Source organism: Thalia democratica, chromosome 2 (assembly GCF_965202585.1).
Source record: "Thalia democratica chromosome 2, ktThaDemo2.hap1.1, whole genome shotgun sequence".
NCBI classification, from domain to species: domain Eukaryota; kingdom Metazoa; phylum Chordata; class Thaliacea; order Salpida; family Salpidae; genus Thalia; species Thalia democratica.
The window spans coordinates 89,701,672-89,773,760 of NC_139166.1; the positions used below are offsets into that span (position 1 = coordinate 89,701,672).

The following is a 72,089-nucleotide window of genomic DNA, read 5'->3' on the forward strand; positions in this document are numbered from 1 at the left end:
TGTGTCCATTACCAGCAAAAATAGTTTTTATGTTTACCTGAATTAAGCTAAAATACTGATTGCTTTGTTATGTCTATAAGTATATATATTTTATTTTAATTATAAGAACACTTAAGTATACTTCGCATAGTTTAAGTATCATTTTTATGTTTAAGAAAGTTTGGTCAAAAATACAGCTTATATACAACATACTTTTTCTTAAAATTACTGATTAATATTGCTAAATTGAAGGAAAATTAAAAGAACACAAATACCATATAAACGTATAATATAATATATGTTGTTAATAGAGTAAGATTTTATTTGGTGTTTAATTTCGAACGGTTCTCATTTTATTTGCTAAAATGCTAAATCAAAGTTAAAAACTAGTTATTTTAAAATAACCAGTATTTGTAAGATTAGCTTAGTTTTTAAGTTATATAAAACAATATGAAAAATGAATTTAAAGTTTAATGAGATTTGAAAAGTATGTATACTTCGAGTAAATAATAACTAAATTAAAGTCAACTTAAAAAATCGATTGTACTTCTAAAAACTTATCATTTCAAAAAATTAGAAACATTTTACAGTCTAAAAGTCTAATGGCTAAAGCTTGTAAATTTTATTAAATAACTTTTTATATTTTTTTCAGTAAACTCCAAACAATCTTACACCTATAAGAAGTTTAAAAATGTTGCTAAAAAGTAAGTGATATATCAGATTTGTTTATAGAAGAGCGGTCGTGTAAAAGCTTTTATTCATTTAAGAAGTTCAAATAATTTACGGGTGATAATTAGTAAGTAATGGAGCACCTACTATAAGTAGAATATAAAAAAAACAGTTTTTTTTACAATATTTACAGTTTAACTTACATTAGGAGCTTATTATAAGACAATAAAAAAGAATACAAAAAATACTAAACTTACTTTAAAAATCCAGTTAAAAACAAAAAAAAAACAATACAAGTGCTTATGTTAAATGAACTACAAATGTGTTTATCTATTTAATCAAAAATTTTATAAGCAAACATAAAATACTGTTCACTTTTTTTGTTGTTTAAAGATTGAGGATTAATGTGGCTTATTTAACTAAATTAATTTTGTTTATTTTACAACCAGCTTAGAAGTCTGTTATTTCAATTTATAAAAGTTTCTTTTTCTTGTTAGTTTGTTTTTTGTTATTAATACTTATTTAAACTGATACTATAAGTTTATCGCAATCATGCTTTTATAATGCGTTTGTCAAACAAAAGCGACACAATAGTTAAGTTATGGTAACAGGATATCAAATTGCATTTAATAACTGTTTAAATTATATGGAAAGTTTTAAACTAATTTCCTTATTCATCAAAGCGTTTAAGAGAAAGCTCGCAAGGTCAAGTGTTATACTGATGCAACTAAAGTTAATGAAAAATAAAGAGCAGATAAGAAAATCCTGATGAAATGTTTAATCAAGTTAAGAACATTGCTATGTAAATCAGCCACAGAGAGTGGCGGGGCATTCTAGCCACAGCTTGCTGCAGTATACATGTTATTCAAAAGTAGACATTTATATTATTTGATGGTTTTGTTTTAAGTTTTTATTTAACAGTGTGATTTTTTTTTATATTTTTTAATTTTAGTTTCAAGCAGTTACTTCTTATTTTTATTTAAAAATTCCCAAAGAATAGTTACTACTAAATTTAATTCTTGATGAAAATATTTGACCAAATCTAAAGTATTTTCTAAATTTGATGTTCTTTTTATGTTTTTAGTGTTTGCAATTGTTCTTTAATACAGCATATTTATTTATTGTCATGCATAATTTTATATAAAGTAGCCCTAGGTATTATTAAATGTTAGGTGTTAGTATATATAAGTTTACTTTTAACTATAGTTTTTATTTTGATTGTATATTACAGTTAACAAAACTAACTAACAACGTTTTATACAAACTTGTATGTTAATAAATTTATGTTTTTATTTTAATTTTCTCCTTGCCGCAAAGTTTAATATTATGCTTGATTAATAATTAAAAAAAAGTTTATAAATCTTTAACTGTTTCTTATTTGGCTGACTTAACTCAAATATAATTTAGTCTTGGACAACCGGTTTTAATGGGTAGCAGTCAAACTTGCAGGAGCGTACAAAATTGCACAGAGACACTATTGCACTAGCAGAAAATTTTGCACGGAGACATTTTTGCAACTTTTTTTTAATAGTTTTATTATTATTTTTTCTTTTTTTAGTATCAATGTTACCCCTAACCTTTAAACTTGGTCAGTAGCTTATTTTTTATTTATTCATATTTTTTTAAATAATAATTTTTTGTTAGTTAGTTTTTTTATTTTTTTGTTACTATGACTGTTACCCCTAACCCTTACCCTCGGTCAGTAACTTTTTTTTTATCTTTTTATCTTTTAGATTTTTATATATACTTCTTTTCCGTTTTTTTTTTTTAACTCTCGTGCAAAAATCACACTCCGTAAAAATTTTTACTCATGCAAAATTAACCCTTGGTGCAAAATATCTTCGTGCAATTTTGTTCCCTCGTGCAATTTTGTGTTCCCTCTGGCAATTATATGTTCATGCAAAAGTATCTTCGTACAATTTTGTGCACTCGTGCAATTTTGTCTTCGTGCAGTTTTGACCGTTACCAGTTTTGATAATTTGAACTTTTATCTCCTTTAAATTATAAACTATGCAATTAATACTTTTTCCAGCATAATAAAGTACTTGAACTTGTTAGCAAACCTCTAACCCATGTCTACAACCAATTCTGAGAAAAGTCCCCAAACTGATACGGTTGATAGATCGATCAGTGTAGAAATTGATGAGACTAATATTACTTTAGTTGACAAATCTTTTTTTTTCCTGAAATATTTCTGATAAGTAGCTTTATATAGTAGATAACAAAATACAAGTTAAATTTAAATAATATTAGGCATAAAGCAAGTTGTTACTTATTTTTAAGTTGATAAATTTCTAAAATCAAAGTTTTTGGAAACTTTTTTTAAGAACTTTTAAACTGTTACTTATTTAGAGTTTTAGCAAACTTTATATCAATCTAATTAAAATCAGTTAACTTAAAGTTTAAGTTTCACTTATGCTTGATTAATAATCTATAAACTAGTTGTTTATTTTTAATAGAACAAAATAAGCTTTGCATAAGAACAATACAACATAATAGCGCGCTTATAAATAAATAGAGTTTATGTTACAAGTTTACTTATCTAGATACAATTCAATTGTTTACGGTGATAAACGAAGTGTACAACTATTTATATTACACAACTTGTAATACATAACTGCTAAGTTTTATAAAAACATATTAACATGCTAAGTTGCTTTTGTATAGCTTACATTAAAGCTTATTGACAAAGAATTAGCAATTTTTAGTTTAAAAGCTTAAAATAAGCACAGCAGAAGTTGAATTGTTAAAAAAAAGCTTTGTACTTTTTAAGGTGATCAGCTAAACTTACCTCTTTTATAGTAAAAGCTATGGAAATTATTTTTTAGGTTTTTAAAGATAAATTTTTTACAGTTATGTTAAGATTTTATTTTTGAAAATAATAAAGTTTTGAAATGAAGCTGTTCAGCTTTTCACAACTAGTAAAAAAAATTATTTAAAATATTTTAATACTAGTATTTATTAAATTTATTAAACTTTTTATTGTTTTAATCTTTTGTAAATAACCTCATGTACTTAATATACAAAGTACTACATTGTTTTATTTCAGTTTCTTTTAGCGCTTTCCAATGTAAATTTTTTTTGTTATCAATTATATATATGTGTTTATTTTATGTTTTTATTAATTTTTGTAATCATTTCTACAAAGCTTTTTTATATATATTTTTTTCATTTCATACTTACTTTGATCAACTATATAAAAACTACTTGTGTAAGCTTTATTATTTGCACCAAAGATTTAAACTACGCTTTGGAATTAAAAACTACTTTGTTTTGCATTGTTTATGTACTGGTGTATATATTTTAATAAAAAAAGAAATATATTTTCAAAATTAAGTTTTATTAGTTAAATTTGATTGTTATTAAAAAAAATTGCAAAAAATATTTAAAATAAATTTAAAATTTATTAAATTTAGATAAAGCAAAACTAATTGATTTTTTACACTCTAAGTAGCTAAGAGAAGTATACAAGTGTACGTGTTTAAGTAGATTTAAGTTTTCTATTTCTTGATACTAGATTAAAACAGTTATTAAGCGATATATTAATTTTTGTAACAAACTATTGAAATTTTTTGTACTTGAATTTAGGCTTAGTATCAAATTTTGTTTTGGCTGCAAGCTTTCTTTGTTACAGGATATTTTAGTTTTATATTTTTTTTTAACAATTTATGCATTTTAGGACCCAAAGTTTAACTTCTAATTTTAATAGTTAATAAAAACTAGGTTTTAACACTAACTTAATATAAACTATTGCTTTATATTTCTCAGTAACAATCTGTTAGTTTTTAAAACTTTTGATAATAATTGTGGTTAAACTGCGCTAAGATGTAGTAGTTTTTAATATTCAAGTACGTTTTCTTCTTTAATAATTATAATTTATATAAAATAAATTAAATCAGAAAGTTAATAAAAAATTAAAGACGGTAACGTAGCTTGTGTTTAAGCTTAGATATTGTGAAAGTTTAAAACTTGAGATTTAGAAAAAAAAAATTGTTTAAAGTTAATTTACTATAAGTTTTTTTAACCTCGCTTTTTAAACTTTTAGTTATCTAAAACAGGCTAACTAAAACTTCATATAAATAGTCTTTGAACTTAGTTTTTTACTTGTTTATTTTCTCCTTAGCGCATATTTAAATAACATGCTTAATTGATAGTCTTTAAAATGACTATAAATCTGTAGCTCAAAGTTTTATCTTTATTTATTTGTTTTAATCTTATTTATTGTTGGTCACCTACTTTTATAAGCATTAACTTTTAAGCTACTAAAAAAAAATAAACTATACTATCAAGTAATTTTTTCAGCATATACAAAATACTTAAACTTGTTAGTAAAGCTCAAAACCATGTCTTCAGCCAGTCCCCAAACTGATACAGTTAACAGATCGGCCAATGCAGAAACTGTTGAGACTACTTCAGTTGAAAAATCAGTTTTTCAAGATAATATGGTTTCACTTGGTGCAGTTGCTGCTGGTATTGTTGAAAAAGAAACAGGCGAAAACGCTCTACAACCTGATGAAAAGACTCAAAGTAAAAAGGTACATTTGGCTCAGCAGAATAATAACAAAAAATTAAACAAAAATGCTATCAATTCTGCAGACTCAACTTCACAAAATCAAGCATCAAAGCTCTCTACTCCAGGAAACACTGACAAAACCGAAGCTGTCAGTGGAGAGAGCAATGACATACCGGTAGATCTGTTCAATACTCCAAAGATGGCTCGAACCACTAAATCATCAACAAGAAAATCAGCCATCAGAACGCAAAAGTATGATAGGAATTCTCTTGACGACGTAAAAAAGAGGCTTAACTTTGATGAAGCAAGTGAAGAAAATGATGATGAAATCAATAAAGATGAACAAGCTGATGCTACCAAAACTCCTAAAAAGCATCAGGTTACTCCACCTTTCAAGCAACCTTCTCGTAGGAAAAGAAAGCTTGAGAGAAAGTCGCTTGAGGGTGTTGATGACGTAATTAAAAATATGAAGCATGAAGGTGATGAGGAGTAGAAAAATTACTGTTTTGTACAAGTAGGACTAATTGTTAAAGATTAACTGATTGTAAATAAAGTTTTAATAGTTTATAAAGCTCAGATTATATGTTATAAATTTTTAAACACATCATTTCTTAAATAATTTCAGATATTTTAAATAATGAACTACTAAACCTTCAACAGTTTTTGCACTTCCATTAGTGTTATTTAAATTTCCAACATATGGTACAGCTAAAAATAAATAACTAGCTTTTTTAACGTATTTTCTTAGAACAGTTTATTCTAGTCTTAAAACAACAAATTCTAAACATTTTGTTGTTTTAAAAATTTTACTCTATATTTTTAATTTTTTAGAGAACTTTAAAGCATATTACAGTAAAGAAATAAAGTTAGCTAATTACAAATTTTTGTTTTTTTATAACTGATTTAAAATTGTAAATTATTAACAATTTTTAGTTTAAACTAGACAAAAGTATGAATTTATTCTTTCAAGAATTTATTTTACAAACTAAGTTTCTGTCAAAGACCTCGTCAGTGCTTAAATAAATCAAAAAATATATGTGACAGTCATGGAAAATAACATTTAAACAATTAAATTAAAATAAAAAACTAATTTTTCTCAAAGTAAAACTTTAGTTAAGTTTTAAAATCAATATAACAACAATAATATTAATTAAGGCTGTATGTAGCTTTAATTTTTCATCTACTTAATTTTCAAAAAAACATTGCTTAGCAATAATGTAGTTAATAAAGTGAGCTAAAAATTAAGGTGCATTTTAAGGTAGCTTATTTTAATCATGACGTAACTATTAAAAACTTTAACAATTTTGTGCTTGTAATAATTATCTAAGTTTGAAATCCCGCCCAAAAGCTTTATATAAAAACGTATAGTTAAATAAAACTTTACCTAAAAACAAAACAAGTTGAATTAAAATTAAAGAATGAATTTGAGACAAATTTTAAATTTTTTAGTTAAGATTCAAAATCAAAGAACAAAGTATCAAAAATAAAAATATTTGTATGTAGCTGTATAAAAACATATTAAAACAAAATTAAATTATGTAATTTCATAGATTATGTACAAATTCTGAACATACTTAAGTTTAAAAGTGTTAGATTAAATAAGTTTGAGGAAGTAAACTTCTTTATAATAAAATAGTAAAATTTATTGAAATTTAACTTTATTTAGAAATTTACATTTTATAATAGTTATTAGAAAAGTATTAGCAAATCGCAAGCGATTCATCTGATTTGTATAAAACATTACAATTTAATTCCAACATCTACAAAACCGAACTATTTGTTATATCTTTGTAGCATTTTTCCTTTTTGAGTATCTGAATTATGAATGCTTGTCATTTATATTCTGTAGTATTTTTATAAGTTTTCTTCAACCGTAATGATCAAAGTTGCGAAGCTACCTGAACTAACTTTAGTGAAAATGTATTATGAACTCAAAATAATTTATTTTTAAACAAAATAGTTAAAAAATAAAGCATTTAATTTAAAGGATGAAATACTTATACAACTGAATTACTTCCAAAGGCTCTTGGATTTAAATTTATTTTTTATACTCTATTTGTGTTCTCTTAAAGCTAGTGACTAAACATTGAAGTTATTGAGAACCTCTAATTAGTGATAACGATTAAGGTGCTATGCTGATTAAAACAATATATTTATGAACAACTTTCTTTCTTTTTTACCTTAGTTGTACTAGTTTGATAAAGATTAATATTTGGTGAACTTTACAATTTTTGCTGTGAGAGTATGAATATTAAAAATCTCAAATGTTTGTAGGCTATTTTATGTGTGAGGCTTTAAAATTTTTACATAAAAAAAGATGTTTAGTAACTCAACCATGAACTGTTTTCAACATTTCTTTACACAGTTTTTTATAAACTAATTGACTAGTTTGTATGTATTATATTAATTCTTTTTTAAGCTAACACACAATTAGAGTAAATCTACATGTAACATAACCTTTGTACTTACTACCTTCATAACATTTATAATATATTATAATACTATGATTTAGCTTGCTGATGTTCAAAAAAAATTATAACAGTGATAGGCAATACTTTGCGGGTAGGGAAACTATTAGAAGAAATCTTTCGCATATTGGATTGTTAAAAAAAGTTACAGGTCACTTAATTTTGTATATTTTAAGACAAAACTTGTAGAAACTCATTAAAAGCAAGTTTGTAACGGACAAACAGTAAAATAAGTGCCAGTGTGTAATAAAAATTAAACGAAAAGTACATATCTAAGTGTTTTCATTATCTAAAGCTCAAGATTAATAAAACCACCACGAGATACTTTAACGAAAAAGATCTTTGGCACATAAAAAGTTTTTGTAAAAGTCATACGTCGCCCAACCGGAATTTATAATCTAACTTTAGTAAAGATGTTTAAAACAAATAGGCTTGGCAATAAAACTAGAAACTGCTGTTTTATCCAAGATTAAACTCATATACTAGTTAATTGTATGTATAAAATTAGTATACTATATTAATTTGCGGATAAAACTAAAATAAATGTGCTGACTAGATAAAAATAAAAGCATTTAAAAACAATTTAAAGCGTTTAATGCAAAAACTGAAATGTTAAATTGAGTCGTAAACTTTTATAATAGAGTTCTCTTAATATTTGATCTTAAAATATATCACTATTTTATTACTAAAAGTATAGTTACTTTTTAGATTTCTATTGTATATCTAACCACATCATTCTAAAAAACTGAAAGTCATCTTTTGAAAGCTTTTTCGTTCAATATTTCAGTTTAAGTTTTGTTTTTAGTTTTAATACTAAACTAAATTACATATATTTTAATTATTTTATTTAATTAACATCAAATGGTTCAATTATCTTTACATTACTGATAAAAACATATAGCAGCTTAATTACTAATGACATTAAAAAAAGGTATCCAATAATTAACATATATACTAAATAGAGTTTAATAAAAGTGTTTTAATACATACTAATACTGATATTTACATTTAAAATTGTACATCTAAACACTATACAAACTTGTAAATTGCTTCTATTAACTTACACTCTAACATATTAGCCTAGATTAAGCTTGTTTTTAGAAATAACCCTAGCTGCTTTAGTAAAACATTTTGTACTTTTATGATTTGTTCACAAAACATTAACAGAGTTCAGTTTATGTAAAATAAAACCAAAGTAAATATTTTAATACATTGTAAATACTGTTTGAAAACTTTATTAAATATTTTAAAAACATTTCAAAACTAGAAAATAAATCAAAATTTATCTTATCTAACTATGTCTCTACTTATTAAACGAGTGTCGTATACAGTTTTAGTGTTAACTAAATAACATTAAAATAAAGCTTTTTTTACATTATTATAAAAGAATATTGATTATAGCTAATGCTTGACAAACTAATGTGTTGCATACTTGACTGTGACTCTTGTTTTAAAAAAGTAATTTGCGCAAAACAACCACAATTGAAAAAATTAATTATTTATTAAAACAAATTCTATAGTGTTTGTTTTACGTCAACACAAACTTTTAGTGTATGATATTTTTTGCAAAGTTTTATTTAAAAAAGTTCTCTTTTTCCGAAATAAATTGTATGATTTTACTGTTGGATTAATAGTTAACATAAAAGGCTATAAAACTTGGTTTTTCAGAATAAAGTCTAGGCCTTAATACAATATTAGTTTTGTTGATTTTGTAATGTAAATAAATAATTTTCTTTTCGTAGTGGTAACTTAATATAGTTTAAGTAAGATTACATTAAAGCATTTTTGTCATTAAAAATACAGTATATTTTTCATATAATGTCAACTATTTTTTTAAAACAATTGAAAAGTTTGAATCTGAACATATCTAAAAGAAATATCTTATTTTTTATGTTGAAGTTAAAAGCTATAATAACAAAACTCAATTCAAAAATAACACGCAATGAAAACGAAATCTTTTACGAAAGCTTTTACTTTTATATCTATTTTTACTTTTTAAGGAAAAAGAAAACTATATACAATTTCGTAGTTTTAATTTTTTTTTTCAAAATGAATACAACAACATTAATTTTAATAAAAGATTAAGGACTAATTTAGCTTAAATATACTATCAAAGTATATTAAAATATTAAAGAATACACCAATTTTTATCACAAACTAGATATTACTTTTGCTTTACAACAGCTTGTTAAAATGTTATAGTATATCTTAATTTTATAGTCAAATGTCTTCTGTTTTACACCCGAAGCGTATTGTCAACGTAAATAAAAAAAATACTTTTTGTTTTTTTTTTATATAAAGTTTTTATATTTAATGTTTGATACGTCACTAACAACTAATGATTTGTTAAGTTCTTGTTGCTTATATATTCCAACCAGTCTTTTATAGTTCTTCTAGCAAATTTCTTGATAGGCAAAAAGCAAAATTTAGCTTTTTTTATAGACTTAAATTCTTCAGTTATTTAAATTACATTTAAATAAATTTAGTACATCAAAAAGGGACTTTTGATTATCCTAATAATTCAATATTACCTATAAGATAATTGGAAAACTACTAACGTTGGTTTACAGAACTTAGTTAAATATCTATTTGTGTAAAACAACCGTTACTTATTTATTTGCAAAATATTTACGAAAACGCAATTAGTTTAAATGAATAACCCATAATGCTAGTTTAGATTTATTAAATTAGAATTTTTCTAGTTTACGTTATTTGTTTAATTTTCTACGCTATAATATTAATTAGCAATGAGAGCGTATATTGTTAATTCATTAACGTTTTTCCGGTTCACTAACTTCAAGCTGGTTTATACCAGCTCCAAATTAACAATTCAAAACTGAAGTAGCAGTTATACTTTTAAAACTCCTTGTATTTGTTTTGGTTGATAAAACATTTTATTTTTTAAAACAACTGCTACGTCACTACAATCTTCAAAAGTGTTAAATTTTACATAAATTTTTGTTAAAAGTAGTTGTGTACATAAGTTCGGCGACAAATTTGCGAAACATATCGTTTGATTAATAGTCAGGTCAAAAGTTTGTTGTTAAATGAAAACTTAAACTACAAAATAATAATTTAGTTTTTTATATAAAAATGCACTTGTACTAGTTTATATCAAACTTCAAAAAATTCACTTAAGACGATTATGAATTTCTTTAAAGATAAAAATTTACCAGTCCTCTCAAATTCTAAATAAAAGTAATGGGGGAAAGCTTTAGATATCCATCCTACACTTCAAGCTTGTAAACATATTGATCTGATTATTTTTTCTACTTCAAATAATGTAATTTTAAATATAAAATATTTACAAGCAGGGAATTTAGAAGTTATTTTTCAAGACATAGAACAAAACTTTAAATACAAATTCTATAAACTGTATAAGGTTTTTCTTATTGCAGGTATTTTCAACTTTCAAAACATTTTTGACTCTTAGTAACTAGCTAAATTAATTATACAAGCATAAGTGTTTAGTGATTGACAGAACTTATAACTATTTATATTGTCAGTTTAGAAAAAAAACTATCAAGATTTAACTGTCGAAACCAGGTCTTGAAGGTTTAAACTTTTAATAAAATTTAAATTTTCAGCAACAATACTCATTGAGCAATATTCAATTTAGGACTGTTAAAAAGAACAAAACTACTATCGAGATTTTATACAGCGTGATTTATATAAACTTTTTGACCAAGACTTTATTTCTAGTTTTAAGTTTTTAAATTTAGCATTCAGCTTTTAAGTACTAGCTAAAATCTTAAAAACAAAAATAATGAGCACTAAAAAATAAAAAACAAGATACTTCTAATTTAATTTTAATTGAGTTATATTTGATAAAACTACAGAGTAGAAAATTTTGAGTTTAAATGAAAAAGTAAAACTTGTTTTTATTGAGATTTTTTTCACCAGAAATAGTATTTTATTTTTTTGACGTTGTTCAACAAAATAATACAGTATAATTTTGTGTATAAAATAAACAATATATATTGGAAGCATACAAAATTTATTTAGCATGAAAAAAAACAAATCAAAACTAATAAATAATTACACAGTTAAGAAAACTTCTAAACATATCCCCTAATTTAGTTGGAAATAAGTATTCGCAATTAACTACTTACCAAAATACTTAATTAGCTGTGTTTAAAAATATAAAGCTGATATGTTTTGAAAATCAGAACTAAAAAAAAGGAATCATTAAACAAAACAGTAAATAAGTTTAATTGTTTTTTTTTAAATTTTACTATTATTAGTTCTTTTCTTGTAAAGCTACTAAATTTTAAGAATTCATTAAATACAGCACATGAAAAAAAAATTCAAAACAAAATTCAAGATGGGGTAGTTAAAAATAAAACTAACATAAAACTACCATGTGATAAACATATAAGTAACTCAATATTAAACATTAAAAAGTTGAACTAACTGTAATATAACAAAAAAAAGAATTTATTAAAAGTTTATTGTTATTACAAACAGTATCTTAGATAACTCTTGTATTCAAAAGAAAGATAATTAACATAACAAACTTATTAGGCTGTGTTTGCTACATTTGGAAAAGTAAATTAAAAAAGTTTACATAAATCATAATATGAGAAATCTTTCAACATTTTCGATAATAGCAAAAAGCAGTTAAAGAATAGTAATTTTTTAAGCATTATGAATTTATAACAAATTGAACAAGCTAGTAAATTATTTCTTAGTTAGCTTTTAGATCATGCTTGTTTATAAGCGAAAAGTTATTATTTTAAAAACAATTTAGTTTCCTGGACTATTAAAAACTCCTAATTTCACAATAGAACAAATATTAAATCTTATTACTTCTAGCAGTTGTTTTATAGTCTCAAAATAATTTATTCATAATTTAAAAGGACATAATGTTGTAAGAAAATAAGAACTATTCATCCTAAATAAAATAACGATTGCAAATATTACATAAGACTTCAAACATTTTACCTTACAAATACACATACTTTTTTGTATCAAATGATTCAAAAAAAAACAGCACTTCATCAAACCTAACAAAACGCATAGTCATAAGAGCAGTAAAAAATAATTTACTATTTAACTTTAAATTTTTACTTAAGTTAAGTATAATAACTTAATTTTCAATTTTTGAACTTTAAAACTATTTAATTTTAAACCATATAGTTATAGTTTACAATAAACTTCCACAATTTCTACTTAGTTTTTTTTTTTGAAAACAACAATAACATCATTTATCACATATAAACAAAAGCAGCATTGAAAAACTATAAGTAAAGACAAAATTTCAGAATTATTTACTGTTTTTTGAAAATTGTATTCATTTTAAGAATCTTAAAGGTAGCCAAATATTTTAAAACTAATCAAAGGACTTTAAATATTTAAGCTTCCTTACTTTTTTTTGTTTATCTATAAAAGTGTAAAAAACACTTCACTTAAAAAAACTAATTTAAAAACACACATAACCGTAAAAGCAGTTAACAACAAATCTACAATAAAATACAAAATTTTTAATCTAGTTATGTACTAATAACTAAATTTTTGTTACAAAAGACTTCAATATGTATATATTTTGTATCAAGTCTAAAAAAGATTAATATATATACTATATAAACTATAAGTTTATTATACAAAACTTCATCAACATTTTTATATAAAGATGCTGAATATTAAAATAAAAAGCATTCGTCCTAAAAATCAGCTTTACAGTCAATAAAAAAAAAATTCAAAAATCAAATTAAATTAATCTTATAAGTTCAAAATTTGCTATAACTCAAAGTACACAAAAGTCAGTATAAGCCCTAACACCGTATAAAGAAAACAATTTAGAATAATAACAAAATTAAATCGATATCTAGCACATTCACAAGATAAAAGATACCAAGTGTTTGTATAGTAAACAATACAATATAAAAGAAAATGTTAATCTCTACAGTCAAAAAAAAATGCCATTAAAAACGTATCTGCACAAAATCAGCTATTTTAAGGCAATCACAAGTACAATGTTAATGTTATATATTCTAGTAAGTTCTCTCTTCATACTGCTTTGAAGAATTTTCTTTTTTCTGTTTTTTATTATTTCTCTGGAGATAATTGTAAGGGTGGTTTCTGTTGTTGTGTTGGTGTTGTTTCGCTGCCTGAAATTAGTTAATAATAAAAAAGTAACTAAAGTTAATAGCTAAGATTATGTAAAATTAAATACTTAAAATATCAAAAATATTTAATCATATGGACGGTTTCAATTACTATGCTGATACTGTTTTGCGGCCTTATCAGTTATTATAACATTAAAAAAACATTTGTGATAGCATTTGTGATACTAAACTAGTTTAGGCATATTTTGAAAATGTTTTTACTAATAATATAGTTTAGAGGTGAGCTCTGTTGTCACGTTTATGTTGCTTTGCGAAGTAATAATGATAAAAAGCCATAATAAACTCTATGAGTAAATAATCTATTTCATGCTATTTCTTACATACTTTTTTATCAAGGAGTGATTTCTTAACTGCAGGTCAATAAAAAAGTGTTAGAGTAAAAAACAAAAAAGTTTTGTTGGTGCGTGTGAGTTTTTGAACGTATAACAAAGCAAAATTTATAAAATACAAATTTGTATTCCTGTTATTCAAAACATATTAATTTAAGTCGTATAAAAAATGTAAGCGGCAGAAAAATTTTATAACAAGTAGTTAGATTAGCATTGATTATGAGTGAAAATTTATTTTATGGTAGTTTTTTCGGTATACTTATGTAATATAAAATTTGAATAAAGGAATTTGCAAAACTTCAGATATTTTTCATTCCTCGAGAACAATATTTCGAAATTTGGATGAAAATAAACGAAAGGTGTTCAAAACTTTATTAACAAAAACTAACTCAATACAACTAAAAACGTATATATATTAAAGTACCAACTTTTTTCTGTCTTTTTTGGTGACTTTGGTCCATTAATTGCACGTCGCTAATAGAAACAAAAATAGAACATCATTAAACAGTTATCTTTTTTACTAGTGAATTTGTCGCATATACTCGAAATTGTTAACAAAAAACTTATATGTTTACATCTTTTGTTGAAAATACACAAACTGATTAAAAATAAATTTATGTGAGTCATTCAAAACCTTTTGTTTCTGATAATGTTTTTGCACATACTCAAAACTGTTAAGAAAAACTAATTTAGTTTATTTATAATGCAAGACTACAAAATACCGCTTCTTTGTAGAACTTTTTTTCAAGTTTGTCACGACGCTGATGTAGAAACAAAAAATTAAGGTTTTTAATTAACTCGCTGCAGATATTTTAAATGTTGTTTAACATTTATTTAAGTTAAAAACTTAGAGCCTTTCGTTTTCGATGATTTTGTTGCAGATGTTTGAAGTTTAAATAAAATAATTATTACAATAAAACTTTTAATCAGATATCGTTATAATCACTGGAGATTCTCAAGTTTTTAATGAAACGTTTTTTTTTTTGTTTTTATCAAACAAATACATTAGCTTCTGATGATTTTGTGGCAGATATTCAAAACTGTTATAAGATACAAAAAAATATCTTAACATTCAAAGACCTTTTGCATACGTTTGGTAAATTCGAAGTTGTTCTCCTTCAAGTTTTCCAAACATTTCAGCGAATCAGAAGGCAGAGGGTCTTTCCAGAAAAAATCGTGGTTCAACGCGTTGTCGGCGTCAATCCTCTGTTAAGTTTTGTGTAAGTTGTTAATTTTTACTAATTTTATATATATAACAGTGTTTATTGAAATATTTTAAAAGCAAGAAACATGTCGTTGTAAAAATCAGTAATAAAACAAGTTCACTTAATTAATATACTAAGCATAAAGATACCTACCAAACAGAAAACAAGAAGCTATGTGAATTTCGTTTAACAAACTTAAGCAAGAGCTCGATTTTTCATATTAATATATTGTAATTAGAACTATTAGTAATTTTTTTATACATATATATAACCTTTTTAGGATCTAAACACAGCAATTTGTCGATCAAATCAACTCCGTCCCTATTTCTAATTTTATACATCAGTCTATCTTTCAGTATCCTTTTCCTGTTTTAAAATAAATAATTATTATTAAAAAATAAAGAAATTATGTGTGAGGAAAACTGATTATGTCACACTAGTAAAGAAGGTACCATGTTCAATTCTTACAATTTAGTATAGTTAGATAAAAACATATGAGCTGGTATTTATAAGATATGTTGTTTTATTTCAAAGCTGGAACATAGCTCTGTGCACTTTATAAGCAAGTTAGAGCAAAGTATTTGTTGTGGAAAATAGACCCTGAAGAAAATTTTTGTGCATAAAGCACTGAAACACATTCTATTTATTGTCTGTTTTGTTTAAAATGTAAATGTGCTAATACCTGTTTAAACCATAAAAATTTATCAAAAAACTTTATTTTGTAATAAACTAATAGTAAGAACTTTTAAGTTGTCTTTTCTTGATTAAGTTAAATAAAAAAACATTTACCTAACTGCACACAACTTTTATTAAAAGTAAGCAACATTTTATGGTATTTAGTTTCATTGAGACTCATCTATTTCATTAATCAAATTTCTCAAAAACAAAAATTATCAACAAAATTGACTTATTATCAACTGTTAACAAGTCGTTATGAAATCAACACTTAACTCTATAATTTAAAAGCATGTGAATAAGTATGGAGTTATTTGTCACAGTAAAAACGTTTGATAAGCTTTCTTAAAACAACTTTCTCAGTTTCTCAAAACAAAATTGTTTATTCGAAGAAATTAATTTTTTTTCAATGAATACGTAAGAACAAAGAAGTTTTCTTTGCTTTTGATATAAAACCAAAAAAAATTTGAAAGTTATGAGCATTCGGTAGGGCATTCGGAAGTAATTGGTGTGCTTAAGTTATGTTTTAAACAATTAGATTTAAGAACTAATGCTTTCTACTTAATTTCTAAGTTACTTATTAGTATAATTATTTTTGTTTACTTGTAGTTTTAGTTTAGTGTGATGCAGTTATAATGTATCTTTGTATTTTTTTAACTTTGTTTTTTAGTTAGATAAGTTTTGTTTCGCTTGTTGCAATAATCTTCTATAATTTACTATTCCCTAAAACCCTATAAGAACCTCTATATTGAGATAAAGTTATAAATAACCTGTTATGTTGTTTTTCTATTATTTATAATATAATCTTAATGATGTTGCGAACTTTCAACTCCAAATAATAAAAAATAGGAAATAACCTACTGTGTTGTTTCTAAAAATATAATCTGGAGATTGTTTTAATTTTTTAACAAAAAGTATATATACTTATCATTAGTAAAATAACCTGTTATTTAGTTCTTTATCATTCACAATATTAACTTAATAATATTGCAATTTTTCAACGCCAAATAAACGTATTTATTTTTAATAAATAACCTGTTATGTTGTTTTTTATCATTTACAATTAAACATTGGTAATGTTGTAATTTTTGAACTCCAGGCCAATTTCCTGGGGTGATTGATCCACATAAGTTGGTTATAAGATCGAGTTGGTTCTTTTCAACATTTCCCTGATGAAGTAATAATTATATTTAGTAGTAATTAAAATAGTAATAGATATATAAATATATAATTGTTATAGATTTAAGTTTAACTATAAATTTTTTACACGCTAGGGAAACATTCATATAATTTAGTATATTTTAAATAAAAGACCATTGAAACCGTTTCTTATGAGTATGTATTTTTTTAATATTTGTTTTTGAACTTGTAGACTTTTATTATTCAATTACCACTTTGAAACTATCCTCAAGTATTAGGTTGGTATTAGTTAGAAATTTTGTCAAATTGGCAGGGTTGCCACTTGTATTAAGTTATTTTATCCAGAATTTCTGAATTTTTCCGTGTTTTAAAAAGTATACGTTTCGAGGTCTGTTTAGTTTAAATTTAAGTTTAAGGTAAAAAACTTTGTTAAATAGTAAAACGACATTAAAAAGATATTATAAAGCCTCTTTGATGTGTTTTTTAATCAAAAAACTTTTGATGACAAAAATCATTTATCTATATGACAAAATTTTTGTGTCAAATCGAAATTTCACTGCTTAACATGAAAAAGTTGTTAAAAATTCCAGGTTTTTTAGTGAATTTTGTTAACAATTTCAAGTTCTTTTTAACTTCTCAAGTTCTAGGTTTTGCAGGATTCCAGGTTATTTTGCAACCCTGATATATTAACCTGCACCAGTGTTTTTTTTAAATTTACAAAATATTAAACGTAACTAGAAGAACTATAAAAACACGTTTAATTTTTAACAATGTAATTAAAATTAAAATAATAATAAACTAACCAAACCTGCATTAAGGCAAAAAAAACACTATATACTTTTTACCTACTAATTGATTAAATACAAACCTGCATCAAAGGCACTCTGGTCCACAATTCACTCATAATACATCCGGCACCCCAAAGATCAATTGGTGGCCCGTAGTTTCTTTCGCCTTTTATAATTAAAGTAAATAAAAATAAACAGTGTAATGATAAAAACAGTAATTTTTATTACTTCTAAACTATTTATGTTCATTACTATATTATAATTACAATTAATATAATTTCTAGACAAAAAACAAAGATTTTTTTTAACCTTTAAACAGTAATTAAGATGTAACAAAAATACTAAAGAGTTTTAAACAAAGTATATAATTACTCACCAAGTAAGAGTTAAGGTATATAAGACATAAACACAAACAAGAAAACTTTCTTAAATAAAAGCAATTTACCTAACCTATTCAACCATCAGATATAAAATATAAATGCAAAACAACATTTGTCTACATATTCTAAATAATTGATAAAAATTCTCACCAAGTAATAATTCAGGGGGTCTATACCACAAAGTGACCACTCTATTTGTATATTTGTTCGATACTCCATTATTGCGAACTGTGAACGCTCTGGAATAAATATTATTTATACGCATTTCAAATATGCTTGTTTACTTTACTTATTTTACTTTTTTTTAATTGTGTATTATGCTGTTATAAGTTATATTAATATTAATAAATATAATACATAAATGTCTAAATGGTAATGTTAGCTCTTTTGAACTACAATATTTGAAAAATATATTTTAAAACACTACGTCATTTCAGAAAAAAAATATTTATTAATCATAATCAGTTCGTATGTTTAATTTGCAAATTCTGCTAAATAGTCGTGTATACAGCACTTACTTAATATAACAACTTAAGTTTTGCTGGTTATATTTGTCGGTTTTAGTAAAAAATAATTGTTCTAGTTGTTTTATGTGCACTACATAGGTGTTAGTAAATTTATATTATTATTTTTTATATCAGAAGAAATGAACTAGTAACAGTTTTATATATTATAGGGACTGAGATTGGAGTAACACTATTAAACAAACTAAATTTAAATATCTTGGTTAATAACTGAAGGACAAAATTGAATTAAACTGATTATAAAATGTTTTTTAAATCTAAATAACTAGTTAAAGGTGAATCCATAACTGTATTTATTTTTATCTCTGTTCATATTAAATATTTAATTCATTTAAAATTTTTAACAAAAGGCCATACCTATGAAAAATATAACTTTAGTTTTGTCAATTTGTACTGGTTTTTCTTTATTAAAACTACTACAAATAGTTTTTAAGTCATCTACTCAAAGTTTATTACTCTTATGAATATTTTACTTACTTTTACAAACTATATAAATCTAAAATAAAACAACCTGATAAACTTTCTTTTCTTACAGAATTTTTTAACTCATTACTTATTATTCATTATAACTGTTATAAAACAAATATAACAAATATATATTTTTTGTAATTATTGACAATGTTGTTACTTGCTTTCTCGATGTAAGAAGTTTTTTGAATATTTTTCGTGTTTTTTTTTCACAGATTTGTAAAATTTTCACAAAAAGTTAAAGAAATATCCAAAAAGCACTTTATTTAATTCAATTGATTTAAACATGTCTGATTGTAATAAATATATATAGAAATTTTAATTAATTGTTTTTTTAATTTTTCTTATTAGTTTCCATTTTTTTTTATATAGATTTAAATATTTAAAAATTGATAAAAAAAAATTCAAGTATTGGATTAGGGTTTAAAATAAATTATAATTAGATTTTTTAAAGGTATTATTACAGCTTTTAATATAAAACGATTAACTGTTAACAATTTTCAGGTAAAAAATAGCAATAAACATTTAGCAAGTTGTTTTTAAGTAAAATAACTAGTCTGAGTCAGATTTGTTTATTTAAAAAAATTTTAAATGTAACAAGAACAAAATTCAAAAAAATAACAGTTTAAAAAACTTCAACACTTAAAATATTACAATAATAACAGAAAAACCTAACAGAAATCAACCACAGATTTAGGAAACACATCAGAAATTTCCTGAGATTTGCAAAAAACTTAAAACAAGGCTGAGATGCTACTTAAAATTCAGACTAGCCTGAATTAGGCAGTCTTTAAGGCTAATTGATTAATCATATAACAATTTTTGAAAAGAAATAGCTTTTAATAATGGTATCAAGATTATAAAATAAGTTTTTTTGGGGTTTAACTAGATGGCTGAATCAAAAATAAAAAACTCATCTGACGCTAACAACTTAAGTTTATTTTAAGTTTTATATCATAATTATTTTTATAGCTATACCCTCCTAAAAGAGTTAACTTTATCAACTCTAAAGTTAGGCTGATAAGTATAAATATTAACCTAGCCAACCAAACATACAATTTGAAAATCAATTTAAATTTATTTTCGTAGCTATAACCTTCTAAAAATATGTGTAAAAGTATTAATAGTTTAAAATTAAACAAGCTACTCTGTAATATTCTAACAAAACAAAATCGACTAATAATAACCTAGCTAATCCAAAAATAGCAAGTTTTATTGAGCCATGTTTTGTAAAAATCATCTTACTTGTAAATGAACAACTAATTATAACCTAGCAAGTCGAAATCATTATATTGTAATGACCAACAACTTTTTTTTTTTTTTACTTTTTCCTAACCTAGCTTAAAAAAATCAGCGAAATTCAGTATTCCGTCTTTTGTAATGACCAATAACTCATTTTTATATTATTATTTTTTTCCTAACCTAGCTAATCCGAAATCAGCAAGTTTGAGTGTTCCATCTTTTGTAATGAGAACATTGGCTGCTTTCATATCTCGATGTATCACTTTATTGCGATGCATGTAAAATAATCCTTCAAATAGTTGGTACATTATCTGTTTAAATAACAAAAACTATATGTTTATATCATTCTTTTACCTATAATCGTTATAATGCAAGTAAAAAACTCCTTCTAGTATTAGTACATTATTTGTTTATGTAATTTAATTAAGAAGTTCATCTGTATTAAACATTATTCAAATTGTTTATAAACAAGCATGTAGAATAGAATAATCCTTCTAATAGTTGGTACATTACTTGTTTATGTATAAAATAAGAGTTATGTTTATGATTATTGTACATTTATCTATAAACATTAGAATACTATTATTTTATGTTATTAATCTATTATTTTAGAATAATTAGAATGATAACTTTGTTACATTATTTATTTTACATATACAAATACATGATAGTAAATATTATAACTTATTATTATAACACTTTTCTAGAGTTCCTTATTAAACTAAATAGTTACAACTAAAGTTTTGTAGTGCCAGTAATTAGTGTGTCTACACAAGATGTTTAACTAAAATTGATGTTAATTCCTAAATTATTAGCAAACTTGAAATAATTTTAAAAATAAAGTTTTAAACTACTTTATTTTTACTTATTTCTGTTGCTTTAAAAATAATTTTATAAATTCAAGTATATTACTGTCATTTTACAAGCTACTAGCTGTATATCAGTTAAAATTAGTCATATAATTTATAATAAATAGTTTAGAACGCCAAATAATGCATGCTTTTTCACATGGGGTGCAAAAGGTTTTTTGATTTTCTTATAAGTTTATAAAATACAGGTTTTTGGTCGATTTTTCTTATAAAGTTATCTTTAGTTAAAAAAGTAGTCTTAAATAGTATAGCAGCAAAGAAAAGATACTGTAAAGTTACTTAAAAGGTATTTTTACTAAAAGAAAGTTTTAAGTGACACAAAAATTTTAATGTTTATGATGATTTCTTTTGACTTTGTGGAAATTTCGTTACTTAACATGTAAAAATAGTTTAAAAATCTAGGGTTACCACGTATTTTATTGACTTTTGTTTAAAATTCATTTTTTTTCAGTTATTTTCAATGTTTTTAGGTTCTTAGTTTTTTTAGGTATTTATTTGCTTAAATTGCCGAATTTCATGACTTTCTGCAATTCTACATACATAATTTATAATTTAACAAATCTGTTTATATTATCAAGTGAAAACTTGTAAATATACTAACCTTTTTAATTTCTCCGAGTGAAAACGTTATATTTTTATTGCAAAGAAGACCGGCCAAATCGTGTTGGCAAAATTCCAACACCAAATAAACGCTTCCGAATCTGAACGAAAAACGTATTGTTGATACTAAAAATACAACAGTATAAGTAGTTTGTCACTAAAATTATATTTTATCAATATTCATTAAATGAATATTTTAAAGCTTCTTTAAATGTGTTTTTATTAAAAGGAACTTTGATTCTAACTTTTTTTTTATCTTTACGATCGATTATATGTGTCAAATTAAAATTTAACTACTTAAAATTTAAAAGTTGCTTATAATTCCAACTTTTTCCAGGTTTTAGTGAAATTTGTTCGAATTTCCAGGTTGTTAGTTTAAATTTTTTTAATTTTATGTTTTCTAGGTTTTTTAGCAAATACTATCAATTCCAGGCTTTTCTAGGATTCCATGTTTTTTTTTTTGCACTCTTTAATATTTAATGTGGTTTGTACTACACACTACTATAATAACAATACACCAATTTTCATTAAATCGTTACTTTTTAGGTTTATACAAAAAATTTTATTAACAAATTTCGCAGAATACAAAATTTTTTATATAAGTGACATAGGTTAGCTGTCTAATTTGCACAAGCGTATAAAATTGCACAAAATTTACAAATGTTAACAATTTATTGATAGTCAACAAAACTACATAAACATACTTGTTTAGGGTTGTAGGTTTAGATCTGACAACTTCAATCAAATCCACCACATTCTTATGATGGAGAGCTCGCAAGATTTTTATCTCCCTCAGAGCAGTAATTGGAAACTGTTGTGAAAAAAATCAATAAATTATGTTTTCCTTATAGATTTATATAAAAAAACATAAAAAGTTGTCTATTCTTAGAGAAAGATAGACAATTGCATGACTTTGATCTTTCTCAGAGCAGTAATTAGAAACTGATAAACAAAAAAAATAGTATACAAAATTGTATTTTCTGATATTTGAAACTTTAAGGTTTGCTTTTTAAAACCCAGAAATACATTCTTGTAAGATTTTGACAGCTTTCAGCGGAATAATGAGACTGTCAGTTTGATAAAATAAAAATAAAGTACTAATCTTAGTTGTGTGAATACTAGGTTAAGTCATCACAACACTCAATTACTTTTCAAATTAATAGTTAAGAACTATAAAAAACTAATTAAAAAAAAAAATTATGTAAATCATAATTAGTAACAAAAATTATAAAATTTAAAAATCTTATGCTTCGTTAAAATTATTAAATAAATCTAGACAGGGTTGCTAAGTGTTTTGTAGAAATTTCTTTAACGTTTTCTAAGCTTTTTTCAGGTTTTTGAAAGTACTTGTTTCTAGCTCTGTTTTTAATTTAAAGTTACATTTAACGTAAAATGCTCTGTTAAATAGTATAACAATTTTTTAATGACACTGTAAAGCTAATTTAAATGTGTTATTAACAAAAAAAAAATGTGATAATGACAAAAAATATCTACATGATAGATTTTTCGTGTTAAATTAAAGTTTTACTGATTAAAATGTAAAAACTATTTATTATTTCAGGCCATTCCAGCCTTTTTAATATTTTGTTTAAAATTCCAGGTTTTTATGTGACTTTTCTTTAAAGTTTCAGCTTTTTTAGTGATTTGGTTCAATATTCCTTTTTATTTTCTAATTTTTTAAATTCCAGTTGTTTTTAGCCTAAATTGTCAAACTTGTTTTTCAGGATTCTAATTCCTGTTATAGTTTAACTAATACCTTTCGAAGCGATTATAAAAACTGATGATTTGATAGGTTTATAAAATAATGCTTACATATTTTACATAGCATTTTAACAAAAAAAAAAATTGACTACAGTAAAATAGTTTTGACTCACTAATAGCTTTTGTAGCTTTATATGATTTTTTTAAATAATAAAATTAACACCTTTATTTTAATACAGGTTTATTTTATGAGTGAGTTGAATAATCTAAAGCTACAACACTATCTGCTAAATTATTTTACTGTTTTGTTACTTTTAAAAGTAATTTAAAATTAAACTTAAAATAAATAGTTTTCGAATTTTTTATTAGTAGAATAACATTACTAACAAATAAAAAATACTTTAATTATTACGACATCACTAACCCTTACCATTTGTAAAAATAAATTTTACCCTAGGTTTAAAGAAAATTTAATTAGTTTGAAACTAAAAATATTCCTTACCATAACAGTTTGTTTTTTAATCTGTACTACTTTTTTTTAATTAAATTTTAACTAAACAAACTATTTTCAATAATCATACCACCCCTTTTTTATCCACAATATTTTTTTTTAAACGCAACCAGCTGTTAAAAAACTTAAACTAATAATATAAAAATATTATAATAATACCAACTACAATATAAGATTGTAAACATAGAATAACATATAATGAAAAAACTAATTATAATACTATTAAATATAGTAAATGTATTTTAATCACAAACCCCTTCTTTTTCATTTTCCAAGACAACTTTTTTCAACGCTACAACATTTTTAGTTGCTTTGTCCCTTGCTTTGAACACTACTCTGTTTATTTAAAATAACAAACGTAATTTCTGTTAAGTATATTGTTATGATTTTTTAATAAATACTTTCTTTGCCTTGAACTTTTCTAATTCTATATATATATGTATAGGATTGCCAAAGGTTTTTACAGTAAATATTCCGCATTTATTTAAGAACAATTTTTCTAGTTTACAGTATATAATTAAATTTAACGTAAAAAAAATTGTTGAAAAGAAACTGCAAAGCTACTTTAAACGTGTTGAAAAAAAATTGATATTATTCTTTCATAATAAAATTTTGTACATAAAGAAGTTTCTACACTATACGTTTAAAAATATCTAAAGTTTCTTGTTTTTCCAGGCTTTTTTCAAAATTACTTAAGTTCAAGTTTCTTATGAAAGTTGTTAAGTTGGTTTGAATAATTTTTTAAAATTATACTCTGCTCTCATTGAAATGATCATTAAATACCGAAAGAAATATGATGTTACTTTAGAACTGCAAATAAGAAAATCAATTTCAATTTCTAGTATGATATACAACCAGTGTAAAGAAACGCCTGAAATTTGAAAAAGAACTTTAACTAACCCAAAAGTGCCTTGTCCGATCTTCTCAATTTTTTCATAAGAGTTCGCTGGTCTACATCCAAGCATTTTGTTTGTTTACTTTACAATGATAGCTGTCGATAATTAACAAAATATTAGGTTTGTCAGTTTTTATTAATTTTTTTTGCTCAATTAAGTGATATTTAATTGTTTAACGAGGTCTGTATGTAAGTATGAAAATATTAGATAATGGAACTCAGAAGTGTGTAAACTAATTAGGCACATAGCTAGTTATTGTGACTATTAAACTCAAAGCAGACATTTTATACAGCTTGGCATCTTTTTTTTGTATTAAAACTAAATATAATTAATATAATAATAATATATGCCTGTAAGCTCCAAAAGTGCCTAAAAGTTCCAGGGTTACCTTACAATATATAAATATAACTATGGTTATTAATTAAAAGTTTAGATGTTGTAAGACAAACTAAAAAAATATTGTAATGTACTTTTGATATATGGTTAAGTGCAAAAAACATAACATATTATCACTAGAAAGCTTAAATGTTTGAATAAAAAAATATCTGATAATAGTTTATATAAAAAAATTATTAAATAAATATACTATTATTCAAATATATTGGCATTACATTACTATAAATAATAATAATACATAACATACATTTGTTAGTATTGAAGTATAAAATCAGACACTTATATTTATAAGATATATACCTCAATACACTATAAGCTATAAATATTGGTTAATAACTTATAATGGTTATTGTATGTTAGACAACCATACTAATAAGCACTAAGAATCACCTTTAAATAATATAGGTATTAAATATATGATTACTAAACATTTTTTGCAAACTTTTCCCAGGTTTTTAAAATTTCCTTCAGGTTTTTAAACGTACCTTTTTGGGTTATTTTTTTTAATTTAAAGTTAAGTTCAAGGTAAAAACCTGTGTTAAATAGTTTAGGAAAAAATTGAAAAGATACTGTTAAGCTTCTTCAAATTTGTTTTTAAACAAAAAAATATTTGTTAATGACAAAAAATATTATCCTTAGGATAGATTTTTGAGTTGTATCAAAATTATACTACTTAACATGTTTAAATTGTTAAAATTTTCAGGTTCTTCAAGATTTTTTTTCAAATTCCAGAATTTTCCAGTTTTATTTATAAAGTTTCTCAAATTCGATGTTTTTCCAGATTTTTAGCCTAAATTGTCAGATTCCAGTTTTTCCCAAATTTTCAGGTTTTTTGACAGCCTTGTAAATAATACTTGTGGCTAAACTTTATAAAACTAGGCATAATAATGAATGAACGTATCTTATATTAAAAAACAGTTGCAAATACTAACAAACATACAAAAAACACCACTTTAAATGTGGTCAAAACTTTTACACAAAAATTAAATCTAACAGGAATATGTTTTAAGAATATGTAAAATAATATTATACTTTCTAACTACTTATGAGTAACAAAATAAAAGTAATAAATTAAAATTATCTTTACAATAAACAACAAAAAATACAAAAGTCTTCATGTTAGCAGCAGCAAGGCTTGAAAGCTTGCACTGCCAAAACTCATTATACATAAGGCTATAGATTAAGATATATTTCATCAGATTTATTTTATCCAAACTTTAACTTTGTTCCAAAAAATCAAGTACTTGGTGTAGATGTTACTTAAATAATAAACTTACAAGGTTACTTGAATGGTAACAATATATATCACACCTACAAAATAAACCAAAATTAAGTTTTATTTATACTAAATGTTGATATTAAAAGATCTTTTATGGTAACATTAAGGGTTATCTTTTATATATAAACACTATAATTTTTAAATAAGAAGAAAAATAAAGAAAATTGGTAAAACACTTAAAGTATACTATAACATAACTTTAAGGGTCATAGGGTGATCCTAATTTTTACTATAACTAAAGCTTGTTTTTATGAAAGCTTAAAGTAAGTGTATACTACTATTTTTAGAACAAAAAAAACAATTGCCTCAACACAAATGTTTTTATTTAATATTCCATTAAACCATATGATATTAAAGTTTTTTATGACCAATTTTCATAGAGTTCTGACAAGTTTACTAGAAATATAACTTCTTCATTAAAAAAAAACAAACTTCAAATTTTGTAATAAAAGAAATGTATTTTTAAATAATACTAACAGTTTGTGGAAATATATTTTTTTTAAACTTAATTTATGAAATTTTTTGTTTATTTTATTCATTCTTTTTTCTGCATATTGTTAAAAATTTTATTCTTACTACACTGAGCAAGTTTTAATACAATGAGCTCAAAAACAGAAAAAACAGATAAAATTTTAAAAACAGACCATTTTAGCCTTTTTATTTGGGCTTCTTATAAAAACTATTTAAACTTTCTAAACTTGTTCAATTATGTTTCATAAAGTTTTAATTTTCTTATTTTTAAATAAAAAAATTAACCAATTATTTTAGAAAATGTGCTGTTTACTAAACAATCTTTAAATCTTAGTAAACATTGCCACTGAGTTTTAGTTTTAGTTACTTTTTAGTTTTATCAAATCAAATTTATTATACACTATACTTTAAGTCTATAACAGAATATCAGGTGCAACCATTCCAAGTGCTTCCACCACTTTCTGTGGTTAGTTTATATACAGGGTTATAATTTCATATTATGGTTTTATACAAACTTATAAGCTTATAACAGTTAATTGAGTACAAAGATGATAAATTAGGGACACATACTATTCACTATTTAGTTTTGAGAGACTAATACTAAAGCAAACATGTTTGTAAAGTGCTCTTTAGTACTTCTGTTCTTATACTTTTAGATTTCCTTTTGTATGGATGTTTTAAGTATGCATTGTATTTATACTCTAATAACAGGTATTTACATAGTAAGTAAATAATTTTCATAGTCAATTCTGTTTTAAATTTTATTTACTTGATAACAATTTCCACCTTGTTCAACCTTTTGAACAATCCACTTACAAACATAAGTTAACAATAAGATTAAAAATAAATAAAACTTACTATTAAATACTGTTATTAAATTTCATAGCAGAACTTATAACAATGTGATAAAACTCTACTACTTATGTTTTACATAACTAATTGTTATTTATTAATTTATCATTATAATTAGTTAATATGTACCAATTTTACAACTGCAATTTTTTAAAGTTAAGTTTAAAAAACTAAAGAATCAGATTTTAAAACATCTCACTTCTAGGTTAACATTTTTATAACCTTATTTATACATTTATTTTTCAAGTACTTGTTTAAAATGCCTATGATTGACTACAATTAAACCATTAAGTATGTCTACTTCTAACAATTCTATAAAATAAAAATAAACTTTGATGTCAATATATTCTCCATCCCATATAACAGGATTGTACTTGATTATTATTTAAATTTGATGGAAATTTTTGAGCTATAATGACTGTTCATTCAAGCGTTTAAGAGAAAGCTCACAAGGTCATGTGATATACTGATGCAATATTATTACAGTCAAAATAAGGAGAAAAAAAAGAGTGAGTACAAGAACTTACTAACATGATGTAGCATAAATTTAAGAACGTAGCTATATTAACTAGCCTCAAAAATTGGTAGAATGTTCTAGCCATATCCTGCTGCAGTAGACATGATATTCAAGAATAGACATTTATATTGTTTGGTTGTTTTATATTAACTTTTAATTTAACAATGTTTTTATCTAATAAACATGTCTATAATCTTAGTTTCAAGCAGTTAATTATCATTTTAATTTAAATATTCTCCATATATAATTAACGTTAGATTTAACTCTTGTGTAAAAGTTTTGAACAAATTTAAAGAATTTTTTAAACTTGATTTTTTTTAAATATTTGATAGTGTTAGCAATTGTTCTTTAAAACAATAGTTCATTCTTTGTCATGCCTAGTTTTATATAGAGTAGCCCAAAGTATTATTAAATATCGGCATTAAGTATATGTTAAGTTTATTATTGAAGTTACCTACATCCATAGACTACAATTAATGGTTCAATAGGTTACATCGACATTTCTAATAAAGTTAATATAAACACCTTACCTTTAAAACAGTGTTTTCCAAAGTTAGCCAAAGGGGGACCATAAATTGAAACTCACACTAAATATTCTGGAGTTGTTAGTGAAGAGCAAAAAAAATATTTAGGGGTATTTAAGAGTATTTTAGAAAATTACACTACATATTTTGGAATTTTTTTTAAAGTTTAAGGTGTCACAAGATGAAAAAATTAGGAAGCCATGAGGCCTTACTTTCACTAGATGATGGAAAAATAAAAAAAAGGTTTTAGGTATATTTAAAGGAAGTTTTTTTAAATAAATCTTGTTGGAGGTGGCCATAGCTTTTTATTTTTTAAATCGGGCCTTATAAAAAAAGGCTTTGGAAGCCCTCGTCTACTGTGTGTATATTTGTTAATTAATTAAATTAAAAAACAATTTGTATAAGGATACTCTTTTGCAAATGAAATACTGAAAGAACTTCCTTCATAAAACGTGCTTCTATATTCAAAAAACTTCTGTAAACGGGGGTTTTCCTTTGAGCGAAAAACTAGACCAGGGATGTTTTGTTTGCTTCACAATTCGTACAACAACTTTTGTGGAACATCACCGACAGCAATCAAAGTAACGGAAAAGATTTTGGCAAAAAATTAGTCAAAATGATGGATGTTTAAGTTTTACCCTGAAACAATTGAATTTATACAAAAACTTTTTGTTAACAAAGATATTAATTACAGTAACCTCTCGCATCTTTATGCACTCGTGACGTTACGCATTCTCGTTTAGTTACGCATTTTAGAATTCTAAAACAATAGAAAAAATAAAAAAATATTTTCTTTTAAATTGCACAAATTAGGTTTATTGTATTTTTTAATTTAAAATATGTTTTTATATGCTTACTTAGCTTTCTATATCTTTAGACTAACTGATAAACATTTAGTTATATCTCAGTATACCAGAAGTTTTGTTAACAATAAAAGATTAAATTAAAATTCTGAAAGAAATATGACTGTGTTAAATGATTAAAGTATAATGAAATTATGAGAGTTAAAACACAAATAAATAAATGTTACAGCACTTTTGTTCTATATATGAATAAAATCTAAAAGAGAAATCTAATGAAACTTCCTAGCAAAATTTAGAAGTGATACTTAATAAATATAGACTTTACACTTAACACAAATCTCAATTGTTTTTTTTTTTAGCAAACATATCGCTAGTTAGAAAAATATAATGTAAATATTAAGTACCAAATGAGTCATTTATAAATAAAGATAAAGACAAAATTAACTTATCTAAATATCAGTAACCTATCTGTATAAATAATTAACTGTACAGTAACCTCTCGCTTATTAACGCACATTGTGTCCACAGAAAAATGCGTAAAGATACGAGAGGTACCAAATATACCTACTATTATGACTGTTTTTTTTTATGTTGCTTCTAATTAAAAGCAGACTGGAGACTTCCCCACTTTTAACAATTTGTTTTTTCTATTTATATATATGAAAACAAAAGATAAAACTATTCAAATATTAAAAAAAAATATTAAAAACTTATATAATATAATAGTACTTGAAAAAAATTTTTACGATATTTAGATAAATTAATTTCATCTTTATCTTTATTTATATATGACTTATTTGGTACTTAACATTCATATTCTAATCTTCTAACTAGTGATATGTTTCCTAAAAAAAAAACAATTTATATTTGTGCTAAGTTGTAAGCTCTATATTTATTAAGTATCACTGCTATTTTTTGCTAGGAAGTTTCATTAGATTTCTTTTTTAGATTTTTTTCATATATAGGACAATAGTGCTGTATTATTTATCCGGTTTTAACTCTCATTATTTCATTATACTTTTATCATTTAACACAGTCATATTTCTTTCAGAATTTTAATTTAATCTCTTATTATTAATAAAACTTCTGGTATATTAAGATATAACTAAATGTTTTTCAAATAGTCTAAATATATAGAAAGGTAAGTTAGCATTTGAAAACATATTTTAAATTAAAAAATACAATAAACCTAATTTGTGCAATTTAAAAGATTTTTTTTTTTTCACGAGTGCGTAAAGATGCAAGAGGTTACTGTAATTAATACCTTTGTTAACAAAAAGTTTTTGTATAAGTTCAATTGTTTCAGGGTAAAATTTAAACTTCCATCATTTTGACTAAATTTTTGCAAAATATTTTCCGTTACTTTGATTGCTGTCGGTGATCTTCCACAAAAGTTGTTGTACGAATTGTGAAGCAAACAAAACATCCCTGGTCTAGTTTTTCGCTCAAAGGAAAACCCCCGTTTACAGAAGTTTTTTGAATATAGAAGCACGTTTTATGAAGGAACTTCTCTCAGTATTTAATTTGCAAAAGAGTATCCTTATACAAATCGTTTTTTAATTTAATTAACAAGTTTACATACATTAGATGAGGACTTCCCAAACCTTTTTTTATAAGGCCCCCATTTAAAAAACTGAAAAGCTATGGCCACCTCCAACAAGATTTCTTGAAAACTTCTCTTAAATATACCAAAAACTTTTGTTCTACTTTTTTCACCATCTACTGAAAGTAAGGCTTCGTGGCTTTCTATTGTTTCAGCTTGTGACCCCATAAACTTTAAAAACATGTTCTAAATATGTAGTGTAATTTCTTAAAATACCCCTCATTATTATTTTTGCTCTTCACTATCAGCTCTAGAATACCTAGTGTGAGTTTCAATTTATGGTATTCTTTGGATAACTTTGGAAAAAAGCTGTTTTAAAGGTAAGGTCTTTATATTAATTTTATTATAAATGTGTTATGTAACCTATTGTAGTCTATGAATGTTTATAACTTAAATAAAAACTTAACATATACTTAATGCTGATATTAAATAATACTTCGGGCTACTCTATAAAAAACTAGGCATGACAATGAATGAACTGTTGATTTTAAGAAAAATTGCAAACACTAACAAATATTAAAAAAATCAAGTTTAAAAAATTCTTTAAATTCGGACAAAACTTTTACAGAAGAGTTAAATCTAACGTTAATACATTGAGAATGCTTAAATTAATATGAGAATTACCTGCTTAAAACTAAGATTAAAAACATGTTTATTAGATAAAAACATTGTTAACTTAAAAGTTAATACAAAACAACCAAACAATATAGATGTCTATTCTTGAATATCATGTCTACTGCAGCAGGCTATGGCTAGAATATTCTACCAATTTCTGTGGCTAGTTTATATAGCTACGTTCTTAAATTTATGCTACATTATGTTAGTAAATTCTTGTATTCACTCTTTTTTTCTCCTTATTTTGACTGCAATTATATTGCATCAGTATATCACATAACCTTGTGAGCTTTCTCTTAAACGCTTGAATGAACAGTGATTATAGCTCAAAACTTTCAATCAAATTTAAACTATAATCAAGTACAATCCTGTTATATGGGATGGAGAACATATTGGCATCAAAGTTTATTTTTATTTTATAGAATTTTTAGAAGTAGACATACTTAATGGTTTAATTGTAGTCAATCATAGGCATTTTAAACAAGTACTTGAAAAATAAATGTATAAATGAGGTTATAAAAATGTTAACCAAGAAGTGAGATGTTTTAAAATCTGATTCTTTAGTATTTTTAAACTTTACTAAAAAAAATACAGTTGTCAAATTGGTACATATTTACTAATAATAATGATAAATTAATAAATAATAATTAGTTATGTAAAACATGAGTAGTAGAGTTTTATCACATTGTTATAAGTTCTGCAATGAAATTGAATAACAGTATTTAATAGTAAGTTTCATTTATTTTTAATCTTATTGTTAATTTATGCTTGTAAGTGGTTTGTTCAAAAGGTTGAACAAAGTCGAAGTTGTTAACAAGTAAGTAAAATTTAAAACAGAATTGACTATGAAAATTGTTTACTTACTATGTAAACACCTGTTATTAAAGTATAAATACAATGCATACTTAAAATATCCATACAAAAGGAAATCTAAAAGTATAAGAACAGAAGTACTAAAGAGCACTTTACAAACATCCTTGCTTTAGTATCTGTTTCTCAAAACTAAATAGTGAATAGTATGTGTCCCTAATTTGTCATCTTTGTACTTAATTAACTGTTATAAGCTAATAAGTTTGTATAAAACCATAGAATAAAATTATAACCCTGTATATAATCTAACCACAGAAAGTGGTGGAAGCACTTGGAATGGTTGCAACTGATATTCTGTTATAGACTTGATGTATAGTGTATAAAAAAAATGATTTGATAAAACTAAAAAGTAACTAAAACTAAAACTCAGTGGCAATGTTTAATTAAGATTTAAAGACTGTTTAGTAAATTGTGGGTAAAGCTAATTATATGCCATTTAACTTTTGAATTTTTAAAGTTTCTTAGAGTTTGTATTACTTTGTTTTATTTAATTACAAAATTCTCATATCTGTCATAGTTTACTTATTACAGTATGAAAAAGAATGAATAAGAAAAAAAATTTCATAAAGTAAGTTGTATGTATTATTTAAAACTACAATTCTTTTATTACAAAATTTTAAGTTTATTTTTTTTAATGAAGAAGGTATATATTAATAAACTTGTCAGAACTCTAAGAAAATTGGTCATAAAAAACTTTAATTTCATATGTTGAATGGGATATTTTTTTTTAAATTCTTGTGTAGAGGTATTTGTTATTTTTGTTCTTAAAGTAGTTGTATAAACTTAATTGCTTTCATAAGAACAAACTTTAGTTATAAAAAAGTGTTGGATCACCTTATGACCCTAAAAGTTATGTTATAGTATACTTTAAATTTTTCACCAGTTTTCATTAGTTTTCTTTTAATTTAAAAAATATAGTTTATATACTTAACAAAGCCTTAATGTTCCAACAAAGGTTCACCTAATGTTAGCATTTAGTATAGGTTAAGTTAAGACTTAGTTGTGGTTATTTGTGTAAGTAAATTATATATTGTAAACATTCAAGTGACCTAGTAAGTTTATTATTTAAGTAACACCTACACAAAGTAAGAAGTGTAATGGAACACCAGTTGCACTTAATTTAGTTGAATACTTTATTATTTTGAAAAAACTTAAAATAATCTGATGATGTATTTCTTAAGCCTTATGTATATTGAGTTTGGGCAGTGCAAGCTTTCAAGCCTTGCTGCTGCTAACATGAAGACATTTGTATTTCTTGTTGTTTATTATAAAGATATTTTTAAACCAAGTTATTCCTTACAAGTAGTTTATTTTTTAAGTTCTAAGTAGTTAAAAAGTAAAATATTTTTATATATTCTTAAATATTTCCTAATAGATTTAATTCTTGTGTAAAATTTTTGACAACATTTAAAGTACTTTCTAAGTATGGTGTTTTTAGTATATTAAAACGTATTTGCAACTGTTCTTTAATATAAAATATGTTCAGTCATTGTCCTACCTATTTTTATAAATATTAGCCACACATGCCAAAAAACCTGAAAACCTTGAATAACCTGGAAAAACCTAGAGGTTGAAAATTTAGGCTAAAAATTAGGAAAAACCTGAAGTTTTATACAAAATCACTAAAAAAAATTTGTAAAACCTGAAATTTTTAACAATTTGAATTTCTTAAGTAGCACATTTTACATAATTTAAGATAAGCTTTAATGTTTCCACAAAAGTTCACTTAATATCTTTGTTACTTGGTGTAGGTGTGTTATATATTGTGATTATTTAAGTAACCTTGTAGGTTTATTATTTAAGTAACACCTACACCAAGTAAGAATTGTAATGAGATACCAGTTACACTTATTTAGTTGATTACTTAATTATGTTTAACAAAATTACAGTTAGGATAAAAAAACAATCTGTGAAATACTTCCTAAGCTATATTCCTTATGTATATTGAGTTTTGGCAGTGCAAGCTTTCAAGCCTTGCTGCTGCTAACATGAAGACTTTTGTATTTCTTGTTGTTTATTGTAAAGATAATTTTAAACAACATTGTTCCTTACAAGCAGTTTTTTTTATTAAAATTTTAATTAGTTAAAAAATATAGTAATATTTTTATACTCTTAAAATATATTCCTGTTAGATTTAATTTTTGTTTAAAAGTTTTGACTAGATTTAAAGTGGTGTTTTTTGTATGTTTGTTAGTATTTGCAACTATTCTTTAATATAAAATATGTTCATTCATTGGCATAACTAGGTTTATAAAGTTTAGCCACAAGTATTATTTACAGGGTTGTCAAACAACCTGAAAACCTGGGAAAAACTGAAATGCTGCAATTTAGGCTAAAAATCTAGAAAAACCTGGAATTTGAGAAATTTTGAAGTAAACCTGGAAAATTATAGAAGTTTGAAAAAAATCACTAAAAAGTCTTGAACAACCTGAAAATTTTATTAATTTGAACATGTTAAGTAGTGAAATTTTGATATGACTTAAAAAATATATCCTATAGATAATTTTTGTTTGTCATAAAAATATTTTTTTATTTAAAAACAAATTTAAAGTAGCTTTACAGTATCTTTTCAATTTTTTCTAAATACTTAACACAGGTTTTAACCTTGAACTTAACTTTAAATTAAAAAAGATCCAAAAGTGTACTTTTAAAAACCTGGAGAAATTTTTGAAAACCTCGTGAAAGTTTGCAAAAAATATTTGGTAATCATGTATTTATTATTATTATTATTTTTTTTTTATTGCTTATTAGTATGGTTGTAAAACATAGTATAACCATTACAAGTTATTAACCAATATCTATAGCTTATAGTGTATTGAGGTATATATCTTTTAAATATAAATGTTTTATTTTATACTTAAATATTAACTACTGTATGTTATGTATTATTATTAATTATAGTAATTTAATGCCAATATATTTGAATAATAGTATATTTATTTAAAAATTTTTTATATAAACTATCATCAGATATTTTTTTATTAAACCATTTAAGCTTTCTAGTTATAATATGTTATCTTTGTTGCACATAAACATATATCAAAAGTACATTATAATGTTTTTTTAATTTGTCTTACAGCATCTAAACTTTGAAATAATGACCACAGTTATATTTATAAATTGTAATCTACCCCTGGAGCTTTTAGGCACTTTAAGAGCTTATAGGCATATATTATTATTATATTAGTTGTATTTAGTTTTAATACAAAAAAAAAGATGCCAGGCTGCATAAAATGACTGCTTTGAGTTTAGTACTCATAGTAACTAGCATACTAGTGTACGTAATTAGTTTACACACATCTAAGTTCCATTATCTATTATTTTCATACCCACATACAGACCTCAATTAACAAATTAAAGCACTTAACTAAGCAAACAAAATTAATAAAAACTTACAAACCTAATATTTTGATAATTATCTACAGCTATCATTGTAAAGTAAAAAAACAAAATGCTTAGATGTAGACCAGCGGACTCTTATGAAGTAATTGAGAAGATCGGACAAGGCACTTTTGGGTTAGTTAAAGTTTTTTTTTCAAATTTCAGGCGTTTCTTTACACTGGTTGTATTTCATACTAGAAATTGCAATTGATTTTCTTATTTGCAGTTCTAAAGTAACATCATATTTCTTTTTGGTATTTTATGATCATTTCAATGAGAGCAGAGTATATATATTTTTTTAAATTATTCAAACCAACTTAACAACTTTAATAAGAAACTTAAACTTAAAAAATTTTGAAAAAAGCCTGGAAAAACAAGAAACTTTAGATAATTTTTAAATGTAAAGTGTAGACATTTCTTTATGTACAAAATTCTATTATGAAACAAAAATATCACTATTTTGTTTTCAACACGTTTAAAGTAGCTTTGCAGCTGCTTTTCAAGATTTTTTTTTACCTTTAATATAACTATATACTGACAATAAACCAAAAACATTGTTTTTTAATAAATCTGGAATATTTTACTGTAAAAAAACTTTTGGCGACCCTATACATATATATATATATATATAGAATTAGAATTGTTTAAGGCAAAGAAAGTATTTATTAACAAATAGTAACAAAATACTGAACAAAAATTACGTTTGTTTTTTGAATAAACAGAGTAGTGTTCAAAGCAAGGGACAAAGCAACTAAAAATGTTGTAGCGCTGAAAAAAGTTGTCTTGGAAAATGAAAAAGAAGGGGTTTGTGTTAAAAATACATTTACTATATTTAATAGTATTATAATTAGTTTTTTTTACTTTTTGTTATTCTATATTTACCATTGTTATATTTTAGTTAGTATTGTTGTAAAATTTTGTATTAACTATTTTAGTTTTTTATAAGTGTTTAAGTTTGAAAATAAAATATAATGGATAAAAAAAGGGGTGGTATTATTATTGAAAATAATTCGTTAAGTTAAAATTTAATTTAAAAAAAAGTAATAAAGATTAAAAAATAACAAGTTATGGTTAGGAAGCTTAATGTTTTTAGTTTTTAACTAATTAAATTTTCTTTAAACCTTTGGTAACAAAAATTATTATTACAAATAGTAAGGTGTAGTATTGTCGTAATGATTAAATTATTTTTTATTTGTTTTATAATGTTGTTCTACTAATAAAAAACATGAAAACTTTAATTTTGAATTTAGATTTAAATTACCTTTAAAAGTTACAAAGAAATATAATAATTCAGCAGTCAGTGTTCTAACTTTAGATTATTCACCTCTATTACAAAATACACCTGTATTAAAATAATGGTGTTAATTTTTTTCTATAAAAAAATAATATGAAGTTACAAAAGCTATTAGTGAGTCAAAACTATTTTGTAAAGATAATTTTCTTTTTGTTAAAATGCTATGTAAAGTATGTAAGCATTAACTTATAAACTTATCAAATCATCAGTTTCTGTAACCGCGTTGAAATGTTTTAGTTTGATTATAACAGGGGTGCTGTCTCGATTAGAGTACCCGACGTGATGTTTATTGTTATCAATCTAAATTGCTAGGGGTAATTAAATTGGGATAGATATTTTTAGATAACATAAATACATCTAAGATACTTAAAAGTCAACAAAAGTTTATTTACAAATATAAAATAGTCACACGACACACTAACAAAACAACAGTTGAACACAAGTAACATGAAATATCTTAAACTAAAGAAAACGAAGTACTTCAGACTTAAACTTAGACATTTTATAATAAAACATTTCTAGCTTTACCACACACCAATGATACTGCTACTGCTACTGCAAGTAAATGCATGTCAAATTCCGTTTTATAAGCACTAAAACAAACGTAACTCCTAACAATAAAAAATGTTTGTTTTTTTAATACTCGAAGCACGTCACGAAATCTGCGTAAAACAGTTTACAACATTCGCTTTTAAATAAATTTGGAAAAGCTTGTTTTGAGAATAATTAAAAATGTTTTGGAAAAGCTTTTATTGTTACAATAAATTACACATTTATTCACGAGCTGTAGAATATTTAAAATAAAATGTTAGTTTCTTTACAGTGCCAAAAAAACTTGGAATCCTGGAAAAACCTGGAATTTAACGATTTAGGCTAAAACACCTCTTAAAACCTGGAATTTAAAAAATTTCGAAAATGAAACTTGAATTTTGAACAAAATCACTAAAAAAGCTGAAATTTTAAACAAAAGTTACTTAAAAACCTGGAATTTTAACAAAATTTCTATAAAACCTGAAACGCTAAACAATTTTTACATATCAATTAGTAAAACTTTTTTGACACAAAAAATCTATCATGTAGATAATAAATTTTTGTCATCATCAATTTTTTTTTTGTAAAAAAACACATTTGAAGTAGCTTTATGGTGTCTTTAAAATTTTGTTATACTACTTAACACACAATTTTACCTAACTTTAAACTAAAAACAGAAACAAAAACAAGTACTTTTAAAAACCTGGAAGAAGCTCAGTAAATCCTGAAGAATATGCTGAAAAACATTTAGCGACCCTGTTTAAAAACGTTTAATAGTTATAACTAACGAAAACATATTTAAACTTTATAGTCATTCTTACTTGATATGAATACATTAATGTTTTATTTTAAATTAGTTTATTTTAATACTTAACTATTAATAATGAAAAGTAAATGAGTGTTGTGATGATTTTAAACTAGTATTCACACAACTAAGATTAGTACCTTATTTTTATTTTATCAAATTGACAGTTCCCATAATTCGGCTGAGAGCGATCAAAATCTTGCAAGAGTGTATTTCGTTTTAAAAATAAGTAAACCTTAAAATTTAAAATATCAAAAAGTATAATTTAGTATGCTTTTCTTTTTTGTTTATCAGTTCCCAATCACTGCTCTGAGAAAGATCAAAGTCTATTTTTCTCTAAGAGTATGCAACTTTTTATGTTTTATATATATATATATATATATATATTTACAGAAAATATAATTTATTGATTTTTTTCACAACAGTTTCCAATTACTGCTCTGAGGGAGATAAAAATCTTGCAAGCTCTCCATCATAAGAATGTGGTGGATTTGATTGAAGTTGTCAGATCTAAAACTACAACCCTAAACAAGTATGTTTATGTAGTTTTGTTAACTATCAATAAATTGTTAACTTTTCTAAATGTAAAATTGATTACACTTTGACCTGCACCTTCTAACATAGAATAACATGTTAGGGGAACGGGTTTAAATTACACAAGTTTACTAAATTGCACGAGGGAACAAAATTGCAAGAAGACAATTTTGCACCAGTGGTCAATTTTGCACAAAAGCAAAAAAAAAACAAAAATAAAACAACAAAAAAAATAAAATAAAAATTTTTAGAAACAAATAGTAAAAAAGCTACCGACCGAGAGTAAGGGTTAAGGGTTACAGTGATAGTATAAATAATAAATAAAAATGTAAATTAAGAATAAAAACCAAAAAAAAAAAAACAAATTACCAACCGAGGGTTAGGGTTAAAAGCGATAGTAAAGAATGAAAAAATAACTTAAAAAAAATTATACAGAAATTAAGAAAAAAAAACCCCGTGCAAAAATTTATTCGTGCAAAATTGTCTGCTCTAACTAAAGTGTCTTCATAAAAATTCCTTTCGTGCAAAAGTGATTATCTTTCGTGAAATTTTATTTTCGTGCAATTTTGTACCCTCTAGCAACCTAGTCTTCGTCCAATTTTTTTGCACTCGTGCAATTTTGTAACCTCGTGCTATTTAGTAAACTTGTGCAATTTTATCTTCGTGCAATTTGGTCCCCTCTTGCAAATTAGTCGTCTTCGTGAAATTTTGTGCACTTGTTCAGTTTTATTTCCTCATGTAGTTTTGTACCCTCGTGCAATTTAGTAACCTTGTGGAATTTTGTACGCTTGTTCAAATTAGACAGCTAACCTATGTCACTTATATAAAAAAAATTGGATTCTGCGAAATTTGTTAATAAACTTGTTTGTTTAAACCTAAAAAGTAACGATTAAAAAAAATTTAGTGTAGTATTTACATAGTATTGTATAGTACAAGCCACAATAAATATTAAAGAGTGCAAAAAACATGGAATCCTAGAAAAACCTGGATTTGTTAGATTTTGCTCAAAAAACCTAGAAAAACATAAAATTAAAAAATTTTAAACTAACAAACTGGAAATTCGAACAAAAGTCACTTTAACCTGGAAAAAGTTAGAATTGTAAGCAACTTTTAAATTTTAAGTAATTAAATTTCAATTCGACACATATAATCGATCGTAAAGATTAAAAAAGGTTATAATCAGAATTCCTTTTATTAAAAACACATTTGAAGAAGTTTTAAAATATCCATTTATTGTCGTTTAACATTAAAGATATACACTTAACATGGTTTTTTGCTTTAAACTAAAAGTATATCCAAAAACATGAAAATTAGAAATCCTAGAAGAAATTTGCCAAAAATATTTGTTTACATGTTTAGTTATATATATATATATATATACATGTTTTTACTGACTACAAATAAATGTGTGTCATAAAATATGTTTTGAGTTTACTAATACACAAAATAATTTTAGTGACATACAACTTATACTGTTGTATTTTTAGTATCAACAATACGTTTTTCCTTCAGATTTGGAAGCATTTATTTGGTGTTGGAATTTTGCCAACACGATTTGGCAGGTCTTCTCTGCAATAAAAACTTAAAGTTTTCACCCGGAGAAATTAAAAATGTTAGTATGTTTATAAGTTTTAACTTGGTAAAATAAATAGATTTTTTAAATTATAAATGATGTATATACAGTTGCAGAAAATCATTAAATTCGACAACTTAGGCAAAAACACCTAAAAAAACCTAGAACCTAAAAAATATTGAAAATAACTAAAAAAAAAAGGAATTTTAAACAAAAATCAATAAAATACGTGGTAAACCCTATATTTTTCAAATATTTTTACAGACTAAGTAAGAAATTTCCATTTTGTTCAAAGAATTTATCATAAACATAAAAAGAATTGTGTCACTTAAAAGTTTCTTTTATTAAAAAAAACCTTTTAAGTAGCTTTACAGAATCTTTTCTATGATGCTCTACTATTCAAAACTAATTTTTTAATTTGAGTATAATTTTATACAAAAAATGGACCAAAAACTTGATTTTATAAACTTAGGAGAAATTAAGAAAACCTTCGGCAACCCGTGTGAAAAAGCATGCATTATTTGGTGTTTAAATGATTTGTTAGGGATTATAAAAGTATTTGTTAAGGAACAGAAATTAGTAAAAATAAAGTAGTTAAAACTTTGTTTTAAAAGTTATTTCAAGTATGCTAATGACTTAGAAATTCTCATCAGTTTAAGTTAATTACCTTGAAAAGGCCCGCTAATTAGTGCACTTTATGTTGTTATAAAGTATCACAGTACAATACTTAATTTGCAACTATTTAGTTTAACGAAAGCTGTAAAAAATATTATCATAATAGAGTATAACATTTACTAACATATATTTATAAATGAAACAAGTAATGTATCAAAAATCTTATTTTAAATATTCGAATCTTATCAGATATATCTACAATAATTAATATAACTTTTGAAACTACTCAAAGTATAAACTTAATTGTTTGTTAACAAAAGATCCTAGTGAAACAAGTTCACTAGAAAATGTGATAAAAACAAGTTTTACAGTATCCTTCTTTTATTTCACTGACATGTTTCTGTGTATTCACGGAAACTGTATAACTTGTTTATATTATATATATTTTTGTTTTTTTTTTAATAAAGCAAATAATGTACCAACTATTAGAAGGATTATTCTACATATATGTTAACTAATCATTTATATAATATTAATATAGATAAATTTTCTTGATTTTTTTTACATTAACAAATAATGCACCAACTATTAAAATGATTGTTTTATATGCATTTTAAACTAAAAAACTTTGTTTTATTTCTATAGATATACTTATTTTTTTGTTCATTAGATAATGTACCAATTACTAGAAGAAATGTTTTGGACGGATTATAACAAACATTTGTTCAATACTAAAAGCATAATGTTTTATTATTTTAACAGATAATGAATCAAATGTTTGAAGGATTATTTTACATGCACCGCAATAATATAATACATCGAGATATGAAAGCAGCCAACGTTCTCATTACAAAAGATGGAACACTCAAACTTGCCGATTTTGGATTAGCTAGGTTAGAAAAAACAATTAATATAAAATTAAATTATTGGTAACTACAAAAGATGCAACCAACTTTCTGATTTCGGCCTTGCTAGGTTATTATTAGTCGATTTTGTTTTGTTAAAATATTACAGAGAAGTCCTAATTTAATTCTAGGCTGTTAATGTCTCTGCACATACTTTTAGAAGGTAATAGCTATGGAAATAACGATATTACAAAAATTAGAATTAACTTAAATTGTAAGCGTCAGAGTTATTTTTGTTTTTCGAATCAGTGACTTATTTTAAACCCCTAAAACAATCATTTTATTATGTAGATACCATGTTCAAAAAAATTTTTTTTTTTAAAGTTCTTATATAGTTAATCAATTAGCCATACAAACTGGCTAACTCCAGCTAGTAAGAATTTTAGGTTAAAGCTCAGGCTTGTTTTAAAGATTTTTTGCAAAGCTCAGGAAATTTAGGATATGTTTCCTAAATCTCTGCCTAGTTTCTATCAGTTTTTTCTGTTATTATTGTAGCATTGTAAGTGTTGAATATGTTTAAACTGCTATTTTTTCGAATTTAGTTCTCAGTACATTTTAAAAGTTTTCAAATAACCCAACCTGACTAAGATTTCTTATTTTACTTAAAAACAGTTTCTTAAATGCTTGTTGTTATCTTTTGTCTGAAAACTGTTAACAGTTAATCGTTATATATTAAAATTTGTTATAATAACTAAAAAAATATCAATTTATTATTTTTTTTAAACTCTAATCCAATACTTAAAATTTTTTTTTTATCAATTTTTGAACTATTTAAAACTAAAAAAAAACTGGAAACTAATATTATAAGTTTAAAAACAATTAATCAAAAGTTATATGTACATTTATATCACTCAAACATGTTTAATTTCAATTAAATAAAATAAAGTATTTTTAGGATATTTCTTTAACTTTTTGTGCCAGATTTTACAAATCTGTGAAAAAGAAAACAAGGAAATCTTCAAAAAACCACTTACGCCGGCTGCTTATCGGAAAAGCAAAAAATTATAGAATTATCAATCGTTACAATATATAATAAATTGTTATTTTAATTTTTATAAAAGTTATAATGATTACAAAGTAATAAATTTATAAAATTCTGTTTAAAATAGAAAAAATTGTTAAGTTGTTTTATTTTAATTTTTTATTGTTTGTAAAAGTCACTAAAATATCAACAAAAATAATAAATTTCAAGCAGATGACTTAAAAAATGTTTGTAGTAAATTTAATTAAGAAAAAAAAAGTACAAGTAGACAAAAGAAAGTTATATTTTTCATAGCTATGGCCTTCTGTAAAAATTTTAAAGTGATTATAATATTTAATATGAACAGAGATAAAAATAAATACAGCTATTGATTCCCCTTTAACTAGTTATTTAGACTTAAAATACATTTTAAAATCAGTTTACTTCAATTTTGTCCCTAAGTTAATAACATAAATATTTTAATTTAGTTTGTTTAATAGAATTACTCCAGTCTCAGTCCCTAAAATGTATAAAACTGTTACCTGTTCATTTCTTCTGATATAAAAAAAAAACTAACCTTAATTTACCAACACCTATGTAATGCATATAAAGCAACTAGAACAAATATTTTAAAATTAACACATATAACCAGCAGAACTTGAGTGTTCTAAATATGGCCTTTTAGCAGAATTTGCAAATTAAAGTTGTAAACTGTTTTTTATTAATCAATCAATTTTTTTTTTGTGAAATGATGTAGTGTTCTAAAATTTAATTTTCAAAATCTGTAATTTAAAAGAGCTAACATTAACATTTAGACATTTATGTATTATATTTATTAACATTAATATAATTTATAACAGCATAAAACACAATTAAAAAAAGAAACAAAACAAGTAAAGTAAACAAGAAAATTTGCAATGCATATAAATAATACTTATTTCAGAGCGTTCACAGTGCGCAAGGAAGGAGAATCGAACAAATATACAAACAGAGTGGTCACTTTGTGGTACAGACCCCCTGAATTATTACTTGGTGAGAATTTTTATCAATTATTTAGAATATGCAGACAATTGTTGTTTTGCATTTATATTTTATATCTGATGTTTGATATGGTTAGATAAATTGCTTTTATAAAAAAAAAACATCTTGTTTGAGTTTATGTCATATATACCTTAACTCTTACTTGGTGAGTAATTATACACTTTGTTTAAAAATCATTAGTATTTTTGTTACATCTTAATTACTGTTTAAAGGTTAAAAAAATTACTTGTTTTCTGTCTAGAAATTATATTAATTGTAATTATAATTTAGCAATGAACATAAATAGTTTAGCAGTAACAGAAATTACTGTTTTTATTATTACACTGTTTATTTTTATTCATCTTAATTATTAAAAGGCGAAAGAAACTACGGACCACCAATTGATCTTTGGGGTGCCGGATGTATTATGAGTGAATTGTGGACCAGAGTGCCATTAATGCAGGTTTGTATTTAGTCAATTTTATAGGTAAAAAGTAGTTAGTATTTTATTTGCCATTAATGTAGGTTTAATTAGTTTATTATTATTTTAATTTTAATTTCATTGTTAAAAATTAAAAGTGTTTGTATAGTTTTTTCTAGTTACGTTTAATATTTTGTAATTTAAAAAAAAAACACTGGTGCAGGTTAATATATCTGGGTTGCAAAAAAACTTGGAATCCTGCAAAACCTAGAACTTAAGAAGTTAAAAAGAACTTGAAATTGTTAACAAAATTCACTAAAAGACCTGGAATTTTTAACAACTTTAACATGTTTAGCTGTGAAATTTCGATTTGACACAAAAATTTTGTCATATAGATAAATGATTTTTGTCATCCAAAGTTTTTTATTAAAAAAAAACATCTAAAAAAGCTTAATGGTATCTTTTTAATGTCGTTTTATTATTTAACAAAGTTATTTACCTCCAACTTAACTTTAAACTAAAACAGACCCTGAAACGTATACTTTTTAAAACACGGAAAAATTCAGAAATTCTGGATAAAATAACTTAATACAAGTGGCAGCCCTGCCAATTTGACAAAATTTCTAACTAATACCAACCTAAAACTTGAGGATAGTTTCAAAGTGGTAATTTGAATAATAAAAGTCTACAAGTTCAAAAACAAATATTAAAAAATACATACTCATAAAAAAACGGTTTCAATGGTCTTTTATTTTAAATATACTAAATTATATGAATGTTTCCCTAGCGTGTAAAAAATTTATAGTTAAACTTAAATCTATAACAATTATATATTTATATATCTATTACTATTTTAATTACTACTAAATATAATTACTTCCTTAGGGAAATGTGGAAAAGAACCAACTCGATCTTATAACCAACTTATGTGGATCAATCACCCCAGGAGTTTGGCCTGGAGTTCAAAAATTACAACATTACCAATGTTTAATTGTAAATGAAAAAAAACAACATAACAGGTTATTTATTAAAAATAAATACGTTTATTTGGCGTTGAAAAATTGCAATATTATTAAGTTAATATTGTGAATGATAAAGAACTAAATAACAGGTTATTTTACTAATGATAAGTATATATACTTTTTGTTAAAAAATTAAAACAATCTCCAGATTATATTTTTAGAAACAACACAGTAGGTTATTTCCTATTTTTTGTTATTTGGAGTTGAAAATTCGCAACATCATTAAGATTATATTATAAATAATAGAAAAACAACATAACAGGTTATTTATAACTTTATCTCAATATAGAGGTTCTTAAAGGGTTTTAGGGAATAGTAAATTATAGAAGATTATTGCAACAAGCGAAACAAAACTTATCTAACTAAAAAATAAAGTTGAAAAAATACAAAGTTACATTATAACTGCATCACACTAAACTAAAACTACAAGTAAACAAAAATGATTATACTAATAAGTAACTTAGAAATTAAGTGGAAAGCATTAGTTCTTAAATCTAATTGTTTAAAACATAACTTAAGCACACCAATTACTTCCGAATGCCCTACCGAATGCTTATATCTTTCAAAATTTTTTTGATTTTATATCAAAAGCAAAGAAAACTTCTTTGTTCTTACGTATTCATTGAAAAAAAAATAACTTCTTCGAATAAACAATTTTGTTTTGAGAAACTGAGAAAATTGTTTTAAGAAAGCTTATCAAACGTTTTTACTGTGACAAATAACTCCATACTTATTCACATGCTTTTAAATTATAAAGTTAAGTGTTGATTTCATAACGACTTGTTAACAGTTGATAATAAGTCAATTTTGTTGATAATTTTTGTTGTTGTGAAATTTGATTGATGAGTCTCAATGAAACTAAATACCATAAAATGTTGCTTACTTTTAATAAAAGTTGTGTGCAGTTAGGTAAATGTTTTTTTATTTAACTTAATCAAGAAAAGACAACTTAAAAGTTCTTACTATTAGTTTATTACAAAATAAAGTTTTTTGATAAATTTTTATGGTTTAAACAGGTATTAGCACATTTACATTTTAAACAAAACAGACAATAAATAGAATGTGTTTCAGTGCTTTATGCACAAAAAAATTTCTTCAGGGTCTATTTTCTTATATTTTTTTTATCTATACTAATTTGTAGGAATTGAACATGGTACTTTCTTTACTAGTGTGACACAATCAGTTTTCCTCACACATATTTTCTTTATTTTTAATAATATTTATCTATTTTAAAACAGGAAAAGGGTACTGAAAGATAGGCTGATGTATAAAATAGGAGATAGTCACGGATTGGATTTGATCGACAAATTGTTGTGTTTAGATCCTAAAAAGGTTAACAAACTTTATATGTATAAAAAAATTACTAGTAGTTTTAATTACAATATATTTATATAAAATACCAAGCTCTTGTTTAACTTTGTTAAACGAAATTCACATAGCTTCTTGTTTTCAGTTTGGTAGGTATCTTTTATGCTTAGTATATTAATTAAGTGAACTTGTTTTATTACTGATTTTTAGAAAAACATGTTTCTTGCATTTAAAATATTTCAGTAAATACTGTAATATATATAAAATTAGTAAAATAAATAACTTATACTCAATAGAGGATTGACGCCGACAACGCATTGAACCACGATTTTTTCTGGAACGACCCTCTACCTTCTGATTCGCTGAAGTGTTTGGAAAATTTGAAGGAGAACAACTTCGAGTTTACCAAACGTATGCAAAAGGTAATTGAATGTTTAAATATTTTTTTCTTATAACAGTTTTGAATACCTGCAACAAAATCATCAGAAGCTAATGTGTTTGTTTAATAAAATAAAAAAAAACGTTTCATTAAAAACTTGAGAATCTCCAGTAAAATTACCAAAACAATATCTGATTAAATGTTTATTGTAATAAATATTTTATTTAAACTTCAAACATCTGCAACAAAATCATCGAAAACGAAAGGTTCTAAGTTTTTAACTTAAACAAATGTTGAACAACATTTAAAATATATGCAGCAAGTTAACCAAAAACCTTATTTTTTTTTTTTGTTTTTACATACAGCGTCGTGACAAACTTGAAGAAAAGTTCTACAAAGAAGCGGTATTTTATTGTTTTGCATTGTAAATAAATAAAATTATTTTTTCTTGACAGTTTTATTATCAGAAACAAATTGTTTTGAAAGACTTACATCAATTTATTTTTAATCAGTTTGTGTGTTTTCAACAAAAGGTGTAAGCATATAAATTTGTTGTTAACAATTTCGAGTATCTGCGACAAAATCACCAGTAAAAAAGATAACTGTTTAATGATGTTCTATTTATTGTTTCTATTAGCAACGTGCAATTAATGGACCAAAGTCACCAAACAAGACAGAAAAAAGTTGGTACTTGAATATATATATATCATATATATATATGTATTTAGTTGTATTAAGTTAGTTTTTGTTATTAAACTTTTGAGCACCTTTCGTTTATTTTCATCCAAATTTCGAAATATTGTTGTCGAGGAATGAAAAATATCTGAAGTTTCAAAAATTTCTTAATTCAAATTTTATATTACATAAGTATACCGAAAAAACTACCATTAAATAAATTTTCACTCACAATCAATGCTAATATAACTACTTATTATAAAGTTTTTTTGCCGCTTACATTTATTATGTAACTTAAAATAATATGTTTTAAATAACGATAATACAATTTTGTATTTTTTTAATTTTGCTTTGCTATCAATTTAAAATTTCATATGCACTTACGTTTGCTTTATTTTTATTCGCTCTAATATTTTCTTTTATTAATCAGCAGAAAATAAATGACTCCTTAGTAGGTCCTAACTAAAAAATTATGTAGCCAGTATTTATTTCGGCCATCATCATCAAGTTGAGATGTTTTATGCCATCGAATATAAACAATGAACTTCACCGCACGATCAACAACAACAGCATCCGAGACAATCCTACGACCAGTTTCGTCCTAATTAGGACTCATCAGGCAGGAACAGTCGCGAGAAACCACTGTTGTGATCTAACCAAGCGGGTTTAAGTACAAAGTACTGAGGCGACCGTTTGTGGGTAAAGTCGAAAAAATTGACGCAGGCAAATCTTCAAAGCCCAACGTCTTAGACATTGTCAGCTTAATGTGAGATTTTACTCTCCACGCTCGTTTTATCAGTTTCAGCCAGTATTTGTTTCGGCCATCATCAACAAGTTTTGCCTGCTTCAATTTTTCGGACTTTACCCACAAACGGTCGCTTCAGTACTTTGTACTTAAGCCCGCTTGGTTAGATCACAACAGCGGTTTCTCGCGACTGTTCCTGCCTGATGAGTCCTTATTAGGACGAAACTGGTCGTAGGATTGTCTCGGATGCTGTTGTTGTTGATCGTGCGGTGAAGTTCATTGCTTATATTTATTTTTTTTAAATTATGTAAAACATAGCCAGAAATTAAATATCTACTCATAGTGTTTATTATAACTTTCTATCATTATTCCTTCGCAAAGCAACATCATAGTGACAATATAACTTACCTCTAAACTATATTTTAATCAAAAACATTTTATAAACTTGCCTAAACTAATATACTACCACATATGCTACTCAGTGCATAGTTTTTTTCAATTTTATTGTAACTTTTTAAGGCCGCAAAGTAGCATCATCCTAGTAACAGAAACTGTCCATATGATTAACTGTTTTTGATATTGAAAGTAGTTAATTTTATATAATTTTAACTAATTTTTTTTTTGTTATTATTAACTAATTTCAGGTTGCGAAACAACACAAACACAACAACAGGCATCACCCTTACAATCATCACCAGAGAAATAATAATAAACAGAAAAAAGAACTTTCTTCAAAGCAGTATGAAGAGAGGACTTACTAGAATATATAACAATAATATTGAACTTGTGATTGTCTTAAAATAGCTAATTTTGTGCAGATACGTTTTTAATGGTTTTTTTTTTGACTATAGAGATTAACATTTTCTTTTATATTGTATTGTTTACTATACAAACACTTGGTATCTTTTATATTGTGAATGTGCTAGATATTGATTTAATTTTGTTAATATTCTGAATATTTTTCTTAATACGTTGTTTGGGCTCATACTGACTTTTGTGTACTTTGAGTGGTAGTAAGTTTTGACTTATAAGATAATTTTAATTTGATTTTTGAAATTTTTTATTTCATTGATGGTAAAGTTGATTTTTAGGACGAATGTTTTTTATTTTAATATTTAGCACCTTTGAATGTTGAAGTTTTGTACAGTGCACTTGTTAGTTTATATAATATTTATAGTAGTAATTGTTTTAGATAAATAAAATATATATATATTGAGGTTTTTTGTAACAAAAATTAAGTTATTAGTAAGTTATTAGCTTGGTTAAAAATTTTTTGTAGATTTATTGTTAACTGCTTTTACGGTTATGTGTATTTTTAATATAGTTTTTTGAAGTGATGTGGTTTTTAAAATTTTATAGATTAACAAAAAAAAGTAAGAAAGCTTAAATATTTGAAGTCCTTTGATTAATTTTTAAATATTTGACTACGTTTAAGTTTCTTTAAATGAATATAATTTTCCAAAAACAATAAATAATCCTGAAATTTGGTCTCTAGTTTTCAATGCTGCTTTTGTTTATATGTGGTAGAAAATTTTGTTATTGTTTTTTTCAAAAAATAGTAAAGAGAAAGTTGTAAATTTTGAAAATTTATTGTAAACTATAACTACATGGTTTAAAATTAACTAGTTTTAAAGTTCAAAAATTGAAAATTAAGTTATAATACTTAACTTAAGTTAACATTTTTAAATTAAATAGTATTAGTTTTTTAATGCTCTTATGACTATGCGTTTTGTTAGGTTTGATGAAGTGCTGTTTTTTTTTTGAATCATTTGATACAAAAAAGTATGTGTATTTGTAAGGTAAAATGTTTGAAGTCCTGTGTAGTAATTTATGAAATATTTGCAATCGTTATTGTTTTTTTAGGATGAATAGTTCTTATCTATTACAACATTATGTCCTTTTAAATAAACAATAATTTACTTTGAGACTTAGCTTATTTTTAGTTTTTGATATGCTTCTTAATTTTCTTTGTATTTTTTTTTTCATTTTTCGAGCTTAAAGACAAATTATTATGTAAAACAAATTAAAAAAACTTTGTTTGAAAAAATAACTGCTAGAAGTAATAAGATTTAATACTTGTTCAATTGTGAAACATATAGAATTTTTAATAATCTAGGAAACTAAATTGTTTTTAAAATAATAACTTTTCGCTTATAAACAAGCATGATCTAAAAACTAACTCAGAAATAAGTTACTAGCTTGTTCAATTTGTTATAAATTCACATTGCATAAAAAATTACTACTTTTTAAACTACTTTTTGCTATTATCGAAAATGTTAAAAGGTTTCTCATATTATTATTTATTATGTAAACTTTTTTAATTTACAGTTCCAAATGTAGCAACCACAGCCTAATAAGTTTGTTATGTTAAATATCTTTCTTTTGAATAGAAGAGTTATCTAAAATACTGTTGTAATAACAATAAACTTTATAATAATTTCTTTTTTTTATATTACAGTTAGTTTAACTTTTTATAGTTTAATGTTGAGTTACTTTTTTTTTTTTCACATGGTAATTTATGTTAGTTTTTTTTTAACTACCCCGATCTAACTTTATTTTTGATTTTTTTTCTTGTGCTTAACTTAATGGACTGTTTTGTTTAATGATTTCTTTTTTCCATCAGTTCTGATTTTCAAAACATAGCAGCTTTATATTTTTAAACACAGCTAACTAAGTATTTTGAAAAGTAGATAAATACTTTTTTCAATAAATTAGGAGATATGTTTAGAAGTTTCCTTAACTTTGTGATTATTTACTAGTTTTGATTTCTTTATTTTCATGCTAAATAAATTACGTATGCTGCCACTATTTTTGTTTATTTTACATATAATATTTTACTGTATTATTTTGTTGAACAAAATCAACATATATATAAAGTTAATTTTTTTTGGTAAAGAAATATCTCAATAAAAAAACAAGTTTAATATTTCCATTTAAATTCAAAGTTCTCAACTCTGTCCTTTTATTAGATAAAACTAAGTTAAAACTAAATTACAAGTATCTTCTTTTTATTTTATAGTGCTCATTATTTTTATTTTTAAGAATTTAGTTAGTACTTAAAAGCTGAACGCTGAGTTTAAATTTCACTTTTAAAGAAACTTAGAATTAAAATAATAGGTCTTAGATCTACAAGTTTAGATAAATCACCTTGTATTAAACCTCGTTAGTAGTTTGTTATTTTTAACAGTCTTGAATTAAATACTGCTCGAAGAGTATTGTTGCTTAAAATAAAATTTTAAGAAAAATTAGTACCTTTAAAACCTGGTTTCGACAGTTAAAGTTTGATAGTTTTTGTTTCTTAAGTGATTTTATAATAGTTTCAAATACTTTTCATCACTAAACATTTTTGTTCGTATAATAAATTTAGCCAGTTTCTATGAGTAAAAAATGTTTTCAAATTGAGAAGACTTGCAATAATAAAAATCTTTTACAGTTTATAGACTTTATATTAAAATTTTATTCTATACCTAACAAAATAACTTCAAAATTCCCTGCAAAAGATTGTAAATTTTTTATCATTAAAATTATTAAACTTATTAACGTAACGATTATCTTAAGTAAAAAAAATAATCAGAACAATATATATACATAAGCTTAAAGTGTATGTTGAATATCCCTTATTACTTTTATTTAGAATTTGAGATGACTGGTAAGATTTTTATCTTTAGAATATTTAACTTTTGTGTTAATTAAACTATGTTAAGTTTGATATAAACCAGTACAAGTGCAATTTTATATAGTAAAATATTTATTTCGTAGTTTAAGTTATCATTTTAGAACAACTTTTTTGAAGTGATTTCGCTGATTATTAATCCGAAAATATGTTTCAAAAATTTATAGCACGACTTATGTACACAACTATATTCAACAAAAATTTAGGTAAAAATTTAATACTTTTGAAGTTGTAGTGACGTAGCGGTTGTTATAAAAAATAAAATGTTTTATCAACCAAAAACAAATACAAAGAGTTTTTGAAGTACAACTGCCACTTTAGTTTTAAATATTTTATTTGGAGCTGGTACAAACCAGCTTGAAGTTAGTCAACCGGAAAAATGTTAATAAATTAATAATATACGCACTCATTGCTAATTAATGTTATAGCCTTAGAAGATTTAACAAACAATGTTAATAAGAAAATAATATAATTTAACAAAACTAAACCAGCATTTATGTTTATCACTTACACTAAGTGTGTATTTGTATATTTTGCAAATAAATAAATTACGTTTGATTTACACAAGTTTATATTTAATCAAACTCTTCAATCTAGCGTTAGTAGTTTTCCAATTAACTTATAAAAAATGTTGAAATTGTTAGGAGAAGCAAAATTTTCTTTTTGATATAACAATTTACTTGAATATAAAAAAATAAAATAAAGATGTTAAATATATAGAGCAAATGCTAAATTTCGCTTTTTCCTTATCAATTGTAAACGCAAAAATTTTTATAAAAGCTATAGTTTGCAATATTATTTTCATGTTAAGTAAAGCATTATTAATTGTTTTTGAAATGAAACAAGTTCAGAGTTTTTGAAGTACCGAACATATTTAATAGCGCTGCTAGAAAAAATGTTAAGGGCTGATTAGAATAAAAAAGCAAAAATAATTTAACAAATCTCATGTTGTTAGTGACGTACAAGTATTAAAAAGTAAAAACTTTATATATAATAAAATTTTTAAAAAATTAATTTTTCTATCTAGGTTGACTTTTCAGCAAGCTTGGGGTGTAAAACAGAAGACATTTCATAATAAAATTAAGATATACTATAAAGTTTCAGTTAGCTGTTGTAAAGCAAAAGTAATATCTAATTTGTGATAAAAGCTTGTGTATGTTTTAATATTTAAATATATTTTGATAGTATTCTTAGGCTAAGTATAGGTCCTTAATTTTTTTATTAAAATTAATGTTGATGTATTTGTTTTGAAAAAAAAAGTAAAACAATGAAGTTGTACTTAGTTTTGCTATTTCCTTTAAAAGTACAATTATAGATAATTCTCTTCGTAAAAGCTTTCGTTTTTATTACATGTTTTTTTGAATAAAATTTTATTATTATAGATTTTAACTTAAACATCAATTTATATCTTTTACCTAATTTTTGTATGCCAATTTTAAGATTTTCTGAGCTGATGTAGAAATCTTGTTCAATAATAAAAATAAATGTTTGTTTTTACTTTATTACATGTTGTTATTTCATAACAGTTGTTTTACATGAAAATAAAATTTAAACATAGATAAAAAAGATATTTTATTTTGGCTGTATTCAAATTTAAACTTTCCAATTCAGTTGACATTATATAAAAAATGTATTATGTTTTTTATGACAAAAGTGCTTTATCTTACTTAAACTATGTTAAGTTATCAGTACGAAATGAAAGTTATTTAAACTACATTGCAAAAACAACAAAACTAATACTGTATTGAGGCTATAATTTTTTTTGAGAATCAAAATTTTATAGCATTTTTGTTAACTATCAATCCAACAGTAAAATCATAAAATTTATTTCGGAAAAAGAGAACTTATTTAATATACATCAAACAGTATAGAGTTTTTTTCAATGAATGAAATAAATTGAATTATTTATATATAGTGCATTATAGCAACTCTACATTTTTTTTAAATCATGAACATTCTGTTTTAAATAACACAACTGTCAGAAAACGTCTTTCAACGGTATCAAAGTATTTTTCTCTGTTTGTTTACTTTGTTATTTCATATTTAAACCGAGCTATCTCAATGTGGTTTTTCTTGCGTTGAAACTTTATGTTATTAGCTTTAGATTATTAAAAAACTTATAAACACTACTTAAAACTTTGAAAGCAAACTTAAAACTTAATAAGTTTAAACTAGCACTGTTGATAACTGAAAAATATATTAACTGTGGTTGTTTTGAAACAAATATATTATTTTTTTAAAACAAGAGTAACAAGCATGCAACACATTAGTTTACTAAATATTAGCTATAATTAATATTCTTTTATAATAATGTAAAAATTGCTTTATTTTCATATAATTTAATTAACACTAAGTTGTATACGACACTCGTTTAATAACTAGAGACATAGTTAGATAAGATAAGTTAGTTTTGATTTATTTTCTAGTTTTGAAATGATTTTAAAATACTGAATAATTTTTTTAAATAATATTTACAATGTAGTCCCTTTGATTTTTTTTACATAAACTGAATTCTGTTAATGTTTTGTGAACAAATCATAAAAGTACAAAATGTTTTACTTAATCAGCTAGGGGATATTTTTAAAAACAAGCTGAACCTAGGTTAACATATCAAATTGTAAATGAATAAAAGCAAGTTAAAAGTTTATATAGTATAAAAGAGGTACAATTTTAGATGTAAATACATATATTAATATGTAATTAAATACTTTTATCAAACTAAATTTAGTATATATGTTAGTTGTGCGAAATATTTTTTTGTTAGAGAATCTTGTGTGCAAAATTAAATTTGAGATTTAGATATTAAAAATACAGTCTTGCTTTAATGATTCTGTTTTTACTTTTTACGTTAAAGTTTACAAAATTAAGTAACCTAATTTTAACATTACAGTATGCGAAAGATTTTTTTTTACAATTTACTGCTATAATTATTTTTGAACATTAGAAAGCTAAATCATAGTAAGATAATGTTAAGAAATATTATAAAGGTTATATTACATGTAGATTTATACCACGGTTTCCTAAACTTTTTTTTCCAAATGGCCCTTTGATATTACTCAAACTACTGTTAAAAACATCTAAGAACTTTTTTTTTTGCTGTTCACTGTCAACTTCCGAATATTTAGTGAAGTTTTAAAACTGCCAATAAAAACACTTAAGCCTTTTATTTTATTCTTCTATTATTTCTTTTTGAGTTAAAAATTATGACTCCATGGCTCCCCTGTGGCTCTTTTACTGCTCATGTTCCCTGAACATCTGTCACTTCGCCCACTTTGAGAAATCCTGATTTATATTAATTAAGTGCTTTTCCAAAAACAAAACTAATATTATACACACAAGCTAGATAATTTACTAAATACACAAACTGTGTAAAATGTTCATGGTTGAGTCACTAAAATTCTTTTTTGTGTCATAATTTTGAAGCCTTATACCTATAATAGCTTACAACATTTTAGGATCTTCAAAATTCATATTCTCATGGCAAAAAAAAGTTTACTTGATATTAAAAATCTTTATCAAACTGGTATAACTAACGAAAAAAAAAATTGTTCATATGTATACTTTTTTAAACAGTATGGTACCTAAATCGTTATCACTAATTAGAAGTACTCAATAACTTCTAATCTTTAGCCAGTAGTTTTAAGTGTACACCAATTAAGTATAAAAAAAGTTTTAAGTCTTTAAAAATAATTTAATTGCATAGCTATTTCATTCTGAAACTAAATGCATCATTTCTAAGTATTTTGATGTTAAAAAATCTATTCTAAGTTCAATAATATTATCACTTAACTTGGTTTAGGTAGCTTCGAAACTTTTATCATTACGGAAGAGGACTACTTAAAATAGTCCAGAATATAAATGACAAATATTCTTGATTCAGATACTCAAAAAGGAAAAAGTCTACAAATATATAACAAATGGTTCGGTTTTGTGAATGTTAAAATATAAATTAAACAGTTTATACAATTAAGTGAAATCGCTCGAATTTTGCTAAAACTTTTCCAAAGTTATGATTTTAAAAACTTATAAAACATATATTTCCAAATAAAATTATTTTTAAATTATTTTTTCTTATATTCTATAATAAACTTAATTCCTCAAACTTATTTAACTTAATACTCTTAAGCTTAAGTTTATTCAAAATTTCAATCTATGAAATTGTATAGTCTTATTTAGTTTAGACTTACAATTAAAAATAATTAGAAATATTAAACTAATTTTGCGAAAAACGTTTTTACTGTAATATCCTTTACAGTTTCTAAAAATTAATTATACAGTGTAAAAGTTATAAAAAACATAATATTTAGAATTTGTTTTATTTACAAAATATGCATACAAACTGTACTAACAAAATGCGTCAAAAAGCAAATTATTTATTTTTAGCTGTATCATATGTTTAAGATTTGAAGAAAACTTGGTTAAAACTGTTAAAGGTTTCAGAATTTTTTTAATAACTAACAAAAGAACTAAAACTATCTAAGAAATGATGTTTTTTAAAATATATAACATATAATTTACCATAATAAATTACATAAACTGTATTTACAATCACTTAACCTCCAACAATTAGTCCTACTTGTACATGTTTTTCTACTCATTATCATTCTCATGTTTAAATCCTTTAATTACGTCATCACCACCTACAAGAAGCTTCCGTTTCTTACCAGGCGGTTGCTTGAAAGCAAGAGCAACCTGATGATTTTTAGGAGTTTTGGTTGCATCAGCTTGTTCATCTTTAATGATTTCATCAGCATTTTCTTGACTTGCTTCATCAAAGTTAAGCCTCTTTTTTACGTCGTCCAGAGAATTCCTGTCATACTTTTGTGTTCTGATGGCTGATTTTCTTGTTGATGAATGAGTAGTTCGAGCCATCTTTGGAGTAGTGAACAGATCTACCGGCATGTCTTTGCTCTCTCCACTGACAGCTTCGATTTTGTCAGTGTTTTTTGGAGTAGAGAGCTTTGATGCTTGAATTTTGGAAGTCAAGTTTTTAAAGTTTGCAGCTTTTTCGCCTAACTTTTTATCATTATTTTGCAGAAACAAATGCATCTTTTTACTTTTAGGCTCTTCATCAGGTTGTAGAGAATTTTTGTCTGCATCAGCAAATACTGCACCAAGTGAAACCTCGTTATCTTGTAAAACTGATTTTTCAACTGAAGTAGTCTCAACAGTTTCTGCATTGGCCGATCTGTTAAGTGTATCAGCTTGGGGACTTTTTTCAGAACTGGCTTAAGACATGATTTTGAGCTTTGCTAAAAAGTTTAAGTATTTTATATATGCTCAAAAAATAACATGATAGTATAGTTTATGTTTTTCAGTAGCTTAAAAGTTTAAATGCTAATAAAAGTAGGTGACTAACAATAAATAAGATTAAAGCAACTCAGCCTTGATAAAACTTTGAGCTACAGATTTATAATCTTTTTAAAGACTATCGATCAAGCGTGGTATTCAAGTATACGTTAAGGAGAAAATAAACAACTAAAAAATTAAGTTCAAAGACAAATAAGCTTTTTAGAGCATTACTATTTAGATGAAGTTTTAGTTATACTATTTTGGAGAACAGTTTCGAAGCCAGGGTAAAAAAAAATAGTATACTTAAGTACTAACTTCAAATAAATAATTATTTTTTCTCTAAATATCAAGTTTTAAATTTTCACAATATCTATGCTCAAACATAAGCTACATAACCGTCTGTAATTTTTTATTAACTTTTTGATTTAATAGATTTTGTATAAACTAGAATTGTTAAAGAAGAAAAAATACTTGAATAATAAATCCTACTACATCTTAGAACAGTTTAACCCCAATAGTTATCAAAAATTTTAAAAACTAACATATTGTTACTGAGAAATATAAAGCAATAATTTATATTGAGTTAGTGTTAAAACCTAGATTAGAAACTTTGCGGAAACATGCTTTACTTTACTAAACTTAACTTTTTGATACTAAGTTACAAAGTACAGTAGACTACCGCTTAATTACGCAAATTGAACCCGACCAAAAAGTGCGTACTTAGCACGGGTAGTGCCTACTTTTTTACGACATAGTATAATATGAAATTTAGTTGTTAGTTTTCTTTCTTACAACTAGCCACCAAATAATTAAACCAAATAAACAAGTCTTTTTATTTTAAATATTTTTTTAATACATGATTTTAATCTGCTAATTTTTTTAATAGATTTTGAAATGGTTTATTTTATCTACAAAAAGTTTCTACATAATTGATACATATGTTTAATATTGAAAGTCAATGTCAGTCAATGATATAAAAAGCTCTGTAATAAAATATCTAGTGAAGCAGCACTTGGTATAGCTCCTGAGCTCTTTCACAAGCTAAAAAGCACCCATGAAAAATATCGATGTTTGCTAAACAAAGCAGCCTTATCGGAGCAGGGCTTGCACAGAAAGTACACCAAGCAGCTCACACTTTTTGACATGATGAAGTAGTGCTAAAAAAATTTTTATTCTGAATAGATTGCTAGTCAAGCTAAATTTAGTTTTATTTATTACTTAAAACTATTTTTCCGTTATTTGCTAAATTGTTTCGGTTTAGAACAAACCTAGTTTTTCATTTTCTACTAGTTTTTTTTTGTTAAATTTTTTTGTCTTTCTGGGAAAGTGCGTATTAAAGGCCGGATGCGTACCAAAAAAAAGTGCGTACTTAAGCGGTAGTCTACTGTACTATAAGTTTTTAAAACTTGCAACAAAAAATAACATATCGCTTAATAACTGTTTCAAACTACTAACAAGAAAAAAAAAACATAAATGTTCTTAAACATTTTTTTTACTTCTGTTAGCTGTTTTAAGTATCAAAAAGAAAAGTTTAGATTTTATCTAAACTTAATAAATTTCATTTTCTTTATAAATTTTTTGCAATTATATGAACAACAATCAAATTTAATTAATAAAACTTAATTTTAATTTTTTTTTCTTTTTTTTTTAAACATACACCAGTATATAAACAATACAAAAAACAAAGTATTTTTAATTTCAAAGCGTAATTTTAAATCTTTGGTGCAAAAAAAAAAGGCTTACAGAAGTAGTTTTTATACTGTTGACCAAAGAAAATATGAAATTAAAAGTAAACACATATATATATATAATTGATAACAAAAAAATAGAATGACACTGGGAAGCACTAAAAGATACTGAAAAAAAAAACAATAAAGCACTTTGTATATAATAGAACATGAGGTTATTTACAAAAAATAAAAATAGTAAAAAGTTACTAGTATTAAACATATTTTAAATAAATTATTCCACTGATTGTGAAAAGCTGAACAGCTAAATTTCGAAACTTTATTATTTTTGAAAACAAGTTCTAACAAAACCAGAAAAAATTCAACTTTAAAAACCTAAAAACTATTTCTATAGCTTTTATTATAATAAAATGTGAGTTTAGTTGATTCACCTGTTAAAAAGTACAAAGCTTTTTTTTGAACAATTTAACTTCTATTGTATCTATTTTAAGCTTTTAAATAAAAAAATTCTAATTTTTTGCCAATAAGCTTTAATGTAAGCTATACAAAAGCAACTTATCATATTAATCTGGTCTTATAAACTTTGCAGTTATGTATTACAAGTCGTGTAATATAAACAATTGAATTGCATTTAAATAAGTAAACTTGTAACATAAACACTATTAATTTATAGGAGTGCTATTATGTTGTATTGTTCTTATACAAAGCTTTGTTTTTAAAACTGGCAGCTAGTTTATAGATTAATTATCAAGCATAAATAAAACTTAAACTTTTAGTTAAGTTTATTTAAATTAGATTGATTTCATGTTTTGTATAAATGTAAATAAGCAACATTTTTTAAGTTCTTAAAAAAAGTTTCCATAAATTTTGATTTTAAAGTAAATTAACTTGAAAATAAGTAACAGTTTGCTTAATGCCTATTATTTATTTTATCAAATTAAACTTGTATTTTGTTATCAACCACATAAAGCTATACATCAGAAACAAAAAAAAAACAATGAAAAGAATTTTTTGGTATTTTTTCTTCTAATTTATTTTAAGTCATTTAACTCTAGTTATAAAATCGATTTAATTTAAAATAAGGTACTCGTAATATTTGCATAATATTTGCAAAGTTTTGATTTATTACAATTTGGAGAAAAAGAGACAACAGCTTTAAAAATCAGTATTTCTAATTATTTACTAAAATAAGTAAACTTCAAAAAGATAATGAAATTAAAAGGAGAACTATTTTTAATTTAATTTAATAAACTATATAGATTATTGCTTAAAAACATAATTTACTAATATGTAATAAAACAGATAACTCGAGTGAAAATAGTTGGTTTTAAAAAACCAAAAATAAAGGTTGTCTCAACTCTTTAAAATAGAAACAGCAAATTCAGAAATATTTTGTTTTATTAAAACATATTCAATTGCGCTTATTCAAATAAAGTCTTTGTACTACCTATCGCTATTCTTTAAACTAGTTTTATTGTATATTCAAGCTTTTAAAGCTGTCTGAAACCAATTGGTGTTGGTGGCCCAACATCCAAAGGTTCAATTACCCTAGAACATTTACATTTAGGGCTTAATCTAAGAGTTACTTTACTATTGGGATTTGACATAACTATAACTTTACCCTAGACTAAGTATAACTAGATAATCGATATATAAAAAAAATTTAAACTCATTTTATTACTTGTAAGTTTTTCTATTACTCATAATTTAAGTTTATTGAATTTTTCTTTACAACTTTTAATTATGTATGTCAACAAACCAAAATATTTCTTATAGAGCGACTACGGAGTAGCTAAAACAATAATAAAACCTAAAAGTACCTCTTTTATATTATACTAACAGTTGATTATAGTAAGTTGTCATAAGCCAAAAAGTCTATATATTATATACCAACTGTAGATGTTTTTGACTGTCTTGAATAAGCTTTATTGTAAGATTACACTTTCTTTATTATTAAACATGCTGTTTTTATATCAAAGTGATACTAACAGTTTTGTTTTCTATTAAAAACTTCTTTGTAGCTAAATTATAAAGCATAACTAAAACTTAACTTTTAATAAACAAGAAGTTTGTTGAGTTAAATGATACGTAACGCTTTTAAAGTTCTTAAAAAGAGTTTTTAAGTATTAGCTTTTAATAAGTGTGATACGAAAAACTAGGCCTACACTAAGTTTTCAAAAGATTAAAATTTAAAACAGTTTTTAAAGATTAGCTCTAAATGTTTTTCTAGTTACAAACACTGTAGACGTTTTTGATTGTTTTGAATAAGCTTTATTGTGAGATTGTTACATGCGAGAGGTTACTGTAATGATATTTATTAATTCTGAAGTTGTTTTTTAGGTTCAACTTTAACTTTAGAATATTCTGTAAACAATTAAAATGTTTTATTTGCACTTTATTAATAATGGTATGTAAAGTATGAGTGAATAAAAAAAAAGCTTTTCTGAACTTGATTAAAAAATCTCTAATGTTTCTGTAAAAACTTTAAAGCCTTCAATTTTTAATTTCTTCGGCGATATTGTTTATAAAATAGTCGCACTTATACTTAACAAAAGTTTTAAAAAAATATTTAAATTGTTGAATAGGGATTTTACTAGTAATTAATTATTTTAAGTCTACTTAAAAAAATTTCATTTGATAGGTTAAATATTGTTTTTTAAATGTTCTTTAAAAATTATTAACACTTCGTTTTAGTTGTGCCAAAAATTAATCATAAATCTCAAATTTTTAGTAGTTTGAAGTATTCGTTTTTTTTAGAACAATATAATTTTAGATTAAACTTTAGCTGTAACATACTTCGAAATTCAAATATTTTTTGCTTTTATAAAAATCTATGAGTTATTAGTGTCTATTAGGCTTACAGTTATAATATGTTATTTTTTATATATTTAATGCATTTTAATTTAAAAGTTCAATATGCTTTTAATTTAAGATAGTAGTAAATATATTTTTAATTATTTCTCAGCTAAGCAAGAACACTTAGTGTGCTTAATGTACATACTTCATAGTAGTTAAATATTGGTTTAAAGTTTTATTGTATAAAACATCTATAGTAGCACAATATAAATCTTATTTGTATTTAAACAAAGGTTTTTTTAAAATCTGTTTTGTTTACTGTTTTTCATAAAACACTAAAGCAAATATATTTATAGTTTTCAGAATTTTTGTTGAAAATTTTAGGCTGTATCTTAAAATTTTGTATTTTTCTTCTATATGTTACCATTGTTTTCTGTAAATAGTTTAGTTCTTAGTTTTTTTAACAAATTAAATACAGTATAATATCATAAACTATTTTGTATACTCAATTCTTAAATCGTAAAGAATAGTAAATGAAATTAAAATGTATAAGCTTTTTTTTTTCAATTATTATGATTTCTCTTTATGTGGAATAATACAAAATCTAGCTCGTTATTAAACTTTATTTAAAATAAATAAATAATTTTATCTAGTTTTTTCTAAAGTTTTTCAAATTAGCAGGTTGCACCGCTGATAATTCTTCCTAAATACTTTAGTTCGAATTTTTTGTTATTTTTTAATTCTACTTAATTAATATAATATACTTAGTTAATATGATATTTATTTATAACTCAAGTCAAAATATTTTTGTGCAAAATACTATCTTTCTGTGTTTAACAAAAAAATTACTTTGGTTTATTTTTAAGTTTCGCTTTTTTTATAAATTTATTTAGTATGAATTACTTTCAAGTGTATTAAATTTGGCTTGTTATCAATTTTTAATCAAAAGAAATTTAATAAAATAGTTTACTTTATGCTTTTTTCTATTCTTGTTATAAACTTTTAAATAAACAACATTTTACACAATTATGTTTGTAATCTTAGTTTGAATCAACAAAAATTTAAATCATAGAATATATAAGGATTTTATTTAGAAAAAAAAATTTAAATAAATTCAACCATGGGCGACGCATGGAGTTTGGATTTAAAGAAGCTTTGGCACCTAAAATGAAGAAATATATTTATATCACACACATAAGCCTACTATAGTTTTTTTACCTATATAAATAACAATCCGATGCTTTTAAATATAAGTTTTAATATATTTTCACTGCAAACCATCAGAAATTTACTGCAGACATTTGAAGTAAAATAATAGCTTTTTAAGTAAAGACAATAAATTTTAGAAAACTACTGAAGTGAATAATTAGATTGCTGTATATAAAACTGCTCAACATAAATCAATTTTCATACTTTTTAGGTTAGTCTTAAATAGTAGTTCATGCAAAATAAACATTTTAAATTATAAATAAAACTGTTTAAAACAAACAAAGACACGTTTAAATGTTAAAGAAACTCTTTCTACTTACATAGTTCAGGTTTATTTAAAAGTATTTAGATTGCTTCTAAACTAACCAAATCAATGGATTTCGTACAACTGTTAGTAACCTTAAATCTCGATAAATCATATTTTAGTGCACAATCGACGTTGCTACCCAGATGTTCATCGAAAACATTTTTGTTGCATTTACAACAGCTTTCGTCTTAGTATTATTTTTTTTAAAGTTTAATACACATTTAGGTATATGTTCATCCACTCTCGGTTGTAGATGCCTAGACGTTTGTGCATTTGTTTTAGGTAGATTTTTAATGTTTTCTACTTACCCCCGTGCATGCTTTCTCCTCATATAACAAACCTAACATATTTTCCGATTTTAACTGGTTTTGTCTAGAAATATCTAAAACAAAATTTTTTTTATGTGGAATAAGTATATACAACAGTTTAACAATAATTAGTAATATACTAAAAAAAGGTAGAGTGTAGATTAGCAGTTTAATGTTACAAGTTTATAAATGCGGTAGGCCGTAGGCATTTAGACTTAATGAACATTCAAAAAGCATTAACATTTAATTTAGTGTACATTTTTCTAGTATTTATATTTGTAAATTGTTTTTTTTTTTGTAAAATTTGTTTAGCCATGTATAACTTAACTTGATCTATATATTTTCCTTTAAAATTAGGATAAATTATAGTATTTTCAACAACTAATTGTCAATTGGGATTATGTAGAAATTTTAACTCTTATAAACCGGTATGAATTATACATTAAAACTAGAAGAATTATTTTGAAGCTAAGGGTGTGTAGCTAACCAACTAAAAATAATTTAAAAGATAAACTTGTTAGACGTTTTAAAGCTGTTAACTGGTTTCCTTGAAATACAAATAGTTTTTAGTAATAGCATAAAAAAAAACTTTGATTTTCGTTAAACTTATTAGTTTTACTGTCGTTCTTATGTTCAAATAAACTAAAGATTTTTTTGATTATTATTAATGATTGAACATGAGTATACAATTTTTATGTATAAGTGTTTTTTTTTTGGTTTATTTTCAGAAATTTAGCTTTGTAAGCTGATTATAGGTTTTAAGTTAAGCGAGTTAAAAAGTATGTTAAGTTAGTACTTTGAAATACGACTATACATTAACTATTAAAATAAATAAAATCTATTAACTCTAATATAACATAAGTTGTCGTTTTTAATTTACAATTTTTTAACAACCTTGCCAATTATTAAACCAAACGTATGTTTTTTAATTTTAATCCTTGAGGCCACAAGTTATTTAAGAAAAAAAATTTAAACATCTGAAGTTTGTTGTGACGTAATAATTGTGTAAATTTTATATTTGTTTATTGATAAATATTATATTAGATCCGTTTTCAAGAGATGCATTTGCGTAGTTAATTTATACTATGTTCAACTTGTAGTAACCAGTATAAATTACACAAAACTACAAGTACTAATATTAACTTTACAGAATTAGAATTTAAATTAAATTTATTTATTAAACTTGCAAGTATACTGATGCTAATTAAATTTGTAGTTTGTTTTATCTCAAAACTTATTTATATTGTGTTACAAATTTAATTATACTGGTTTACAATACTAAATTGTGTATCAATAATAATGAACAATCTAAACTTTAACCGGAAAATCGTCAGCCTTTAAAAAATTAACGAATTAAGAAAGAGTCATACTTGAGAAAAGTAACGTAAAATTATAATTTAATAAAAATAAAACTAGTACCATAGTTTATTCACATAATTAAAGGATTTAGTTCAAGTTTTTATAACAATTAAACAAGTTTCGGTAAATAAAAAATCCTATCACCTATTGAAACTTAAATTATTACTAAAAGAAACAAAATTATTTTCTAATGTTTTAGTTTTATTTCAATTAATTGCAAAAAAAAAGAAGTGCTTTGCACAAGATTTTAAGTTTTGTTAAATTAAAGTATTATAAAAAGCTCTTAATTTAACGAATAACTACGTTTTCATAATGAAAAAATCATGTTGTGCTTTATGGTTAAGATAATTTTTTTTAAGAATAAAGTATAAATACTTTATTAAAATTAATCGTATATAGATTTTGCAGTGACGTAATTTAAAGTATTAATATATTTTTCGCTAAAAATAATTTAAATACACCACGTTGTATGTTTTTTTAAAAAGAAATGTTCGAAATAACTTGCTTTTCTTAGAGACTTAATACTTAAAATAAGTATTTAAAAGTACACAGTATTACAAGGTTAAAAGTGTTGGGGAAATTTTCTGTAAAACTTACAAGTAGAATATATTAAAATAACAAGTTTTGATCATTTCTATTATGAAAGACAAAGCTAAAGAACAAGCTCTATATTGTTTTCGTGAAACTTTAAGTTTTTAGTAAAATAATTACATAAAAAAAATTTTATATTAAAATTTATATTTAGCTAGATAAAACTTTTTCACTAAGTTTATTTTTATTTAATTAAAAAAAAATCAAATTTTTCAATTTATAATTATATTTTTTTATAAACTAAGTACACTTTAATTAGAACTTTACACGCACTAATCATTATTTATTTTACTATTTTGATAATTTCAGATAAAAACTATTTTTATCAATAAAATATGTATTTAGTTAGTAAACTAATATAAGAGATCAAACATTTACTAACAATGTTCTTTTAAAATAATTAAACAGTTACAAGTAACCAAATATATAGAAACATTTACAACTAAAACTATATTTATTTTTTTCAAAAACTAAAGTTATATGAACTAAAACTAATGAGCAAAACTGGTTAAAATCAAATATTTTTTTTTTAATAGTAAACTTTGATTCAATTTTTTGTATATTCATACTAATTATTATGAGACAAGTTTTCAAACTTTTTAACACAACATCACAACAACTTTAAACAATAAGTTGCAAAATATTTAACCTCTAAAGTTATAGTGACGCAACTTTTTTAAGTCTTTTTTTGTGTATTATAGAAATAAATAAAAAATAATTTTTTGAACAGGTGGTCAGCATTAAGGTTTCAAAATTTGAACACATATAAAATCAAGCTACTTTGATTTAAATACTTTATTTTTTAGGCTTACACTGCCAAAAGAAACTTTTTTTACAATTACTTATATTGCTAAATAAGGAAACTTGAAATATTCTTCGCAAACCACTGTAGTTTAAAAAGTTGTGCTCAAAAATAACAACTTATAGGTATCTTTTGCACAATAATATGTTTTTAAATGTTTTAAAAAAAATTTTTCAATTTAACCCTACTATTGATATTTTTTTAAAAGAAAAATGCATATTTCATAGTTTTGTTTTAGACCAGTTTTTACAAAAAAATATGTTTGATTTGCTTTTGTCTTTAATTTAATTATGCTCTATGTTTATCCATAAGAAAAAAAAAAGTTTAGCCATTATTTTAAATGCAGCTTAAAAAATATTTTGAGTAAAACTTCTACTTTGCCGATTAGTTAACTTACTTTGAATTTATTCTAATTTCTTGCGAAAAAATTCGAGCTCTTTTCTATAAAAATTCGCATAAAAACTTGTTACACCTAAAATTTCTAGTGACGTAAACATTAATAGAAAGTAGATTTTTCTTATAAAACAGAAATAAATTGATGGCTGATATAAATAATAGTATCAGATATGTTTCGTTTTTAACTTAAACTGATGGAAGACCAGCACTGAATGTAAAATATAATTATGTTTCGAAGTGCTTTTATTAAATATGCCGTTAGATGTTGAACAACTTACAATTTCGGTTTGTATTACCGATATGCGTTTAAACATATGATAAAATTATTTTTATATGTTTAATTATAACAAAGAAATATAAATGTATAATCTTTATTTTTACCCAGCTGTTAGTAGCGTTTTCAATGTAAAGTACTAAATAAGTAATATTGAGTGCAGCTTTAAAATTTATACTTAAGAAGAATACTGTAAAATTATATTATGACAAAGTATAAAATAAAACTTATGTCCTTTATCAGTTTACTAAAATTTATGTTTGTGAATTTCATTAACTAATTTAAGTTTTGGTTTATTAATAGTTTATAGTTTAATAACAGAAGAAATATATATTTTTTAGATAGCTTTTTAACCTACATAATTTTTGTTAGAAAAAAAAGGTTGTCAAATAAACTTGTCAAACAAATTTGTTCAATTAAACTATTTTAATTTTCTTTCGAGAATCAACAGATAAATCAAATTATAAGTTTATTAAACAAGAAACCAAAATAATATGACATTTTTTTTTGAAGAAAATTAAAAGCTTATTTATTTTTTTTTATCTCTATAAAACAAAAAAGTTATAGATTACTTGCTTATGCAGATGCTAAATATAAATTAATGGTAATTTTCTTAAATAAATTATTGTAAATAATATAAATGATGTACATTTAATAAATATTTTGCCTTTAAAAGAAGACATTAAAATGTTTTACAGCTAAAGTATGTAGTGACGCAACGATTATTAGAAAGTAAATTTTGACATCAAGTAAAATACATTGAAGCATTTTTGATATAAGAATAACTGAAATATAACATTGTCTTTTTGAACTTTGGAACAAATAGTATATTTTTTAATCAACAAAAAAGTGTTATTTAAATATTTATTACATCCAAGTAATTTGTTTTTTAGTAATGAATTTAATTTATACAACACGTTTAAACAGTGTGATGCAAAAATGCTCTTCTCACAGCAGTTGTAGTAAATAATGTTACTAAAATAAACTATAAATTTGACTTTAAAACGACAAACAATTTTTTTTGAAAAGTATTGCTAAGAAAAAGTTCTGTGCAAGATACTGGAAAGTATAGCTTAAAATTTTTCTAAAATATAATTAAATCTGTACATCATTTACTCAAAGTATTAATTTAAGTGTTTTTAAAGAAAGAAATAAAATTTTTGTTATTAAATAAACTGTCTGAAAACTTAACTTTTTATCAGGCGAGGTAAGAATCAGTTTTTATTTTGTTATTAAATTTATTCTTTAGTAAAATTTAGTAAAAACTTTTTTCAACATAAAGCTAAAGAAAGATAAATTTATATTTTCAACTAATAAATAGACTGAAAATATTATTAACACTGTCGTTTCCGTTGAAAATTAATCATTTTTACAAAAAAAAGTATATTTTGTTTAACTATTTTAAAAAAGCTTCATATAATATAATGTTTTCTTAAAATTGTATCGAAAACTTGCAGTGACGTAATTAATATTAATAACTGATATTTAATAATAAACTAAAAATAAACCAAAATGAATTTTCCTTTGAAATTTTAACTGGCATAGACCAGTATAAATTATACTATCAAATTGGAATAATATGATATTTTGGGATTGTAGCGGTTATAAAAACAAGCTGTATTTTATACCATAACTATTACAATTTAGATCAGGAAAGGTTCTTGATTGTTAAAACAATTCAACGTAATTAAATTAAATAATCAAACAACATCGTTATTTGTTTTAGGCAGTGTAAGGGTTTAAAGTTTGGCATTGACAGTGAACATTTTTTTTACTTATTTTGTTGCTCTATTTGTTTTATTAACAACTTTTTAATATATTTTGTAATAATAGACTTTAATACTTTTTCGTTTTACAACCTATTAAAACTTTAAGCGCTACAAAATATTTACTTTTGTTTAAAATAAACTTTATGTCGTATGCTATTTTAAAGGCGTAGTTACTTTTGATGGTTAGATATATATTTGAAACTACACAGTTTTACAAGTTTAAATAACAAGTTTTAGTCGTATGTTTTATGAAAGAAAAAGCCTCTTATAAATTTCTTAAAACAGTAGAGTTTTTTAGAAAAACATTTAACAAAAAAAACTTAGTTGTCTTAGTTAAAAGCTCAACTTAAGTTTATTAAGTTTATATAATTTTTATTAATACTATAATTTTTTAGTTATAGAAGTGTATCATTTTGTTAAAAATACATTACATCAAACCTTTATACAACCTACGTATTCAATAATATTGTAACTTATTCAATCTAATTCTAACAATAACATTGGCTTTGAAGTGATTTAAAAGATAAAACTTTTGATTACAAAAAAAACTTTAACTATTTTTTATGTCATAACTAAACACATATATAATAAACAGTGTTACCATATCTTTGCTAAGTTTTTTGCAAAATCCTAAAATTTTACTTTAAACTATATGAGAAAATTACGCTAAAATAGACCAGTTTTTAATTTTACTTTCAAAGTAAAGTTTAGACTTTACTTTGCTGACAGTTAATACTCACTTTTATGAGCTAAATGACCATAAAATTCTCATACAAATATTTAAAAAATGTTATTTAATAAAAATTAATGCAAAAATTTATGCATTTTAATTCGTAGTGATGTAACTCTTTTTAAAAGTAGTTTATTTGATAATATAATAATAAATTAAATTATTTTTTTTTGAAACTTGGGGATTATAAAGTTTCAATATTTCAAACTGATATAACATCAGTATAAATTAAATTATAAAAATAGAATTAGCTGTGTTGTAGTAACAAAGTGCTATAAGTCTGTATAAAAGTATAAAGTTTTATCAAACGCTTTTCAGAAAACATTTGAGATCTTTACACTTTAGGTTTCAATGACGTAACTAATATTATAGAGTAAAACTGTTAGACTTAATAAATTAAAATAAACAAGTTTCGTTCCTAATTATCACAACATCTCTACAATATATTTTTGTTTGAAATGGCACATACAAGTATTTATAAATTTTTACTACTACTTTGCTACTTTAATAGTGTCAAAATCATATATGTTCATGTTATATTATCAGTATAACTTTTATTTTAGTAACGTAATATCTAAAAATGTATTAAAGCTTGTAATACACCGTATCTACGCTATTAACTTAAGTAGCTGAAGAAGACTTAAACACCTTAAAAAATGCCTAAAGGTAAAGTTTTAGTCTTATTAAAGAACAAGCTCTGTAGGTATAACTAACTTAAATGTCTGAAGAAGTGTTATAGTTCGCGGGTACTCATTATGATAAATAATTTTCTGAAAGAATTTAAAATCAGTACTTGTTTTTATTAACTTTAAAGTCAAAATGTTTATCATACTATTTTTTAATCTTAAAAGAAAATTGATAAGAGTTTTTTTTTCACTTCATGAGTTAAATATCGTTTTTTTAAGTTAATTTAAGTGTATAAGCTGTGTCAAAAATTTAGTGGCTTATTTCTTTTAAGTTTACCATTGTATACTTTGTGTTCCGTACATATCTTGTTAACAACCGAAAAAATACATACTAACCAGAAGTTTCGTAAAACTTATAGAGGACGTTTATGAGAACTTTAAACTAAGCTTTAGATGTTTAAATTCAAAAGTTTTTTTATTACAAAAGTATTTTTTCAAAGCGCCTGGTAAAGCTAAAGCGCTACAGCTACGAAAACAAAAGTATTTTATTATAATATACTAATCTTTAGAATTTAAGAAAAGCTCACTGTTTAATAAACTTTTGCATAAAATCTTGGTGTACACCAGTTCAAATTTTGTGTTGCTTCCTGCTTTCTATTAGCCAAGAATGCTTCACTATATTTTCATTCTATGTATAAAATTTTTAATTACAGTACAAATACTTAGCCGCTGCAAAAATTGTTCTAAACTTCTGTTATATTATATACCGGTTTACACCAGTTCAAACTTGACCTAACCGTTTTAATATTCACTTGCCTAGATTGCTTTATTATATTTCAAGTTTATATATAAAATCTTACTTAATTTTAATCGCGACGTCAATACAATTTTAGAAACTTTTAATTTTAGTTAAGTGAATTTTATATGTACAAATCAAACATGTTGCTGTATTACACGCAAAACTACTTAGTAACACAAACTTAAATGCGAAAGACTCTTTATATTCGTCAGTTATTTCTAAAAGTTTGCAGAAAGTCAGGTTAAAGTGAAGGTTATTTATTTTCGTTGTTTTATTACCATTTTTT

The 72,089-nt window shown here is 24.0% G+C and overlaps 2 protein-coding genes across 2 annotated transcripts; one reads left to right on the plus strand and one right to left on the minus strand.

Moving 5' to 3' along the window:
• Positions 1–13,622: 13,622 nt before the first annotated feature.
• LOC145829099 (cyclin-dependent kinase 9-like) lies at positions 13,623–25,154 on the minus strand. Its single transcript, XM_082936828.1, has 11 exons — positions 25,090–25,154; positions 24,444–24,525; positions 22,682–22,788; positions 21,979–22,078; positions 20,689–20,819; positions 18,425–18,513; positions 17,975–18,060; positions 17,002–17,135; positions 15,564–15,657; positions 15,167–15,292; positions 13,623–13,739 (listed from the first exon to the last, which is right to left on the minus strand). Exons 1-11 carry the CDS (start codon positions 25,152–25,154, stop codon positions 13,623–13,625), a joined length of 1,131 nt encoding a protein of 376 aa, XP_082792954.1.
• Positions 25,155–36,466: 11,312 nt separating this feature from the next.
• Positions 36,467–49,945, plus strand: LOC145829100 (cyclin-dependent kinase 9-like). The gene is made up of 12 exons (XM_082936829.1): positions 36,467–36,531; positions 37,119–37,200; positions 39,452–39,558; positions 41,073–41,172; positions 42,511–42,641; positions 44,558–44,646; positions 45,012–45,097; positions 45,941–46,074; positions 47,316–47,409; positions 47,682–47,807; positions 48,130–48,168; positions 49,829–49,945. Exons 1-12 carry the CDS (start codon positions 36,467–36,469, stop codon positions 49,943–49,945), a joined length of 1,170 nt encoding a protein of 389 aa, XP_082792955.1.
• Positions 49,946–72,089: the final 22,144 nt, after the last annotated feature.

What these genes read in the sequence shown, in the direction of transcription:
- LOC145829099 (XM_082936828.1), bottom strand. Translation starts at nt 25,154, where the DNA reads ATGCTTGGATGTAGACCAGCGAACTCTTATGAAAAAATTGAGAAGATC. An exon ending in GATAAAAAACAACATAACAG is followed by an intron (nt 15,658 to 17,001) that starts GTTATTTATTAA and finishes ATTTTAAAACAG; the next exon opens with GAAAAGGATACTGAAAGATA. An exon ending in TGTGTTTAGATCCTAAAAAG is followed by an intron (nt 15,293 to 15,563) that starts GTTATATATATG and finishes AAAACTTAACAG; the next exon opens with AGGATTGACGCCGACAACGC.
- LOC145829100 (XM_082936829.1), top strand. Translation starts at nt 36,467, where the DNA reads ATGCTTAGATGTAGACCAGCGGACTCTTATGAAGTAATTGAGAAGATC. An exon ending in ATCGGACAAGGCACTTTTGG is followed by an intron (nt 36,532 to 37,118) that starts GTTAGTTAAAGT and finishes TTGAATAAACAG; the next exon opens with AGTAGTGTTCAAAGCAAGGG. An exon ending in TGGAAAATGAAAAAGAAGGG is followed by an intron (nt 37,201 to 39,451) that starts GTTTGTGTTAAA and finishes TTTTCACAACAG; the next exon opens with TTTCCAATTACTGCTCTGAG.